At 42.9% G+C, this 57,793-nt stretch overlaps 1 protein-coding gene across 1 annotated transcript; it reads right to left on the bottom strand.

Moving 5' to 3' along the window:
• Nucleotides 1–19,846: 19,846 nt before the first annotated feature.
• Nucleotides 19,847–56,523, bottom strand: LOC128350487 (uncharacterized). Its single transcript, XM_053308911.1, has 7 exons — nucleotides 56,494–56,523; nucleotides 39,970–40,093; nucleotides 38,051–38,329; nucleotides 28,394–28,636; nucleotides 24,167–24,304; nucleotides 22,132–22,251; nucleotides 19,847–20,028 (listed from the first exon to the last, which is right to left on the bottom strand). The coding sequence occupies exons 2-7, from the start codon at nucleotides 40,037–40,039 to the stop codon at nucleotides 19,847–19,849; spliced, it is 1,032 nt and encodes a 343-aa protein (XP_053164886.1). The 5' UTR covers nucleotides 40,040–40,093; nucleotides 56,494–56,523.
• Between the last annotated feature and the right edge of the window lie 1,270 nt (nucleotides 56,524–57,793).

The following is a 57,793-nucleotide window of genomic DNA, read 5'->3' as shown; positions in this document are numbered from 1 at the left end:
ATGCTTACATCTGTATGTTTACATCTCCAGATATATGTATGTATGTATGTACGTATGTATGTATGTTTACATCTCCACAGCTGAGCTTCCTTTGTATTTATTTTTCACACGGTGCCTGCTTAGTTGCTCCTTAGGCGCCATTCTCCCTGGATTTGGGAGAGGAAGTCTGGTCCCCGCAGCCTCTAGCAGCCCCTGGGACCACCAATTCATGCTCCCCACCTCTGCTGCTGTGTTGGGTGGCCGAGTGCGACTCACAGCCTGTCCAGTCTCCTCCCATCACAGGAGGCAGGGCCAGGCTGGGTGAGCAACTCAGTGCAGCCTACAGCTGAGCCTGCGGGAGGAAATGCTGCCGCTTGAGCAGGCGGGGTGGTGGGATGGGAAGAAGGAATGCAGTGGTGGTGGCGGGAACCATCCCCAACCAGGGGGATGAGGGAAGAAATGGGAAGAGGAGGAAATGTGGTGGTGGTGGTGGTGGTGTCAGGAGCAGCAGCCACAGCAGGAAGACTGCACACCAGTGTTCCCTCTATCAGGGATTCCCAGATGATGTTGACTACAATTCCCAGAATCCCAAGCAAAAGCCATTGCAGCTGAGGATTCTGGAAGTTGAAGTCAACAACATTTGGGAATCCTTGTTAGAAGGAACACTGCCACAAACCAGCTCCTGGGGCTGAGGACAGGGATGGTTCCCACTGCTTCCCGCGGCTACTCCTGGCATGTTTCTCCCTCCACACCACTGCCTGCGTCTGCCAAGTGCCAACTCTTTAAAGAAGGGTTTCTTCTTTGTGTCTCTCCTACCTCCTGTCTTTGCTGGGGCTAGCACATTCCGGACAGAACGAGTGGAGGCGAGGGAGGAAGATGAGAGAATGGCAGGACTGTCCATGCAAAATGTGGTGTGTGCAGGTCAGTGGGAAGTATCTTATCAGAATGTCTTCTAAAAAATACTTACAAAAAATTTTTTTAACCTTTCCCTGAGCATATTTTGGTGTAAAATGTAGTTCTGTCAGCCTATTTAAGTGACAGGACTCTGTGATGTTTGTCGTTGCTATTTAAATACTGGCAGAAGCAATGATGGCAAATGTCTCTGTTATCACAAAACTTAGGGAATGCAATATTAATGGTGCATGTGGTATGATCTAGTGGTATGATATACGCTTCAAGACCTCAGTGAAGTTGGGATAGCATAACAAGGGGCTAAAGATGGAAGGAATAAAAAGCTCTTGCTTATGGCAAGCCAGCATGGCTATGTGCATCATTGATTTTTATTTTTATCTGCTTTTTTAATTATCTGTGGTAAAGTGCTCTAAGTCTAAAGCCCCTGTGTAGCTAGTGGAAAAGCAGGAAACAAATTTCCTCTGAGACCTTGCTGCCTACACATTGTTTATTCTGCAGGTGCTTTCATAATTTCTAAATGTGAAATGCAAGTAGGTCTTCAATAAGAAAATGAGCCAGATCTCGTGTGTGTGGCTTTATAGTGATGTGCACAAAACTAGTTTGCCCAGTTCGGTTCAAATCTGGACCTGACATGTTCAAACTGGATTCAAACCGGATTGGTCATGTTTGGATTTGCAAACAGATGCATCTTTAAAGACTTTTAAAAAGCTGTCAGAGATGGGGAGGCACTTATTAGGGGTGTGCACAAAACCAGCTGGCCCGGTTTGGTTCAAATTTGAACCAGCTTTGAACCAGGCGGGAAGGTTCGGTTTTGGTTTTGCTTGAACCCCCCTTTGGTTAGGTTCAAATTGAAACCCGGTTCGAACCAATTCAAACCAGTTCTCCATAGAGTATAATGGGGACTCAAACTGGCCAATTATAGCCTATGTAGAGCACCTAGGGGCACAAAGATGGGGTGGGTGGTAGGCCCCCAGGGGTGCCAACCATCCACCAAACCCCAAAGCAATCGGACACTCCTACGATATTTTATGAATTTTTGAAGGGTTTTTTTTCTTCATTTTTAAAATTTCTCCCATAGGGAATAATGTGGATTCAAGGTACCAGGGAACCCCAAAGTGGGTCTGGGGGCACAGCCTGGCAGGCAGGCCCCCACCCCCTACCGCCAAAGGCACCCCCAAGTTGATAGGATTTATTGTTGATTAATCAGGAATTTTTAAAGAATTAATTTCTGGCTCCATAGATATGCATTGGTTCCATAGGAAATAACAGCATGTCTTTTCACCTATGGGCCTTAATTGCTTATTGCTCTGAACTCTGAGTTCGGTTCACAGCAATTAAGCTATTAAGGTGAAAGGGCACACAGTGTTCTTTCTGAATGGAAAGGCTCAGGCAATGGTTTCCAATGGAGCCAGTAATTAATTTTTTAAACATCCCTGATTAATCAACAATGAATCCTATCAACTTGGGGGTGCCTGGGGGGGGTGGAGGCTGGCCCTGCCATACCGAATCCCCATTATTCTCTATAGGAGGAGTGTTGTAGGAGTGTCTGATTGTTTTTGGGTTTGGTGGATGATTGGCACCCCTGGGCCCCTGTTTTGTGCCCCTAGGTGCTCTACATAGGCTATAATGGGCTGGTTTGAGTCCCCATTATACCCTATGAGAAAAATAATTTTAAAAAATTCAAAAAATCATTAAAAATCGTAGGAGTGTCCAATTGCTTTGGAGTTTGGGTGGTGGTTGGCACACATGGGTGCCTACCAACCAACCCAGTTTTGGCATCTCAAACTGGTTTGAACTGGTTCAAATCAGTGTGAATTGAACCAGGTTCAATTTGGTTCGAATTCGTACTGGCAGGTTGAACCCAATGCCCAGCTTGGTTCAAATTCAAACCATCAAACTGAACAGGTTTGAATTTGAACCAGTTCTAATTGGAACTGGTTCGCACATCCCTAGCTCTTATTTCACTTGGGAGCGCATTCCAAAGCCTCAGGGCAACAGCAGAGAAGGCTCATCCCTAAGTAGCCAACAGACAAGCTGGTGGCAACTGCAGACGGACCTCCCCTGATGATCTCAATGGGCGGTGGGGTTCATGATGAAGAAGTTGTTCTCTTAAATACCCAGGGCCCAAGCTGTTTAAGGCCTTATAGGTTATAACCAACACCTTGTACTTTGCCCGGAAACATATTGGCAGCCAATGTAGCTCCTTCAATATGGGAGTAATATGGCCTCTCCAAGATGACCCAGAGACCAACCTGATTGCTGCATTCTGGACCAACTGTAGTTTCTGGACTACATACAAGGGCAGCCCCACATAGAGAGCATTGCAGCAATCCAGTCTGCCATTTACCAGCAGATGTACCACTGTTCTGAGGTCATTCATCTCAAGAAATGGATGCAGCTGACATATCAGCTGAAGCTGATAGAAGGCACTTCTGGCCACCGTCTCAACCTGGGACACCAGGGAGAGGTTTGGATCCAGAAGCACCCCTAGACTGTGTACCTGTTCCTTCTGGGGAAGTGTGACCCCATCCAGAACAGTCAGATCAAAATTGTCTCTCGGGCTTCGACCCCATACAATGAATACTTCCATCTTATATCAGTTTCAGATTCAGTCTCAGTTTGTTATCCCTCATCCAGCCCATCACCACCTCTAGACAGGCATGGTTATGCCCTCTCCTTATTATGCTGACATGGAAAAATAGATTTGGGTATCATCAGCATACTGATAGCACCCTGCACCAAATCTCCTGATGATCTCTCCCAGTGGTTTCATGTAGATATTAAACAACATCAGAGCCTATATGGAGCCCTGAGGCACACAATACAAAAGTTCAGATTTTGAAGAAGATCAGTCTCCAAGGGACACCATCTGGAACCTACATGAGAGGTAGGAGCGGAACCACTGCAAAGCAGTGCCTCCCACTCCCAACCCCCTCAAATGCTCCAGAAGGATACTATGGTCAATAGTATCGGAAGCCACCGAGAGGTCCAAAAGCACCAACAGAGCCACACTTCCTCTGTCAATTCCCAATTGGAGATCATCCATCAGGCTGACCAAGGCAGTCACCACCCCATAGCCAGCCCGAAAGCCAGTTTGAAATGGGTCAAGATAATCAGTTTCCTCCACGACTGTCTGGAGCTGGGAGGCCACCACACTCTCAATTACCTTGCCCAGCCACGGAAGGTTGGAAACAGGCCTTTAGTTGCTCAACTCTGAGGGATCCAAGGTAGGCTTCTTCAGAAGCGGTCTAATAATTGCCTCCTTAAGACAAGCAGGCATCCTACCTTCCCTCAGGGAAGCATTTATGATCTCTACCAGGCCTTCCACAACAACCCCCCTGCCAGATAGTATAAGCCATGTCTGGCAAGGGTCAAGAGAACAGGTGGTAGGCCACACTGTTCCAATTAGCTTGTCCACATCCTTTTTCCTTTTGTTTTCAGCACAGAGCATCGAATGATGGGAGGAGTTGGATATGGGGAACTTCTCTCAAACTGTACTATTTACATTTTATTGGAGGAAAGTACCTCTAGCATCTTCAAAGTCAGCTGCTTTGAAAAGTGCTACTCTTTCAATTTTCTTTCTTTGCTGATAATAGAGTCTCAAAAAGCAACATTTGCAATTCCATATTTACAATTGTCTTAAATTTAGCACCTTTTTCCATGGGAAGGATTCATCATGTGCACCTCAGATCAGTAGTGGGCACCCACACAGTTTCACTGTAAAGTTGTGCTAGCACAATTTTATTTTAAAAAAATGGCAATACATGCACCTATCCTGGAATTCAGATTCGTCAGAAGTTCACATAATTTTTAAGACGAGGTTCTCATGTACCAGCAGAGGTGGTTTGGTACTCACAGATTGCAGACATCTTGCTAGCTCCTCCTCCTCTGCCTCTTCGGTGGCATGGCCTTCGCTCACCATGGGCAGCTCCCCCACCCTCGCCATTGCTCCTTTCACCCTTGGCACTTGTGCTGCCCTCGCTGCTGCTTGCTTTCACCTTTCAGAAGCAGAAAAGGCCCTGTTCCTGTCTTCAGGCAAGAACGGAGCCTTTTCCGCTTCTGAATGGCTTGGAGAGCCACTGGCAAGTGGCAGTAGGAGGGTGGCAGGACCCACAGCAAGCAGCGGCAAGGGCAGCCAGCAAGCGGAGGGGGCAGGCTATCAAAGTAGCCCCAGACACTACTCATTTGAGTATTTTTCAAATGTTCAGTACTCATCATGCGTACCTGAGTACCATTTATGTGAATCCCTGAGTATAGTGTATGTTGTTCACTTTTGCTTCTGAAATGGAGGTATCTAATGTTTGCATTTAATATAACGTCAACTATCTTCAGTCTGGTTTTATTCAAATATAGGAAAACTAGCTGGGCAGGGTGCAGATCATCTGCGCTTCTATTTCCCCCACCCACCCGCCACCACTGATGCTGATTTTTTTCCCCGCTCGCAGGTCACTGCCTCTTTATTCCCCCATGCACCCTACTGCCCGTTGCCGCCACTTTCTTGTCCTGCCCGCTGTTGCCATGTTCTTCCCACGACTGCCCACGCTGTTTTGTCCAGCCTCAAAGGCAGGATGCCTCTGAGTACCAGTTGCAGGGGAGTAATAGCAGGAGAGAGGGCATGCCTTTAACTGCCCTGTTCTTATGTTCTTATGTCCCCCCACCATTTTCTCACACCACCTACACCACCGTTTTATTTCCCCCACCACTGCTGTTTTGTTTCCCACCTTGCCTCTGGCACCGCCACTTTCCTCTTCCCCTGCCAGCAGCTTGCTCTCAAACTCTCGTGGGAGCTGCCGCACATGGGATTGGCGACAGGTACATCTAAGAGAAATATATAGATAGATAGTTATACAGTACATATTTAATAGTGGCGACATCCTGATGAACATTTAGCATGCACAGTGGAGCATGCACAGTGGGGGGGGGCAATTTTTTCTGATCCTTCCTCACTTCTTCAGTCCTTCTGGGCCTCCTAAAAGTATGTCCCTTAAGGCCCCAGAGCCCCCAGGATCCTGTTATTGGGAAGCAAAAAGCTATAGAGGGGAGGCAAGATTAGCAAAAATGTCACGCGGTGCATTGTGGCATATCCGGAGGCCAGGATGCATCATCTGGGATTGCAGGTCACACTCACAGCAACAACCAGCACTCACCTGTGGGGAAGATGAGTACAGCCAGCCTTCCCCCCAGCATATACCTGCCGCCCCACCCACCCAGCCATGTGAATGATCTCACTAAATAAAGATAGCAGATACAAAAGCTGGGCAAATTGAACATACTCCAGTAGAGTGCGACCTAACTTCAGATTCACTAAACAATTCAAACATATCTAATAATAGTGAACTTTTCATGATGTACAGGAGGACCGCGATATTTTCAGGAGTTCCGTTCTGCAGTTGTAACGTGGATATGGAAACCGTGAATAGTGAGTCATTAAATGTATTCATGGGGGTTAGGTCAGCCAAAAATTCTTCTAAAGTGCCAGAAACTGGTCAATTTTCACGGGGAAACATTGGGGGGGGGACATCTTACTGTGCTTTGCTGCTCCCCACGATTCATGCTGTGTACCCACAATGCCCCAAAATCACCCCTGAACTGCCATTTTTTGGTTGAAGCAGGAGCGATTTTGTGGCTCCAACAAACAAAATGGTTAGAAATTACCTCCATCGTCATTTCTGGCTACCTCTGGCCCACGGAGATGCAAGGTCGGCAGTTTTTAATTTCCCCCGCTTATGCCGAGGTCAGGTGTCTTTTTTCCTGACTTTTTCTTTTCACATATTCCCTGATATGCAAATCCGCAGATAATGAATCTATGGATAACGAGGTTCTACTGTACTAAAACATTCAATTAAATACTTTTTTTAAAAAAACACCTTTGTTTAACAGGGATCGTTATGGCTGTGGTAGCTTCAACTGAACTTCAAAAAGCAGGAAAATTCTATGGCCCATGATGTTCATGCCATGGGAGTGCCAGCCTGAGATATTGTACTGGCCTACAAAATCATAATTTGGTGGGGGTGGGTGGTAGGTGGGTGGGGATACTGTTACAGCAATGTTTGAGAAGAATTTGGTAATGTGTGTTTCTGAACATAAGATGTGTGCTGTTACCTCAACAGCAACAACTACAATCAGCATAATTTTTAAAAGAAGACTAATTGGTGAGGACGAAGCACTATGTTTAGAGGCATATCTTACCAAAGTCTTTTTAAACATTTGTTTATTTGTTTATTTAAATTTTCTTATATACCGCCTCCTCCAAAGTCTCTAGGCGGTGGACAACAATACCAATAACAGGTTTTAAAAAATTAATTAAATGGCAAACGCCTGGCAAAACAGGTAGGTCTTAAGAAGGGCTTTAAAAGCAGCTAGGGAGGGGGCTGAACTAATCTTGGGGGGAAGAGTGTTCCAAAGAAGAGGGGTGACCACAGACAGGGGCGGAGCCACCATTGGGCGAAAGGGTTCAAAGAACCCAAGCCGCCAATGGTGAGAAGCCGCCAAGAGAGCCCCACCCTGTGTGGCTCGGGCTCCATAGGAACCCAGAGCGAACTCCCCCCTCCCTCGCCAGGACTGCCGAGAGCCCGGGCAAACTTTCTTCCATGTATTTCAGGCAGCTCCGACTGCCTAATAGAATGTTTTATCTTTCCTCTCCCTCTCGGGGGGGGGGGAACGTCCTATTAGGCAGCCGACCCTGCCTGAAATGACGCTCCGAGAGCTCGTTTGGGCTCTCGGCAGCCCAGGCCACGCCCCCTTGCACATGACAAAGTCATATGACAAGGGGGTGTGGCCTGGGCTGCCGAGAGCCCGAATGAGCTCTCGGAGCGTCATTTCAGGCAGGGTTGGCTGCCTAATAGGACACTAAGGAGGACCAGCTGAGAAGACCTCACAGGATGGGATACAATCAGCCAAGAGAGGCAATCCCAGAGATATAAAGGTGCTAAGACCATAATGGTTTTGTAAGTGAGAACCAGCACTTTGAATAAACATTGCTATAACACTAATTACCAGTTATGATTTTGTTGGCCAGTACAATATCTGAGACTGGACATCAGGTCTCATACCCCCATAACATCAAATGGGGGCATCAAATTTCCTTGCTTTTTGAAGTTCAGTTAGCTCCCTGACCTGGGGCATGTAAGGAAGGAATTTCTATTCTATTGTGGTAGAAGCATGGAGGTCGATTAATCTCAGGTAGAAATCTGTCTGAATCACCTCAGGATAGAAGCCCGATTCAGGCATTATGCTGTACAAGTGTGCATGTCTCTACACCCGTACATGTGTTTATGTGGATGGCTGTAACTGTGTTCATTTTCAAAGCGAACCTGGATACAGACCCTTCAAATGCATGCTACAAATAGGAAGCATACTTCTGTACCTGCATTCAACATAACGTGCAAATAACTGTACCTGTGTACACTGTGCACACTGTGCACCCATTGTACAAGTGTTGAACCTAATTTGTAAACGGGCCTTGAGAACACTCAGGAATGGATGTCAGACTAGTCCTCATGATTGGATTTAATCTCTAGTCCTCAAACTTAATTCAATCAGTGATAGGAAACTAAACTCATGCCTAAGGGAAGGTTGTTCTGGCTGAGGAATTCCTGTTTCTATTATGACCTTTCATTTTCAATGGGTGCTTTAGCATATGCATACCAGATGTAGTTGCTGTTAAAATTAATTTCATTCAGGGTCTTGCCAAGTTATTTGATATCCTCAAAGACCGGATCAGCCCTTTTGTGACCAGTATCAAGCCAAGGGCAGGAGTGATGGGGCTCAGCTTCTCGGACATTCCATCGCAAAATACATTTTTCTCTCTTGGTCCCTGGTAGTACCAATTGGACACGAGAGTCATGGTTAGTTTGGGCTGTGTGGTTAGGGACCAGTAGATTGCTTTACCCAACATTATTTCAATAAGTGTCTGACTAGGCTCCAGAATGATAATCTGCAGACCGATGGTGAGCAGGTGTGCACAGTGGAACTCACAATATCTGCAATATTCTGTATATAATCTGAAAATGAGCAGTAACACAGTTTCTCTCTATTTAAGCAATCTTTTACTTACAAGAACAAGAAACTACTCAGATAAACAACAGTTCCCTGTATAACGGAAATGAGCGCGACGTGTGGTTTCTTTTTCTCATAATTTCCTACCAGTGAGGCTAAGCTAAAAAAAAATCCAAACTCCTATAAAGTCCATTGTTGTGTGCTATTTATGAACTATATGAAATCTGGTGGCCATGATAATTCATGAATTGCTGACATGCCATTAGTGACAAAATGTAGGCATATGCCCATTGGGGTTAGAGACCCGTCTTTTTTGCTATGCAACATGACACAGGAGCAGAAATGATCACACCTGAACTGCCTATGAATCTTTGCTCCTCTGTTCATGTAGTATATCTACAAGTGGAAGGAAATTCTGTATTCATTACCATTTATTTTGCCGGTTGATCAGTGGAACTCAGTGACACTAGATATCATAATGGCATTTTTTGTGGATCTGTATGGAGAGACCCTTTAGATAAAGTGTTAGATGGAGGTATGGCTACCTGTCTGGGAATGACTTTGGGGAGTGTCAGCTCCACCTGCCACCCCTCTCAATTCCACTCCTGGACAGACTTGTTTCCTGCAGTCCGTAGTCTATTTCTGGTTTTGAGCTCCATCTAATACTAATATTTTTATTTTTATTTTGAATTTTCCCCAGTGTTCTAGCGCTCTCAGCAGGTTTCACGCTCTGGAAGGTCCAGCTACTGCAGAATCCATAGCAGGTTTCACACTCTGTAGTGGTGGTGGAGGATGCAGGGGGGAATTATATTTCAGGAGATCTGCAGGCATGTACAGTAACATGTACTCTCCCCATTCTTTTCACTACTTGGGCAAAGGTGAATGCACCAATCAGAAGCAGGAGGTGGGGGCCTCCTCTACAACCCTTTTGGCCAGAAATGGGTGGGATGGATGGAGCGGGTGAGTCAGCTGTATAAACAAATCAACATTTGAAAAACCTTAATGAAACATAATCAACCCTAATTAAAATCAGCAATGTGAATGGCCTTTAATTAAAATCAGCAATGTGAATGGTTTACTCAGTTTTATGCTTATTAATGTTTGTATGCACTTATTCAAGCTTTATATGCTCTCATCCTAGCGCTCACTACTTCCTCCTGCAGTAAAGCCCGCAGTCTGGGAAACTTCCGGGTGATGTTCCTGTCTTCTTGTTCTCCATTGGAAGGCAGAAAATACAATGAAATATTCCAGCACAAAGGTAGGAAGAGTTGCAACCTGGAGGCTTTTCAGGCAGCAGGCTTTACTGCAAGTTTACCACAAAGCTTTCCTGTGAGTTTGGGGCATAACAAATACTCTGAAGCAAAAAAAATGATGTTTTTAAATCCCGGACATAAATCGGGCTAGGTTCCAATATGGAGGGGAACACCTGACTCATGTGTGAAGTGCTCTCTGAAATATCTCACAGACTTCGGGGTAAATCTGGCCAATATGTGAACGTACACCCACCCTCCCAAAGTAAATTTCCGGTAAAGATGCCATCTGCAAATGCTCCTGGTGACCCTCCCTCCCTCTTCCATTCAGTTCAGGAGATGAGACCGGGTGGAAAGACCCTACAACTCAGACTCCAGGTGACACTGCAGCACTGGGACACTCCACACACCAAGGGAACCCATGCCAATATCTCCATCAAGACCCGAGGCGGACACAGCCCTGACTCCATACTCAGAGACTAGGAGGAATCTTCAGCTGTCCTGGCAGCCCTAGCAAGGGTCCCAATAGACAGAGCCCAGCAGTTAGAAATGTGGGCAAGCTCCTTTAAGCAACAGAGCTTCACCATGGAACAGGCATGGCCAAGTCAGACAGGAGCTACAGTATCTGCTGGGAACTGATAAGTATTCTTGTTGCCTGGGAGTTTATTCCTGCTACTCCTCAAGTGGGATCTGTAGCTGCGTTATGGCTAGGAGGGAAAGTGAATGGCTTGGAGGGGGAAATGGATCTTGTTTACAATCATATGTTTGTATGTATTCATTCATTCATTCATTCATTCAATTTAAATATTGCCTGGCCCCAAAGGTTCTAAGCCAGGGCTGTTCAGCCCTCCTGCAGATGTTGGCCTACAATTACCATAATCCCTGGCTATTGACAACTGTGGCTGGGAATTATGGGAGTTGTAGTTCAAAAACAGCTGGGGGTGGGCTAAGTTGAGCAAGCCTGCTCTAGACGGTTATTGTATTGATGTGCATGGCCACATGTTCAAATCATGAGGAGACTGTTAAAATCAGTGATGGTATATTGTGAATAGTGGATAATCATTGAGTATATCTTTTACTGATTGAGGTTTCTAGATTACTATATTAATATTAATAAATATTTTATGTTTTGTATACTGCACCTCTGATCTTCTTTTATGCATACATTTCCTACGATGCTCCCAACCAGGGAGGAGAGGTTAAAATATGTCCTCAACTTCCTGAATGGCTGTCAATTGATTTTAAAAGATGGTGCCAGTACACTTAAGATATGTGCACCAACAGCAGGTAGAGGGCTAAAAAGAACGCTTTAAGTGGGGAATGTCCAACCAACCTTTATTTATTTATTCATTCCACATTGTGATATGGAATAAATAAAATAATGACACATTCCAGTGGGATAGCTATGATGGGGTAGTCTGATGCAGGAAAGAGCCTTCTGGCATTTTAAAGAAAGCGTACACTGCCATTTAAAAAATATTATTATTATTGCTACACAGTCAGACAGGTGTTATTGACTGGTTTGTTTTAGCTAGACATCGAGTCCTTCCCAAGGACCTGGGATGGCTGAATTTTATTATCAATGTTGTTGATGTTATTACAGATATCCTCGCAGAATATAGGCTGTTCCCAGTAAAGCTGCTTTTTGTAATTGGCTGGTGGTGATTTCTGTGGCCCCTATGGTGTTGAGGTGCTCTTCAAGGTCTTTTGGAACTGCACCCAGGGCGCCAATTACCACTGGGATTATTTGGGTCTTTTTCTGCCACAGCCTTTCAATTTCAATTTGTAGATCTTTGTATTTTGTGATTTTCTCTATTTCTTTTTCTTCTATTCTGCTATCCCCTGGTATTGCTATGTTGATTATTTTAACTTGTTTTTCTTTCTTCTCGACTACAGTTATATCTGGTGTTTTGTGTGGCAGATGTTTGTCTGTTTGTAGTCGGAAGTCCCATAATATTTTTACATCTTCATTTTCTACAACTTTTTCAATTTTATGGTCCCACCAATGTTTGGCTAAAGGTAGCTTGTATTTTTTGCAGATGTTCCAGTGTATCATCCCTGCTACCTTGTCATGCCTTTGTTTGTAGTCAGTCTGTGCAATCTTTTTACAACAGCTGATTAGGTGATCCACAGTTTCATCTGCTTCTTTACAAAGGTGGCACTTACTGTTTGTTGTTGATTTTTCAACTTTTGCTCTTATTGCATTTGTTCTTAGTGCCTGTTCTTGTGCAGCCAATATTAAACCCTCTGTTTCTTTCTTCAAGTTGACATTCTTAATAGGGTTGTGCATTTTGTTTTGTTTCCTGTTTTGTTTTTGGCCTGAATCCGAAACACCCCCATTTTGTTCTTTGTTCGAAATCAGCCAATCCGAAACACCCCCATTTTGTTCTTTGTTCAAAATAGCAAAATCCGAATCTGAAACATTTTGGATTTTAAAAATTGACCCTGGGGGGGAACTAGTGGGAGGGGGTGGTAGTGCCCAATGGGTGGAAACTACCACCCAAATTTCAGAGGAATTGGGCAAAGGGCTGGGTTTTGGTGAATTTTTCAAGTATAGGATTTTTCCCATAGGGAAGAATGGAGATTTCAGCAAAAGTATAGCTTCATGTTGGGGGGGAAGGGGTGGCCTAGAGCAGAGTAGGCTGGGTGGTAGTGCCCAGTGGGGGCAAGGAAATGGCCAGAATTATTTCAAAGGAATTGGGCAGAAGGCTGATTTTTAAAGATGTAATGGAGTTTGCGCGTCTGTAAAGTTCTACCCCATAGGGAATGATGGACCTCCATAATTCCTGCCCCATAACTGCACTTGGGGGGCACAAGGGTGGCCCAGAGCGAATGGTGGTGTAGAGCACATAGGGTGCCAACCACCCCCATGTGTTGCTAAACCATGGGGTACTGGGTACTGGGTTCTGTTTCTGAGATGTTTTGAGTGTAGATTCAGATTCTCTGGTAGCATATGAGAGTGGATTCGTGGTTTGTCATTGAAAATCTCATATGCTACCAGAGAATCTACACTCAGAACACCTCAGAAACAACAGAACCCAGCACCCCATGGATTAGAAACCCATGGGGGTGGTTGGCACCCTATGTGCACTACACCATCACTCACTCCCGGCCACCCCAGTGCCCCCCAGGTGGAGTTATGGGTCTGCTGAAACCTCCATTATTCCCTGGGAGGGGGAACCTTAAAGAAGCGTAAACTTCAACATCTTCATTAGAGAAGATGCAGCTGCAACCACCACCAGGAGGCTTTACAGACAGGGCTGTTACCCCGAATCTCCTCCAGAAGAGAGTGTGTGCATTCACACACCAGCCAAACTTACCCAGAAGTCCATTCGAGATCCTTGGAAGCATTCCACACATAAATCGGGCTTCGTCTTCCGAATTCTAGCTTATCTCAATACGAATATTAATATGACAGGTATTTATATACTGCTTTTCAAGAAGTTCCCAAAGTGTAGATGTATTTCTGGGTTTTTTAAATGCTGGTTTTAAGGAGTTTTTCTGAAAATGCCAGAGCAAATAGGGAGAGGCACTGACATAGAATCATTAACATGATAAGAGGGATACACTCTTATAGGAATGCAGATATAGGCTTTAGAAATCTTTCTCCTCACCCACCCCCCAATTGGCTAGAAGGAAAACATGAAGGCATATGATATGAACCTGCACCAAAATAAAACCCGAGAGGAGAGGGTGGGGGCTGCTTCCCTCAATTCCACAAGTGTAATGCAAAGTGGCTTCACTCAACATCTACCCCACAGCATGAAGCCATGTGCGAGTAACTCCCTGGGTGTCATATCTGGGACACTATTAGTCAGCAGAGGTTTCCCAGCAGAGCACATGTGCCAAAAGCAAGCTAAGCAGCTGAGTTTCCCCTTTTAAAACAGGAAGCCACCAAAGTTTTGGGGCTAGCCAGAGGTGGATGACGCTTGTCTTGTCACAAAAGCAACCCAAACTCTAGTTTATATGTTTAAGTAAAATTGCTCTATACATCCCAAAAGATTGTGTCTATGCATATGGCAGCAGAAAATGCAATTTAAAAAATCAGATTCAAAGCATAATACTTGCAAAAATGTTAAAACAAACAAACAAAAAGGTTCTCAAAAGATGGTGTTCAGTTATGAACACCAAACATTAAGAAAGTGGAGAGCTGTGCCAGGAAAGTTGCCATTGTAGCAGAATGTAAACCAAAGATCCTGACATTCACAGGCATTAAAAACACATTCGTCTGAAAACTAATTTCACTCAGAAACCTGAGTGAAAGGAGCTGTAAGTTCAAGAAAAAAGGCTGCAGTAGGACCCAGAGATTCAGCACAAGAAAGGGGCAGGCTTTTGCACAGCAACACTATAACAGGAGAACTTACAAGGTGTGAATCGGACTTTTGAAAATCAACTTAGTTCACGTTTCTGATGCTACAGTTCAGCCTAGCATCAGTAATCAATAGGTGATTTGTTGCCACCTAGTGGTAGCTTAATTAAAATGCTGCTCTTATCTGCCCTTTGCTTGGCTGCTGAGGGATGAGAATTACATGTGAAACTATATATTCTAAAAAATGTCATTAACCCTTCCTACATCTCATATATGAAATACACATATGGACTAAAGTAATACTTTCCTTTGCAACTGCTGTTAGCCAACCTTTTGTTTTCTGTTCGTGCATGAAGACCTAATAGTTTAAAATCATCATTCAAAGCCAAGCTAAAACTCAGACGTCCTGACAAAGCTAGGTCAGCAAAGGCAGAATCAAAATGCAATCACTGAAGATTAAGCAAAGCAACTGCTGGGCAGGGCAGTAAAACTGGCAAAGCCAATACCTGGTCAAGCAAGGAGGAGGAGAATGGAGGCAGGGCTCGTTATGTGATGTATCCAATTGAGGCCAGCCAAATGCCTCTGGGGAGCTTACAAGCAGGGCATGAGAGCAACACCATTCCTCTGTTGCTTGTTCCCAGCATCTGGCACTCAGAGCTATACTCCTTCTGAACATGGAAGCTAGCTATCAGGGCTAGTAGAAGGAATTTCCACTGTGGTGAGGGGAAGTGGCTGAGTAGAAGATAATAAAAATGTTAGTTATGAAACAGCAGCAGTTGAAACAGCAGTGGTAAATCAGAAATCATAAGCAGTAGATAAACATATGTATTCAGTGAAAATGCCTTCTGAATTTATTTATTTTTAAATCACTGTCCACTTAAGAGCAGCAAGTGAGGGAACCAAGGAGGGACCCAATCAGCCTCTCTAGGAAGGGTGTTCCATAAATGTGGTGCCATTGAAAGAGTAGGAGGAGTTTTGGGTGGGAGGGAAATCACAGTGGGAGTGGCTTGCCAGGATAGGTGGAGCTCATAAAACCTCCTCTATCCTGTACCTAATTGAGGAATCAGCCACTCCTGTGTAAAGGGTCACTTTGCCAGTGAAGGACATCAACAGAAAATACAAATCACTCGTCTCAAAATTAGGTTTACAAAACAATCTTTTTATTTCTTAGATACAGCATCATAAAAAACCACCTCAGCTTGAACACAGATAAAAACATCACAGCAGCATGAATTTTCCAGCCGTATGTTGCTGCAATATTTAGTAAGAAAATGAAGCAAAGTGGCAAGCTCTAACGGTCTGCAGAGTGCTTAAAGCTTTTTAAAAAAACATGTCTTCACCTTCCATGCATCTTCTCTAATGCGGTAAACATGTAGCTCCCAAGACATAAAGCACAGTAGGATTCTAGAAGTCCCCACACTTTAGATCAGCACAGAGTTCAAGGACCTATCTAGGATACGTTCTGAATCATCGGACTCAAGTGGTGAGACTCTTCTGTTTAGCAGAAGGAGAGCATCTGTCCCTATCTAGCCTCAGTACAGCATCTTTCCAGTTGCTGTACTTGTGTTTCTTTTTAGAAGTATGATCTTCCTTGGGACAGGGAACCATTTTTTAGCTTTTTTCTGTGCAAACCACTTTGAGAACTCCTTTTGTTGAAAAGCATATATAAATATTCTTAATGATACTAATTAACATTCATATGCACTGCCACTGAGCAACGTTCTCAGAAGGGTTTAGAAGTGGGCGTATAAACATCTGGGCCCATGACTCATGGGGCCCATGACATCTGACCCCATGCCATTTATGATGTGATAAAGGCTGGCTGCTCCTGAACAGCATTTGAGCGACACAGAATAATCAATAGGCTGGTTCAAGCCTCTTGCATATTTTCTCTCTCTCGGAGCATCTCTCTTTCAACCTGGGCTCTACTGCACTGTCACAGCTGTGATTGCCATCACCAATGTAGCTTGAAAAGCACAGTGGACAAGCTTAAAGCACTTTTTATACTAGGCACTGCTGGAACCTGTATGTGTTTCCATAGCATGCTAAGCGAGAGCTTTCCCAGACAGCAAAGCTTTACTGCGAGTTTACTGTGAGGCTTTACTGCGAGTTATGGGACATATTGGATACTCCAACACAAAAAGTGGATTTTTAAATCTTGGATGTAAGTCAGGCTAGGCTCCAATATGTGGGTGGGGGGGACAGAATTGTGTATGGAGTGCCCTCTGATATGTCACATGGACTTCGGGATAAATCTGGCTGATATTTGAATGCACCCATTCTGGTGGAGATGTGGGCTAAAAAACCCATCTGGGAATGATCCAGGAGGAATTCCCATACTCTTTCCTCCATCAGCATCAAGTGATGGTTCTAAACATCATATTGGGGTTTTTTTAAAAAAAGTTTGATCCTCTTTATCTTATTACAGAGCTGAATGGCAGTTTTACAAATAAGACTTAAAGCAGAACTTGCTTCAGTTGGATTTGTAGTTTGAAAGTAAAACCTTCACTGAGAATGCTAATTCACATTACATATACATCTCTTCTGCATTTTCAATAGTTGGACGTAAGCATAAAATAGCAAGAAAAAAGTTGAGGCCATTTCAATCTTGCTTGTGAAAACAGCTTAATACTGCACTCTTATGCACTGAACTTACAATGACGTACTTCTGAGTAAAAAGCATTCATAGAACTATGCTGCAAACTAATCTTTATGTAGCCTCTATGAGCAGCAAAGAGAGGTTAAGTTGCACCTTCAGCATATATTCAGACTCTGCCTTGAAATTAGACTTGTCAAATCTAAGTTCTAAAAGAGGAGAGAATCTGGATTTCTTTGGTGTCATGAATTCAAAACATTTCCTTAGAAATGCATCTATGCACACTTGTGACTGTATATTAACAGCAGTGCTCATGAGTCCTGACCGTGAACAATGGCAGTTTTGAATAGATGGATGTTTTCAAGAGAAATGTTTCAAGTAAGATTTACTATTAATTGAGTTCTAATGAAACTCCATTCTGAATTGCCACAGAATGGGGCTAGCTAGCCAGCCAGAGGCGTAACTATAGGGGGGGCAGGGGGGGCACGTGCCCCGGGCGCCATCTTTTCTGGTCACGTGGGGGGCGCCGCCATGACCAATTTTTTTTTTAATTTTTAATTTTTTGTTAATACAAATGTTTCCTGCTCAGTGCAGCAGCGCTGCAGCAGTCAAGGGAGCACGCCGGTGCCCCCTTCCCCACGAGTGGTCCCTTCCATGCTGCCTGCAGCCCCCCCCCCATTGCTTTGCTGGCACCTGGCGGCCAGTCAGTGGCCTGGCGCGGCGGCGGCGGCGGGCGCTTGTGAGGAAAAACCTAAGTATAATGTAGTATGTTGGGGGGGGCAGCGGTGGGGGCGTGCGGTGGGGGGGCGCCATTTCAGTGCTTGCCCCGGGTGCCGTTTTCCCTAGTTACGCCTCTGTAGCCAGCCATCATCATTTAATATTATAAAAAGGGTCACAGGGGTATGCCTTCATCTCCTAGTTGTGGACTTCCCAGAGCATCTGGTGGACCACTGTGGGAAACAGGATGCTGGACTAGATAGGCCTTGGGCCCGGTCCAGCAGGGCTCTTCTTACGTTCTTAAGTTGTACTAGAAGCTGTACTTGAATTTTTTAAAAACAAAAAACAGGTACATGCCCAAAGCTCACTATTTGATAACAGTTAGTAATGCTCAGAAGCTGGGACAAACTTCTTAGGCAGAGAGTGATGCCCCTTTAGTAATATGAGATAGACCAGCATACTTCAGTTCTGACCTGCATCCTAGATCCATGCTGACGAGATTGATTTTATTGAAGAAACATGGGCAGAGGAAGAAAAAGACAGAAAATAGGGGACGGATTTAAAAAGGAAGCGCACAGAAGACAGAAATACAAGGAAGTAAACAAGCTGAAAAACAAATTATAATGTGAGCACTTTCTGAAAGTAATGGAAATCTTAACTCAAAGTTATAACACACCGATATTCATTATCTTTAAACTCCATCAGCTCATATCAAAAGATTTGCGGAAGACAGAGTAATATTCAGTATCTGTTTATACAATGGGTAGGTGGAAGATAATATTCCCAGTCCCAGCAGTTTTAACAAATAATGCTTTTCATATTATTCATATGTGCACCATTTTCTAGGGAGGCTAAGGAAATTTGTACCAGGAAAATTTATACATCTCAGTCATCATCCCATAATAAATGATGCAGCTGTTAATTTGAATGTGCAAAACTACCATGATGTACAATTCTCCAATTATGGAGAGAGGTAGTGCTTGGGACTCTCAAAAAGCACTACATGGATGATAAACATGATCAAATGGCTTAGCCCAGTGCTTATGATGCAATTTATGATGCAAACTCCAGCCATAAAGAGGAAAAAATGCTTCCTATTCTAATCTACTGGTCAGTCAAGCACAATGATCTAGAACATGTACAGGAAAATACTTTGGGTTATTCCCTTCCAAATGGCACATAACAGTGAGGGCAGGGATCCTTCACTCAGCCTGAGGAAGGAGAACTGGACAGAAAGCAAAGGGTTTGGAGCTAGAGGGTTGGTTCTTGTCAGGGTGATGAAGGTAGAAGGTTTGGGCATATTCCTGGGCCTCAAGACTGGGAAAAGGACCACTGCCCATCAGTGTCGTCATTCCCACTTTTCACAGAGCATCTAAGAAGTTCAGAGGCAACTTGAAAACATTATCTGTTTGCATGTCCTGTTGGTTAAGGGAGCACACTGTGGATGCCATATTTAAAAGCCCCTAAAATGCAGGAGCTGGCACTGGGTCCAATAACCATCCAATATAATGGCAGATTCTACTTTTGACCACAATAATCTGAAAGAACAACTCAGATATGATTCAGCTCAATACTTTAACTCCAGATTCTCTTTGGAATTTTCAAGGATAGGGGTTCTCACATTTGGGTACCGAGATGTTATTGGACTCCAACATCCCAGCCAGAAGAAATGAAGGTCCTTGTGGCTGGAGATGAAAGGAGTTGTAATCCAACAACATCAGGGCACCCAAGTTTGAGTACCTCTAATCTAGGGTATTTCAGCCTGAACTGCTTTGGGATCGCCATGTGGTATTTTGACAGCTGAGTGTCTAGGGCAAAACAAGAATCTCAGGGATTGAAGTATACTGAACATTAACATGGAAGCAAAGGAGAAATTGTGCAGGATAAAAGGACTTACATCTAGACCTCATATTTAACTCTGAATCTAGTTGTCATTACAAGTATCACAGTGACCTGTGAGGTTGCAGGCTTGGCTATTTGTATGCAGGTGATTGATAAAGAGCACTGTTCTCATGTGATGATAGCTTGGAATGAAGAAGCCCTGGTCCCCCTAGCTGCAAGACAGAGTAAGGGGAGCACATCTCATTAAGCTTCAATAGGATCAGGGAAACAGTCATCTGTAGCTTCCAGGGCTGTACTGTCAACCATAACCTCTCGGAACTCTGTCTCTTTTTCAGCCTCTACCTCAGTTTTAGGCCCTGGTTCAAGCACAGGCTCTGTCGTAGATTTCAGATCCATCTTGGGCTCCGGATTAAGATTCTCAGGACCTTGAAAGGAATAAGTTGGAAATTGCTATTAAAATACATTATATAGTGTCTTATCCCCAGCTTTGTTAAAATCCAGGCCTTTAGCTGATGTAAACAAGTTAGCCTCAGGTCTCTGGACTCTTAACATGTTTACATTCTGTGTGACTGTTTATGCATTATAGCTGTGTCTAGGAGGCCACTTAAAACAAATCCAGCATTGGCTGGTCCACCCAAGACTTTAATGTGTAAAATACCTTGCCATGATCTTTCCCAGACAGCAGGTTTTACTGTGAGTTTACTGCGAGTTTAAATCTGCCCCCCAAAAACCCAATGCAAAAAGTGGATTATTATTTTTTACCCTGGACATAAATCAGGCTAGGCAATAATGTGCAATGAAAAACCTGAATTGAGTGTGACGTGCTCCCCAATATCTCGCATGGACTTCAGCGCAAATCTGGCTGATGTATGAACACACACCCTGCATTCCGGGGGAGAAGCGAACTAAAAGCCCTGTCTGGGAATGTTCAATGCGATTCATCCATATTTCACAGAGAGTTTTCAGGAAACCACCAGACATTAGTGGCAATGACTGATGGCGGAGGGAAAACTCACCATACAATGCAAACAATCCATTTGGTGAGCATATTTTAACTGTTGTATGAAGCAGCCACCATTCAAAAGCTATTTTAAATAAATGAATGAATGAATTTGAAGCCGCTTCCTTTGAAGCATTTGTAACATGTAAACTGGCCCTACTCAAAGGATTCTAAGAAAAGGTGTCATTTAATACTTTTTAGTATTGGATTTTAAATAATTTTAATGTTAATGATTTTAATGTTTAGATGATTTTAATTGTTTAATTGATTTTGATGTTTAAATGATTTTAATGTAAACTTCATCTTTATCATCAGGAAATGGCATTCATTCCCTAAATGCCTGCCTACAGGCAGTAATGGGCTGGATGAGGGATAACAATTGAAACTGAATCCAAGCAAGACGGAGGTGTTCATTGTAGGGCTCAGAATCTGAGGGATGAGTTAGATCTTCCTGCACTGGATGAGGTTACACTCCCTCAGAAGGAGCAGGTATGCAGCTTGGGAGTACTCCTGGACCCAGGCCTCACCCTGGTATCTATCTCAGGTGGAGACTATGGCCAGGAGTGCTTTCTATCAGCTTTGGCTGATTTGACAGCTGTGCCCATTCCTTGAAGTGGATGACCTCAAAACTGTGGTGCATCAACTGGTAACCTCCAGGCTTGACTACTGCAATGCTCTCTACGTGGGGCTGTCTTTGTACGTAGTTCGGAAACGTCAGTTAGTTCAAAATGCGGCAGCCAGATTGGTCTCTGGGGCAACTTGGAGAGACCATATTATGCCCGTATTGAAACAGCTGCACTGACTGCCAATATGTTTCCGGGCAAAATACCAAGTGCTGGTTATTGCTTTTAATGCCCTGAACGTCTTAGGTTCAAGATATCTTAGAGAGTGCCTTCTTCGGCATGATCCCCACAGCACATTAAGGTCATCTGAGGAGTTCCATCTTCAGTTGCCACCAACACATCTGGTGGCGACTCAGAGGCGGGCCTTCTCTGTGGCAGCTCCTGGGCTGTGGAATGCACTCCTGGCAGAAATCTGTAATCTGAGTTCATTATTGGCCTTCCGGAGAGCCCTTAAGGGCAATCTGTTTGTCCTGGCCTTCTAGGTTTTTTAAACTGTTTTTAAACCGCAAAAGTTTGGCCTGGTTTTCCAGGATTTTAAAAGCTGCCTTAATTGTTTTAATAATCGTTTTATGTTTTTACAGTTTTTTATTTTAATAGGCAATTGATTTTAGTGTTTTTAATGTAAACTGCCCCGAGCCATTTTTGGAAGGGTGGTATAGAAATCAAATAAACAAACAAACAAACAAACAAATAATGAAATAAATGTGAACTTCCCAGAGATGCAAGTTTTGGGCGGTATAGAAATATGTTAAATAATCAATCAATCAATCAATCAATCAATTTGCATAGCTGCCACCCCTCTTTTCCAGAAATCTGCTTTTTGCAGCAATACACTTTTGTGCTTCCCAATCCCTGCACATCTTTGCTATTGACAGGATCATAATTGCTTGCATCACTCTACCTACCAGGACTGGCAGTGCGGTCAGCAAGGGCAGCTGTAGTTTCACAGCGGTCTCCATTAGGAGGACTCTTTTGTCTTTCAGTGGACATGACCGACAGGGTTACTCCTTCATCCTTCTCATCTTCTGTAGGAAAGCATAATTAAAGCCTTAAAGGAGTAAATCATGTGTACCCTTTCCTTTTTAAATGCCTTCCTTCTTGAAGTTTAAGGACTCATAGGGCACCACAAACTCTAATATTAAATTTGTGCCCTGAATTTCCATACAGTGGCCAAGACAGCCAACAAAATCCATTAGCAATTGCATAGATACCACCTTCAGCATGTGTGATGCAAAATAAAAGACATACCCTTACTCTAAAAAGCTTACTTTCAAAGATTAGATCTGGGGGAGCATAAATAGGAAATAAAGCATAACAGAAGAAGAGAAAGTAAAGGGTGCATCATATGATAGTGACTAAAAACAATTTAATGTTGACTTCTATTTGCTCCAGTTAGAGAAGGGCAGGATTTCCAGGTACCCCCTGGCTTTTCCCACCTGGATTTTGCTCACTTTGAGAACCCATACTGGTCAGTATTTTGGATTCTGGGTGCCTGTGTGGGTGTTTTGGATTCTGGGTGTTTTGGATTCTGGAGATCACTTTGCCAGAATCCAGTGCATTCCAGAGGCTTCATTATGCACAGAAGCCTCCTAAGAAAATGTGGCATGATGGTGTCATGGGAACCTCTGGTCATTCACAGTGAAGACCCCTGTCAGGATAAAACCTCTGTAACCATGATGGGAACCATCAGAACTGGTAGGTCCCTGGAGCCCTCAGTTTCCTGGCATATTTGTTAAACAAACAAACAAACAAACAAACAAATATTCTGATACTATTTAAAGTTGCAGTAAGCACAAAAGGTTAGTGAATGGCTTTGGGGAAAAAGATCAAGTAGATTTAAAGACAAATTTAGGAGACTGATTACACAGTTCTTCTATGTCCCTATGGTACAGAGAAAAACCATGTAATCAGTCTCCTAAATTTCTCATCGAGCCTGCTTGATGTTATACAACATATATAATGTGTCTCCTTAAGGACCATTATATATAACACATATAATGTTATGGGGTGTGTGTGTGTGCGCGCACACACACATACCCCTACTAGACAACTGAAGTTGAAAGTTTATGGATCTGATGAAGAGGACTATAGTCCATGAAACCTTTCCTTACAATGAATGTATTAGTCTGTACAGTGCCACAAGACTCTGATGTTTTTGCTATTGCAGACCAATACAGAGGTTATATGCAGGGATGTGCATGAAATTTGCCTGAATTAAATTCAAATTCAAATCGATTCTATTTGGGACCATTGAACAGAGTGGAGATTCATTCAAATCAAATTTGGGCAAAATCTCTCAAATTAGATTCAACTCAATTCAAATTTGGGCAAATTCAAATTGATTTGAAAGACTAATACAGAGGTTATATGGTGTAGAGATGTGCATAATATTTGCCTGAATTTGATTCAAATTCAAATCAAATTCAAATCAATTCAGTTAGGAACCATTGAACAGAGTGGAGATTCATTCTAATAGAATTCGGGCAAATTAACTCAAATTCAATTCAATTCAATTTTGGGCAAATTCAAATCAATTTGAATGAATCACCACTCTATTCAATGGTTCCAAATTGAATTCTATTTGAATTTGAATCAAATTCAGGTGAATTTCATATATCCCTAGGTGTAAGCACTCAGAGAATTGCATGCATAAGAGAAAGGCTGGAGATATGGATGAAATAAGCTAAGTGTCCAGGGTACCCTAAACAACTGAGAATGATAAACTCCTAAGAGCAAAATTTCTCTGTAAACAGAGAATAGATAAAATAGTCTGAAAGATATGGTGAGATGAAAATAAGGAGACCCTTGGAAATATATAGTTAAGAACTTTGTTTTGATTAACTGGGGTTGCCTAACTACAGAATGTGCATTTTTGTACACAGCTGTGAACACCCTACGATTCCTTTAGGATAGTGACCAAGGCCCCATGCTACTACTCACCTGCAGGCACAGGAATGAAATTATGTTTTCTCTTCATGCAACAGCATGTGATCACTGAGGCAATAATGACCAGAAGAATAGCCGCCCCTCCACAAGCTGCCAAAAGGACCAGGAACAGAGGGTGCTTCAGCAGATCCACTGGTTGGAAGAAACAGCTTGTTGTTAAGCAATAAACAGCAGAATAAACCCATGCTTGTTCTAAAGCCACTGGAGGGAAACAGAACTGATATGGAAAAGTAGAATATATGGCACTGCAGATAGTTGAACAGAAGAGTGTGTGAACCCAACATTTATTGGAAGAGAATTTTCCATGTGGACAAATATTGATGGGTTTCCAGCAGTATTTTGGCACTGATTATCAAAAGATCAAAAGCTGAAATGTGATACCTTTTACATCAACTTGTTATTGTGGAAGAGAATGCAAAAGTCACACATTTGCAACACTTAGCTAACTTCAGTTTCTATAAATGTTTCACATTTGTCTATAGTTCAGTTTCTTTGTTTAGACAGCAATCATAAACTAGAGCTTCCCTTTGAGCCTTCCTACTTCATATTTTTTCTTATTAAAAAACATGATTTCCACTTCCCAGATCAGATTGCAAACGTTTCATACTCCATGGACATCTAAGAATCTATCCTTATATTCAGGTTATTGCCTCAAATTTGCTGCTTACTTGTGCATTTTATCTTTTTGTGCCTATGAAATGGAGGGCTTTTTTAAAATCTCCAATTCCTATTTTTTAAAATTAAAATATTTTTAATCCCACTTTTTGAACTGAAGGTGCTCCACAAGAGAAAGTTAGTTGAGCAGCCAAAGAGGGAGGTCCCTTCAAAATTCAGAGAGACAAAACACTTTTCAGAAAGAGAATAGCCTTTATTTGATTCTGGAATGCCAGAAGGATAATTAACTTTTCATGGGAGGGAGTTCCTGAATTTTGGTGCCCCTGCCGAAAGGACATGTCCCAAGTTAACAACACACACACACACACCATACTTCAGAAAGGAAACCAAGAGCAAAGCCTCCAACAATGATCTTAAGGTATAGGTATGTTTAAGTGGGATCAGATGATCCTTTAGATTTCCTGGATCCAGTTTGCATAGGGTTTTAAGGTGAACACTTTTCACTTCAGTTGGGGCCTGGGAACAAATAAAGAGCCAGTGAAGTTGTTTTAAAACTGGCATCATATGTTTCAGTCAATCATCTGGTTGCCACATTTTGAACCAGTTGTACTTTCTGATAACTTTTCAAAGGCAAGCCCACATAAAGTGCATTTCAGAAAATGTTCTTCTGCAGTTCTTGAAACAGAGCATTACTCTGCTTCTTAAAGGTACAAGAGGACCTCGTTAATTGTGGGTCCAGCACTCACGGTTTGGCATATCCATGGTCAGGTAATAGGCACCTGACCTCAGTATACGTGATAGAAAACTGGGGCGGTGTGTGTGTTTAAATGTGTGTATCTGTGGGTCGGAGTGGCTGGAAATGACCTCAGAGATCATTTCCGGCTGCCATTTTGAGTTCGCCAGTGATCAGGAGCTGTTTTGTAGCTCATTTTAAACAAAACCCTGAAAAAATGCAATTTGGGGCCAATTTTTTTCCTCTGGGGGGGCATTGCTGGAATGCGGAGGACTCATGGAGTATAGTAGGACACTTTATTATTTTTTTTCATTGATTTCAGCTCATTTTAGCCCATTTCCCTGCCCTTTGGAACCTAACCCCCAGATTCCCCTTGCCCCAGAGCCTCTGTATCTGGGGTTCTAGTATTTGCCCAGAACGGAACCCCCATGAATACTGAGGTTTTCCTGTACATTATTTTGCTTCTTAACTGATAATTTTCATTATCAAAGTGCAACAGATGAATAGATGGGTTGGGAGGAGGCAAAAAATATTTCAGATAAGTGACTTCACTAGTAACCACGAAACTGCATTTTTTAACTTCCTTCCTTCCCTTGAATTGCCACATCTACCTTGAGAGCCATTTTCTTTCATTTTTAATGGATTGCATTCTTCACATTCCCCTTTCTGCTCCAAAAGGCTGAACCAGTGGCCTATACTATATGAACAAACATTAATTGAAATCAGTGTTAGTTGATGTAGAGCCAATACAGACCACTGCTCACTTTTCTGCTAGAAAGGGAAACTACTTTCCATAGGACATATACTATCAAGAGCCAATACCAAGCCAGATACTACACATCCTGTGCCCTTTTCTGGAAGACAAGCAACCCAGAGGTTTAGCTCTACATCAACCTCTACATCTACATTAGCTCTACATCAACCAATTTGCAGAAAACAAGTCAGTCTGGGTTTTAATACTAATATGCATACAGGGTGAGGACAAAAGGAAGCTTCATTAATTGTACACTATATTTGATCACACAGATGAGAAGCACATAACCATTTAGACTTGGCGAGACCATTATTTTCTGATTCTTGCAGCTGCTATGACATCTCTGTGTGTGTGGAAGTTAGAATGAAAGAGCAGAAACAGTTCTCTGTGACTGAGGGGATTGCACAGCATAGTTATTGAACCAAAAATATCAAAGCCATGCACGACTGCTTGCAGTTAGCAGTCTGTGAGCAACCCATTGACTGCAATTCATTCAAAATATTCAGTGAGCTCTGAACAGCAAAGAAATTACATTGTAGCTTGTTTGTTTAATCAATCTGGTTCATGGCGTAAACATTAAAAAGCAGAATACATTGCCCAAAATATGCACTATGTCCCAAGTTTCCATTTATGCAAATGAGAGCAGGTGGAGCAGGGTTTGTTTGTCTGTTTGTTTTGTAGGTTGCTAATGTTTGTGATCATTTGGCAAAGAATATCTGTGCAAGAGTTACAAGTTAGGGCCAAGGCTGCACTTGAACCCTAGTGCATTTGATGTGTAATACCAAGGATTGTTTTGTCTGTGCTGGTGCTTGAAGATAATAAAATTAATGATATTTAATTTTAATTTAATTTTATGAGTCAGGAGAAACTCATCATTCAGAAATCTGAGGATACAAAATATTAGTCGGGCAAAGGAAATAGCAGCAGCGATATAGGAAGATGCTGAAAGGGATCATCTCAAACTGTGTGGGAGGAGGCAATGGTAAACCCCTCCTGTATTCTACCAAAAGAAAACCACAGGGCTTTGTGGGCACCAGGAGTTGAAATCAACTTGACAACACAACTTTACCTTTACTTTAAAGGAAATAGATATCTTTCCTCACCTTCATAGAGTAGCTTGACTTGGTAGGTTGAACTACTGTAATGCGCTCTACATTGGGCTGCCTTGGTATGTAGTCCAGAAATGGCAACTGGTGCAAAATGCAGCAGCCAGGTTGGTTTCCAGGAGTAACCCATAGAGACCATATGACTCCTATTTTGAAAGAACTACACTGGCTGCTGATATGTTTCTGGGCAAAATACAAAGTGCTGTTGATTACCTATAAAGCCCTAAATGGCTGGGGCCCAGAGTATTTAAAAGAACACCTTCTTCATTATAAGCCATGCTGCCTGGGGTGGTCCATCTACAGCTGCCATCAGCTCACCTTGTGGCTACTCAGGGATGAGCCTTCTTTATGGCTATCCCAGGGCTTTGGAAATGTGCTCCCTGCCAAAATAAGAGCCTACCCATCCCTGCAAGCTTTTAAAATACCTTAAAAACACATCTGTTCAACCAAGCTTTTAATTAGATTATACATTTATAAATTTGTTTTAAATGGTCTTAAAATGAATTGTTTAAAATCTTTTATTGCTGTTTTTAAATGGTATTATTGTTTTTAACACGTTATGTTGTTTTGGAATGTAAACCACCTATAGGCGTGAGTTGGAGTGGTATATAAGTTCTTAAAATGAAATAAAAATAAAGTTGTATATTTCATCATTAGAATGTTCAGGCTAGGCAGATCTTTAAGTAGGCTTGTGATTCACTGAAACGCTAAACAGTATCAAAGAATGTAAGAGAGGGAAAGTGTTCAAGAGAACATAGAGCATAAAAAAGATAGAGTTTTTATTGTTTTATATGTTCTAGGAGAGGTGCAATATTATCAGTGATAAAATATACTAGATGTAAGATCAGCAAAGATACACTATAAACGGTGAAAGAAGAAAGATGCTGTCATGCACTGGGGAAAAAGATTTTGTGTTGGTGACTTCCGGTGAGGAACACAGAAAGAGTGGTAGATCCACAGATATAAATTCTAACAATTTCAACTCTCATCAGAAGAAGTAACCAACAGCTTACCATCATGACACACCAACTGAGTGGAGATACTACAGGCATTTCCTCTATGGCAAACCAGTGCTCCTGTTACTCCTTTTTCCAGAACAACCGTCGTGCCACCATCTTTCTCACAAGCATCAGTACCATTCAAACGGTTTCCATTCAGGGTCCAGTAAATGCTGCCACGGGGGGAATTTCCTACTTCACAGGATAGTTCTGCTTTTCCATCAGGTAGACAATGGACGCGGATATTTGGAGGCATTTCTGGGCAATGGGAAGGCAAGAATCAAATAAGGAGAACAATCTTAATAGGACAAGAATAAATTTGGTTTTTGGCTAACTGATATATAGGCTTGTTGATCCCAGAGAACAAGAGATACAAAACAGATATTAGCCTGGCTTCTGCTAGTGAAAGTATATAAAGGTTTTTCATTGGGTAATTATGTGTAAATAAAAAATCAAGCTTGTGTATCTTGTAAACAAAACACTTTACCAAATTCCATTTCCTACATTCAGGTTATATTATTATTCATCTCCCCCTGGAAGATCTTTATGAAGTGTATCATCTGTTATTAAACCGTACTCTTACTCTTAGAGCTCATTTTCCAAATTCCCATAATCTTCACCCTTCAAATGTTCAATTTAATCCCTATCCAGCCTAAAGGACTTTGATTAAATATGTCCTCAATTGAATATTTTCCAGATCTTTGCTTCTTGAAAAAGTAAACATTTTTAGTGAACCACCCTAAATTTTTGATGGGTGGTATATAAATGAAACAAACAAACAAGAACTCTTTGCGGTCCCTGCAAGAAAAATAACTTGGTTCCCTACAAAAGTTGTACCATCTTTTTTAATTCCAGAAGCCTCCAAAAACAAATAGTGTGTATATGAATATAGTGAATATTTATATACTGCTTTTCAGCAAAATGTTCCCAAAGCAGTTTACATAGACATAAATAAATACATAGAATGGCTCCCTGTTTCCAAAGGGCTCACAATCTAAACAAGAAACGTAAGCTAGACACCAGCAAAAGCCACTGGAGGGATGCTGTGCTGGGGATGGATAGGGCCAGTTTCTCTCCCCCTGCTCAATAAAGAGAATCACCACTTTTAAACGTTGCCTCTTGCTCATTTAGCAAGGGACTGTGTGAATGTGAATGTAAATGTGTATGACACCTTTACCCAACTTTCTCAGGGATGTAAAACCAGTGGTGGGTAATCTAATGTCATGAAGAACCAAAGACTTGCAGCAACAATAAATACAAAAAACCCATGTAAACAAAACAAAACCAGACCTTTCAGCTCTTGGTTAATGAATCCAGAGCAACAGACTGCTGGTTTGGATCACAGGCCACTAGTTGTGCAGCTGTACCACTGTGCTCTTTTCAAAGATGTCTGCTTCCTTGCTATCAGACTTCACCACAACTGCCCTGCACATTCTCTGGTTTGTCACTCAACAGATGCTAGCAAAACCTGAAATAGATGGTGGTGACCAAAGAACATGGTCTGTATATCCACATGCCCAACTGTATATCATTGCCTAATTGGGAGAATGATCTTCTGACTAGAATTTATGAAATGGGTGTGGTGTTTTTTGGTTATTTTCCATTTCTTGATCCAGACCAGTTTTTGAATTGTGTTTTAGTTACTTTTATTCCAGTCCTGGAGTAGTGGCGGGGCTAAATAAAAGCAGCCAGCAGCAGGAGCACTGAAATAGCAGATTGCACTTGCCTCTCTGTAAATAATATCTATTTCAGTAAACCATTAATATTCCTGATTCTATTCCACTGCCTTTCTTGCATACCACAACTCTTTCCTTTGGATTCTACAGTGGGAATCAATAGGATTTTTCAGGAAATTATTTGTTCTAGAGTCTAGCCCTATTCACACATGATGTTCAAGTGTATCTGTACCATATAGTCACCAGTGGCGATCTTACCCCTAGACTTCGGGGCTGAAGCCCAGGTCCTCCACACCCCCTGGGGTCCCCCAAATCCTCTTTAGTCTGTCCTGGGTGGTATGGTTACTGCTGGCCTGCACTGGGCAGCCGATTGTGATTGTGACCTGTACCAGATGCTTTAGAGGCAGAGGTGGGAGTGGAGAAAGAAATATGTGGGATGGGAATATATTAAAGGCTGGGGAGGGGGCTTGCAGAGGCTTTTAGGTGATGATGCTTAACTTGAAGTGGGGTGGGCACTCCAAAGTTCCAGGCTCCAAAATTACCTAGGTGCACCTCTGTAGCCACGTACAGTTATTCACACTTTATGTTCAACCCATGTACAGTAGTGCACTTCAAAGATGTCTCTTTTCAAATGTCCCAGCTGATTTAAAATAGCTGTTGTTTCTAATCACGTCAGAAGAGCACGAACAGGAAGGTCATAAGACAGATGTGCCCTTGAAATTGCAGCACTACTGCTGAGACCTGGCTGGGGGCATATGATGGCTACCCTGCTCAAAAGGCTCTTTCTTGTTCTTCTACCCAGGATAGTTGCTTCCTCCTTATGGCAAAGAAAGCTTATGACTTGTTCCCCATGAGTGAAGGCTACAGTTTGTATACCAGCAGCATAAACATTTCCATGTGGACTGAGCAGTATCATGCTTGCACAGAATGAGCCAGGCAAATGATTTGCTATGATTTAAAAAGAGGCTGACACAGACACAAAACAAAAAGTGGCTTGAATGTGTAGACTGGCAATATGCACTGGGACTTAGTGGCTCCTTTCCCTGATGTCCCAGTGGGAAGCACATTTTCCTCAAGAGACTCAGATAGTTCTAGAAGCACCATGTGCTTCTTTCTGAGAGCTTCCTGCCCTGTCCCATCCCACAGACAAGTATCCCAAAGGTTCATAGGTGGTATGCGGCAGGTGAAGCAAGACAGAACTGCAGAGCCCTTCAGAGCTCTTTGTGAACAACTTGCTTGGACAAGAGACAGGGCTGGAATGAGGTCTTAAATAATTCCAGACTCAGGCTGCCCTCCCAAGCTTTTCCTCACTGCCGGGAGAAGACAGGGATTTAAAGGGGAAACCTTCTGCACTTCTCTTCTGCCCCTTCATGTACTGTACCTTCTGACTAGTGCCAGCTCATTGCAGTGTGCCTCAAGCAGCAAACAGCAATGAGCTCCCCACTCCCTCTCCAGCCTTGTCCCTGCTGGGTCTGGTCCTGATGCTGCTCTTCTTCTTCCTCCTCGTTACCAGGCCAGCCTCATTTTCTGGGGCATGCTGCTGCTTGGCATTTTAGGCCAGTGGCGAGGAGGCATGGACAGGACTTTCCAAGGGGGTAGCTATCATTGAGCGGATGGGTTCAAAGAACCAGGGCCCCTCAGCAACTGGGGGGGGCAGCTCCACCCCACCCTATTTTCTTCATTATCTCCCTTACTCTGAGGGGCCGCCAGGGAGAGGGGCAAACACAGGGCCCCTTCTCCCCTAGCTACGCCCTGGGACTTCCATTCACCAGTGGCCTCTCCTCGGCACGGGCACTGTTGCTGCGCCAATGCCGCCAGCAGCTCACCTGTTCATGCTCCCATTCGCACTCCCTCCAGCAGCAAATCAGTCCACTTACAGGAGAGCGAATGAGAGTGCAAGCGAGCAAGTGGCTGGTGCAGCGCCAGAGCCAGCGAGGAGGAGAGGCCACCACTGGATGAAAGCTCTGCCCACACTGCCTCACTGCCAGCCTAGTAGTGAGTCTGGCCCAGTGGCGAGGAGGAAGAGGGACAGTGGAGCAGTGAGGAAGGGGAAAAAACCAACAGAGAGGGCGTGCCGGCCACGGAGTGAGGCAGGAGCAGAACATATGACAGGGGCAGCCACAGCCACCCTGTGGTGCACTTGTTCGCTCCTGAAGCCATTGCCTCACCTTCCCTCATGGGTGAGCAGCCCCTGCTCACGGCCCATTACCTGCTCTGGTGTTCAGGCTGGAAGGGACATGAGGGACTGAGTGTGGAAGGGGATGGCTCATCATGGGGCTCATGAGTCAGGTACCATGAGTCAGTACCAGCCTAGAGCGCATGCTCCAAGCTGGCACTGGGGCCTGAGGCTTGGTTCCAGGTTGACTTTTCCAGCCCGACTGCTCCCACTTCCTTGGACGCCAAGGTACTGCGCAGGCTGGGGGTTGTGACACTTTGTGACACATTTCTTGTGGCTAATTGGGTCCAAAAATCCAGCAGCAGACAGCCTATTCCAAATCTGTGCCATTAAGGACATTCTATATTCATTTTGTACCACTATTAACGTGAGCTTTTTGCTCCTCTGAAGTCCTGCATGGGGGAAAATTAATGTCCTGCTCCATTCTTTTACTTAATTTGTATATCCTAAATTTATATCCCTCCTCCTTACCCAGAGCTCATGCAAACAACAGCAGATAAGTTACCTTTAAAAAAAATGCACTAGCTTGAGAAGGAAGAAGTATCTTTTCTGCTGTAGGGAGGCTAACTATGTTGAAGATTGAGAACTAGGGCGATTCAGTGCCAATTTCCTGCAACCATCACATTCCAGGCAATCAGAAAAATACAGTGAAGCTAGTCTCATGGCCAGATGGTCATTTGATTCCTATGAGCATCACTTTGTTGTAGGCTGAATATCAACTGGGGGAAACTATGATGCAATCAAGCGGCTTCTCAAAACAATCAGTTTGAATGCACATTCACCCAACGATCTTGTCTTGAGCCATTGAGGGTTGTGTGAAAGGTTGTGTTCCACTGGAACTCAGTGGAAAGACTAGCCCACAGACCAAATAAAGTGAGCCTTTCTTATGTCTTGTTGAAATCAATCGGTCTTACGTGCAACAAACGTGTCTCATTGATTAATAGGACTTACTGTACCTGTGAGTGATTCAGAGCTAATATAGGGGGGAAATATGGCCTCACAATTCACGCCGAATACTTTCATTTTCAAAATGTTCTGTTTATTTGGCATTCTATTTTGAAGCTTATAATGAGAACTAGCTTACCCGAGTGCAGCCGCCACTGCCAGCCGCCACCTTGCCTCCGCGGCCGGGCCGGGCCCGGCCAGTCCCACCGCCTCACCTCCGCGGCCGGGCCCGGCCAGTCCCGCCGCCTCGCCTCCGCGGCTGGGCCCACCTGGCTCCCCAGCCATGGCCGCCACTTTCTCTTGGGTGCACCTTACCCAATCAAGTGCCCCTGCAGCCCAGCCAATCAGCTGGGCTGCCGGGACACACGTTCGAAAGGCACACCCAAGAGAATTAAATATATAGATATTCATGGCCAACAGGTCCCATAAGGAATGTGATCATTGTTTGTTTGTTTGTTTAAGTTATTCTTAGCCTGATTTTCAATCCTGTACAATTCCCAAAGCAGGTACAATTAAAACATCTATTTTATCTGCTGCTTGTATCTGATAGGTTCTTTAGTTTTTATAGTTCTCAGTTTTTAGTTTTTTATTTATAACTATTAAAATAGTTCAATACTACAAATAAAAAATTACAAGCAGGGGGACAAGATGAAATGAAGACCAGACAATTGAAGCCAGACAAATGAAATGAAGCCAGACAAATCTTTTAAAGTTGGAAGAGAACGATCCGGGAAGGATCTCAGATGACCGACTGCGGAGTGGGTAGGGAAGAGGGCAGCTGAAGTCAACCCACATCCTGGTCCCCTCTGACCACTCTGTTCCCTCTGGTGCTAGCTTAGAATTTAAAACTAACACCAACCTAGAGTGGAACTCTGTGGTTGGCAGCAGAGCTATTGTTTAGGCCGAGTAGAACTTTAAGGAGGTATAAATCAATGTAAGCATATAACAGATAGGGATTCATTAATTTAAACATATGTTTGAGGGAAACAAACATTGGTACTTGATTGGTATAGTTCCCCATTGCAATTTAAATCCTAAATCTATGTTGAATCTAAATCTCTGTTTCTGTTCTAAATACGTGCGACTGTGCACTCAAGCACCATTGCATCTGGCAGATCATCTGCAGTTCTGCTTTTTTGCCTTAAGATGGCACTTAGGAGTCACAATGCTTTCCATATGATCAGTTTGCCCTGATATGTTTATAATCTGAATTATAATTTCCTACTTTTAATATCCACTCCCTTATATTTTGTGAACTGATCCGAGTTCACAAGATATAGTTCACAAGATAGAGCCAACATTCCATATTTTTTTGTTTGTTTGTTTGTTTAATTTGTATACTGCCCTTCCAAAATGGCTCAGGGTGGTTTACAATTAAACCCGACTGCCCTGAGCCATGTTCTACTACAGTAGTAATCATGATGGCTTTATGCTACCTCCAGGTTCAAAGGAACTATGCCTGAATATGTTGCAAGGCAGCAACAGGAGGAGAGGGGGCATGCCTTCATCTCCTGCCTGTGAGCTTCATCTCCAACCAGAGAGGATCTGGTTGGCCACTTTGTGAATCAGGGAGCTGGACTAGTTAGGCTTTTGGACTGATCTAGCAGAGCTAACATATTTATATACTACCAACCCATGTCTTTGAATGAAAGCCTATACAATCGCTATAAAAAAGGGAGCTGGTAAGAATGATGGTTCTCCTCTATAGTGCTTAAGACAATGAACTCTTAAAGCTTCCATTCTGAACATACATGCCTAATAGGTATGGCACTGAAATATCCTAGGGCTGTCCTCATGATCAGAACTAGGGTAGGAGAAGCCTCTTACCTTAGTTTGGAAGATGTATACTCTCGTGATATTTGATAGTGGCTACCTTCTGATGTAGCACGGAACCATGTCTCCAATGGAGTCCCACTGACTGCAGAGAAGAGGGGGAACTGGCTGCCAGGGCATCCTTCTTTACTGAAGGACAGCCCCAGCAACCAATAGCAGCAGGAGTGAGGGAAGAGCTTCCTCCCTCAACTCCGGTTGCAGAAGGGGGAGACTGTGATGCCAGCATTTGGACATAATGCTGGCACCGCAGAATCGGAGGTCCACGTGTTGGGCCTTACTACAAACTGAAGGTACAAAACACAGTTTGGGAAAGGAAACCGCAGGTCCATTTTTTGACAAAACTGTGGTTGCCCGCATTTGGATATACAGTTTCCAAAACCGGAGATCCCTTCACCTCCAGTTTTGTATTGCATGCAAATGCAGCCAGTATGTTAGATAAAAGCAAGGTTGGAGGCAGGGAGCTTGCTCATCTGTAAAGTGCCAGCTGGGTAGGATGGGCACTCCCTACCCAGGTTCAGAATGAGGTAGGAAGAAAAACCCTCCTACCTGGCTGGAGTTTAGCACACTACCGAGCTCCAAGCTCCAACCTTGCTTTTATCTAACACATTGTCAAATATCGGGAGTGTGCATAAATTCTAAACTAGGGTAAGAGACTTCTCCTACCCTAATAAAAATTGTGGGAACAGCCCTACTACCTCCCTTATAGTGCCTTGAGCTCAAGCCTGAATGACATATGGAAGCACCTAGCCCAGTTAGCAGATCAGTTGCCTGAATGATCTTAGGGTTGGTCTGAAGCTCTGCATCACTTTATCTCCATGGCGTTTTCCAGATTACACACTACAACAGTGGTAGTTTACTTTGGCTTGACAGGATCGTATTGAAACCATAAATAAAGGGTGTTGTGCAAAGCCACCAGCAGGGGGAGCAGTCTTTTCTAGCTTGAGCAAACCACCTACAACAGGAAAATACAGCTGCTTTTTTGCAACATTGTTTCACTGCAACACAAAGATAAAACCCAAAATAAGACATTGGAAATGTGAATGACACCTTGCTGACAGCTCAGGGACTGCAATGTCAAAACACAGGCAGTACTGAAGCACACTTAACCAACACCTAGTGACACTGTTGTAGCATGTAATCTGGAAAGTGCCCTAGTCAGGAAAAGTGTCACCTGTGGATTTCTATAGTTATGCAGCTGTTGAGAGCTATGCAAGTTATTGTTATGCAGGTGAGTCACTTCTCTCACAGCCTTACCTACTTCACAGGGTTGTTGTGAAGAGCAACTTAAGTATGTAGTACACAGTTCTGGGCTCCTTGGAGGAAGAGCGGGATATAAAATGTAGATGATGATGATGATGATGATGATGATGATGATGATAATTAAAGCTACAGGGACTCTTCCCACAAAAAGCTAAGGGCCAAACTCAATGTTTGGTTAAGCACACTGTTCTGCTTAAAAGCAGAAGAGCCTCTTCTTACACAAAACTCAGCCACAGGGTGGGGCTGATCCTGAATGGGACTGCTGCATGCTAATCAGGGAGGTTAACTCTTTCCGCTTACACCATTTTCCTGCTGAAAATTACATCTCCAGAGCAGCTATTTGCCCTGGAAGTGGCTACTTGCTATAGATAGCTGCACTGGATAATTTTCAGTGGGAAAATGATGCAAAGGGAAAGAGAGTCTTCTCCTCTGGGGCCCCTGGTGGCACAGTGGTAAAACTGCCGCCCTGTAACCAGAAGGTTACAAGTTCGATCCTGACCGGGGGCTCAAGTTTGACTCAGCCTTCCATCCTTCTGAGGTCGGTAAAATGAGTACCCAGAATGTTGGGGGCAATATGCTAAATCATTGTAAACCGCTTAGAGAGCTCCGGCTATAAAGCGGTATATAAATGTAAGTGCTAAGTGCTATTGCTCTGTGGTCCTGACCAAGATTGAGCCCCATCATGGCTGGTTTTGCTTAATACCAGGTACTTCTGCTTTAGGAATATGTTTAGCTGCAAATGTAGTATTTGGATTAAAGCAGACTGGGGCCAATTTACATAACCATTTTACAATAGCTAGGCACAATTTATTTCAGCCCAGTCTGTTTGGGGCACATGTTGAAACTGATAATTAAAATATTGCAACAGGCACTAGTAATGATTTGGCATACCATTATGCACTCTGCATTAGGGAAATTTGCATGTTAAATTGCAGTTTATGCAAATTATACTCATGTTAATTTTGTGTAGGTTTTGGGCAGGGGTGTAGCAAGGTTGGAGTGGCCCCAGAGACAAGATTTTAAAATGGACCCCCTGCTCACTGAAGCTCCGCTCATGAAGTAAAGAAATCTTAAATGAGGCTGAATAGTGGTAACAAAAAGCATAGTTTTACACAGAGAGAAACACACAGACAGACAGACAGACAGACACACACACACACACACACATATATATATATATCCTATGTGCCACAATAAAACACCATCCTAAATTATTTTTTTTAAGGTTTTGTCAGTTGTGGACGATGCAAGTCATTTAATGGTACTAGAAAAAGACATGCTGTTCTGATAGCTCCAGGTCTTAACACTCACATCAGTTTCGGAGGATGAATACAACTGATAAATAAATAAAACTGAAGGAAGCCCGGACAGGTGCGCAGTTGGGGGAGTCAGTCATGGGACTTGCCTCTGGGTGGGGGCAAGGCATTGAACCCCCAGACAACTGTCTCCCCTTGCCCTATTATAGTTACACCCCTGGTTTGGGTGGTTTAAAAATATGTTAAATAAATAAATGTTTCTAAATAATGTATTGCTATGTGCAGTGTAGTCTGCATCTGGGGAGGGAGTGGTGGTGGTTTTCAGATTTATTTATTTTATTATGGCATTTATATCCCACTGTCCCTCCAAGGATTCTAGCGTGATGTACATGGTTATGTACATCAAAGCTGCACACTTACTTGGGATTAAGTCCCATTGGACACATGTGCTTAGGGTCACACTTCACATAAAGCTCAATCAAGCTCTTAGATCTGGCAATGTTGGTTCTGAAATTAGGATGCTTACCACATATTCTAAGAAAGAATGTTTTGCTGGTTGTTCCATGAGAAAAATAATACTCCCCTTCATCATTTTTTGACAAATCCTTCATCTCTGGGGATCCATTCTTCAAACACATCTTGTTAAAGCAATTGCAACAGTCCACAGTAGAATTCATTGTGCAAGAACAGTTTTTAACTCTCATGACTATTGTAGAGATATTGCTTTGATTTCTAATTCCCAAAGGGAAGGCAATTTCGCTGCCAATGTTTCGAGTAACCTGGACTCTGCCAGCAGAAGCCCTGCCTGGAAGAGAAATTAAACACTGTCATTATTGTGTAGAGCGCCTACACATCAGCCTTCATAACAGCACTTCTGTCTCCTTCAGGATGTCTAGGCATAATGACAATTATCCGTAGTCTATGGGATATCAAGGAAAGGATGGCATTAAGTTTGACAAAAGTGCCAACCCTGTGATCCCTAACAGGGGAAAAAAAGAGAAACTTTTGTATAAACTGAGGGAAAGATGTAAGAAACGTCGTCTTCTCCCTTTTCTTCAAATCTGGCTCCACCATCTATGTTTCATCTGAGTGAAAGTCCAGGGAGCTACTGAAATAAAGCTCCCCAGGGACTTTTTTACACACAGCAGGCTTCACCATGAGTTTACAGGGAGGCTTTACTAAGAACTCAAAGTTGTCCCACAAAACCGACACAAATAGTGGATTTGTTTTACTCCAGCTATAAATTGGGCTACACTCTAACGCGCTGTGAAAAACCCAAATTGTGTGTGAACTTCTCCCTGATAACTCGCAGGGACTTCAGCATAAATCTGGCCAACATGTGAATGCACTCCCTACACTCTGGAGGGGATGTGAGTTAAAGAGCTTCAAAAGCCCCATGTGAAAAACTTCCAGGTAAAATCGCATCTTGAAACCCAGTTGAGAAGTTACTAAATCTAAGTAATGAATTCAGTGCAGTTACAGTTCATATGTCACAGAGTTTATAATCAGAGCTGCTTTGTTGGAAAGGATGTTACTTGCTGATCCGTTGTTGCAAAAAAACCAATGACTTAATTAGCTCTTAATTCAGGCAAAACATTTAGTAGTTTTAAAGGCAGTATATGAGTATCCTGTTATTTTGTAAAGTTAAGTTAATATCTTCAATTAGCCTTCAACTGTCACCATTACTGAAGAATTGTATATATCTGAAGTACTTGATTGACTGATTGATCAGACTAAAAAAGCAAGAACAATTTAATGGCTGTACATGGTTCACAGATCTGTAGAAATAACATTGCATATAATAAAGAGATAACACTGCGTATAACAAAAATGACTTCCACCTTCTTAGAAATTAAAAAACAGCACAGTAATAAGAGAATCTGAACCATGCTCGGCTTGAGAAGCTGGATGAGTTCCCTTGTAACGTCCCCCTGTTATAATTCATCATCACTGTCTCCAGAACTATGGATGGATACGCAAAGGTACCTGGAGGTTAATTTTCAAAAGAATTTAACATGGGATAGGACCTTGAGACCCATTGGAAATCTACATACATGGGCCGTAGGCACCTTAATGACTTTGGGATGATTTTGTCTAAATGATTTGACTCAAGGTCACATTGACAGAATAGAACAGAACCCCAAATCATGTTTTCTACCCTCCCATTCCTACCAGACAAAGCCTCACGACTCTCTATTTCCCTTGCATTTACAAATGCAGTACATCAAGAGCCATAGTTACAATTCTTTTTTTTTTAATGAGAAAATCTGTCTTACTTTGGACTGACTGCACCTTTGCATGCCTTGATGATTATGACACCAGTATTTCTCCGAGTCTTGTAGACTCTTTTAAAAGAAAAGAAAAAATGGGGGGAAATGACCATTTCTGCTCACCTAGGCAAAGGAATGCCTTTTTTAAAAAATATATTAATAATAATCCACTTACCATCAATAATGGTCAGAATCACCAGCATGCATGGCAAGAGAAAAGAAGAACTGAAATCCATGTTAGACATCTTTGTGCATCGTGTGCTCAGAAGAAGATCTGGCTATGCTGCTAAACCAATGTACTATTCAGGAAATGATGTCAGAAGCACGAACAAAAAAAAAAGAAAAGAAGAAGAATGCATGCTGGAGAGATTCAAGACTAATGTATCAAAATAGAGCAGAAGGGTGCTTGGTTGACTGACTTCATGCTGTAGTCACATCACCTTGATGATCTATTCCTATGGCCCTGTGTGCAGGAACTGGGATGTGTAAGAAAAAGGTTCAGAAGGTATGGTGTGGGAATGATCTAAGCAGGACCATCCTAACCAACAGGATGGAGTAATGCAAAGCCAGACCTGATATTCTGCCCGTTTCCTGTTAATTTAAGTTTTGATTCTTGTGTTCATTGATATAATGTGGACTACAAAATGCAAAGAAATAGAAAGGCTCCAATCTATTTTAAGTTAATCTAAATTAAGATGCCAGTGCATAGACTGGGAGCACCTTGCCGAAGCAAAGCAGAATAAGTCTGGTCAGTGCACATCTTAGAACCCCATGTACGATGCTTTGAGTTCCATGATGGAAGAAAGGCGAGATAGAAATGTAATGTTTATACATGCAGCCATGTACAAACGAGTAGAAGATTTCTGTGTAATCTTGATCAGGTTGCCTAAGAATAATTTGGATCAATTTAAATGCTGTATATACGACCCATTTCATTTATGAACTGGGTAATATGCTTCATCAATAAATATAACTTACTTCCATTGAAAACAATGGAACAACTTTGAAGGAAGTAGCTTTATTTGATGCCAAAATCTGTAGACTGCAAGTCTCAGGTCTGTTGTTTATCTCCTATCAATAATGCTATTTTGAGCAAAAATGAAAGCTGGAATAATTCTATACCTTTGGGAACAGAGCTGCCAAGGCAAGCCCAAAATACATGGGGGTCTCTTATTGATGAATTGGCTGCATGAAGTGTTGTGCCACTGCTGCTGTTGGAATATGGCAATAAAATTATGTAACATTCATGCAAGATTATCACAGAAAGGCATGCATTTATGTAGAAATGGCATGATCCCTGCCTAGAGACTTCACAAAATAGACATTATAGTAGATTACATGTACATTTGTTTTTATTACATGCACACTGTCGCACCACTTCTCCCCTTTGTCCAACCCTAAATTGTTACCTACTTGAAATAGAAACCCGTCTTTGCTCTTCAAATTGCTGTGCACATAATGAAAAATGTGTTTGGGGAACAAAGACAAAACGGGAATGAAGGACTAAATTATAGGGCTGCTAAATCCAATACAATTTGCATATCATACAGTGTGAATTCTAGAGCACTAAATCTAGTCTGTAATTACCCTAGCACAGTACTAGAAATGTCATGTCATTGTAAATCACCTGCCTGTATGTCACTGCAAAGGGTTTCAATCTTCCTCTAACTCCAGAATGCTCTGCTATTGGCCCCTTGCTTTCACATTAGCCCAAACAACTGTGCATCTTTCACCAGGCTGCTTCCCAATACCTGCAGTCCCTACTTCTCTATCAGTGTTTTCAAAACTCTACTCTTCTCTCTCTCTCTCTCATTTTCCCACAACCTCCATAAACTTATCAAGCCCTTACTTAAAGCTACAATTATCCTAAGAAGGGGTAGAGTCATATTATTTCTGTGGTACAGCATGTCCAGTACACCACTAAATAATACTTTGTTATAAAACTAGTAGAAGTCACAGCAGCAGCGGACTAGTAGTTTTTACATTCCAATGAATCAGATCTTCATACAGTTTTTATACAGCAGATAAAAGTATAGCTCACTACTACTAAATCAACACATGCAATTTAGTCAAGCTAGCAGTAGCAGTTTATACTGCATGCAACTGGCTGTCATCGGAGCAAAGATGTGCTGGTTCAGAGAAAGGAGCAGACTAACATCACTTCAAGACAAACCGCATTGGTACATCAGGAAAGGGGCCATTTTTAATGATCTCCCCTTTCTCCAGGAAGCTCTCTGTGCCAGCTGAAAATATGTCCCTGAAAGCTATGCAACCAATGGTGCAGCAACACTGGCGGAGGCCCATGTCCAAAATTTTTGGTGGGCTCCCCATGCCACTGCCACAGCTCCCCCCTCCCACCCACCAGCCCCAGCCCCCTGCTCACCTGCTACCACTGGCCTCTGCTGGCCTCCATGGCCCCTCTAACCACGCCACCACAGCCATCTTCCTGCCCTTTCCCAGCTGTGGTGCAGTATAATGACATCACTGCCTGGTGCCTAAAGTGATGTCATTGTACTGCATCACAGCGGCAAAGGGCAGGAAGATGGCTGTGGCAGCTTTTAGTGGAGGCCAGCGGAGGCCAGTGGTGGGCCGGTGGGAGGTATAGTCCCATGGTGCAGAGGCTCAAGATGGCAAATCGTGGAATGGGCATGTCCAGAGGAGCAAATGATGGGGCCTGTGGTGGCTCCTCTCAGCACACACAGCCGCACAATGGTAGAGCCACCCTTTTGCGCAACCCTCAGGAACTTGCTTTTGAGTGGCACAAAGAATTTTCTGGGGAAGGGGAGGTTGTCAGAAATCACCCCTTCCCCAGTGCGGTTAGTCTGGACGTCCTGTTAGTCTGCTTCTCTCGCTGCACTGGTGCTTCCTTGCTCCAGATATCAGCTAGTGTGTACAATTATCCCCATATTAGAGAACACAAATCTATTCTTTTTTCATATTATATCTGCTCATGTATTAAAAACACAGTTCAAATGAATGGACATAGAAATATTAAGATATACATAGCTTGCAATTGCCCTTGAAAATATTCTGCTGATGCTTCACATATGGTATGCCTCAGTTGACTGGGTCAGGGTAATGGGTTATGTCTGTTTGCAATGCAGGCATTCCCCCCCCCCCCGAAGATTATTTTACTCCTTGGAACTGACAGGGCCAGTTTGACAATCAGCTGGCTAGTGGGTTGGCAAACACCTAACGTTTCTGTCTCTAAAATCTGCAGGACAAGCTGAAGGTCAGAATAACTCTATTTGGTCTCTACCACACACAGAGGTGGGGGGTGGACCTCACTGTGATCTAAGATGTGATAAAAATAGCCTTCTGTGAGAAAGGCAGTGATCTGAATCTCCAGACATCTGCAGGCTGGTGGAGAGAGAGGGGAAAAGACATTTGCAATTAGAAAGTCACCCATGGGTGCACTTGTCCTCTATGTTTTAGACTAGCTGCCGAGCTGATGCAACCTATGCATGTGTTAATAGACTATTTCCCTAAATATTATTTCTCCTAAATAAATGCGTAAAAGTGGGAACCTGTGACTCTCTGCTACATTCAAGGATGTTGACATACTGGGAAAAGAAGGGGACTGGTGGTAAGTGGAAGAGCCAGGTGTCTCAATTTTTAAAACTGTTTCTAAATGGCCAACGAGAGTGTGCCCTAATGTCAGCACTGGCTCATGGGTGGACACTGAAGCATGTGAGGACTGGGAGGGCCCTCTAGAGAACCAGGAGCGAGGGGACAGACCAGGAACTGGAGTCAGGAAGCAAGCCCGGAGTCAGTGACCCTGTTCTCAAGTATCCCACGCAGCTTTAGAAGCTAAACCCACTCCCGATTTCTGATTGGGTGCTTGAAGAAACCTAGGTAGGAGGCAGGGAATATGATAGTCTGTCAGTCTTCACCTGGGTAGGGTAGTTTTTCCTCCTACCTCAGTCAAATGCTGGGGATGGAATCTGGGTAGGACATGCTTGTCCTACCCAGCTGACACTGAAAGATGATCACACTCCCCACCTCCTACCTAGGCTTTTTCAAGCACACGATCGAAAATCAGGAGCACAAGCAGTTCCTGAAACTGGGTAGGATTCTGTTCATGATTGTGAGAACAGGCTCAGTGCCAAAATAAAGGGTCAAACCCAAGCAGACACACTAGGAATCAAGATCAGGAGACATGCCATAAGTCAGTTAAAGCCAAAGAGACAAATCAGAACCAAGAGAGACTTGAAAATGAGCCAAAGCCTAAGCCTTTATAGCCTTCCTGTCCTGGAAGAAGCCAATGAACAGCCTGGCTGGACAGTGCCAGTCCAGGGCCTGAGAACTCTATGCCTGGCAAGACTACTGTAGTACTACTGGATGCCACAGGGGGCAGCATGCAGGCTCTCCAATTCAAAGTCCTAAATACAGGTGGTTCCTGACACAAAACTGTATTTTATTTGTGTTTCGCATTCTTAATTGTCCTAGTTTTCCCTTTGATTTACCCCAAGTAAGTAACTCCCCATGTACTTCCCATCTCCAAACTCTAAAGCCCAATTCAGACATTATGGTGTACGAGTGTACAGATGCCTGTACATTTGTATATGTGTTTATGTGAATGACTATACCTGTGTTCATTTTAAAAGTCAACCTGGATACAGGTCTTTCAAATGTATGTTACAAATAGGAAGTGTACTTCCCATGTTCAACAAAACATGTGAATGACTGCACCTGTGTACAGATCTGTAGCTGTGTACACTGTAAATTCATCATACTCGTGTTTAACATAATGTGTGAATGGGCCTTACATCTTTCTTTATTCTGGTTCTAATAACCCCTGATCAGCCAGGAATCTCCTATTCCCTTAATGCTTTGTTCCCCTGGCCTTTCACCTTCCCTCCACAGATTCTGCCCACCAGCTCTCTAGCTTTGTCTCACACACACCCTCCAGCCTGGTGCTTTCTTGACATCTATTCTGAGGGGGATTAGAGACAGAATAGGGCCTAGGGAGAAGATACAGATTAGAAAAGAAAGGGACAAGAAGACTGTGAAATCCACAATGTCTGGACCCCTGTGCTACTCTACATTCCACTTGCCCACTCACTTGGAGCCTCCCTCTCTTTCTCCCTCTCCCACCTCACTTCCACCATCAACTAGCTTGGCCAACCATTTGTTGTCAGCATTGCCTGTCCTCAAGTATTCCTGCAATCATATCCTACATGTATCCTCCTTTTGCTCCTCCGCAGCTCAGCATGCCTTGAAAACAATAGTACTTGCATGGACAAGACAAGGAGGGGGGGAAGCTGCCCATGGCCAATTCATCTCACAGTGACACCCAAAGGACATTTCTTCCTCAGACTCTGCTGCCCCATTACCTTGAGAGCTTCTCCTACCCACCACCCAAGTAAAAGCTCCCCCAAAGACTATGTTGTATTCTATCTAAAAATTGGTTATATGTTGTTATTTAGAAGTTTGTCCCAATGTGTGGATCCTGTAGAGAGTGTGAGGGTGGAGCCAGAAAGAAAAGGGAGGGAAAGGAGAAGCAGGAAAGTTGAACTAAAGTTCTTCGTTAAGCCTACATAAGATTGCTTTGTGTTTACAAAAAAAGCAGATATAAAAGACTTTCATAAGCCTGTTATGATGCAAACATATTTTTTTGTTGCACCTGACACAAGGTAATCACAAATTTCAAATGCATGACAGGTTTCCTTTCTCAGGTATTATTCTTCTCTCCATATTTTGAAGTTCAGTTGTTACAAGCATCATCATTTGATGAAGTGATGTGGGGCTTTATAAAAGAAGAAGGAACTCACAGTAACACCTACGCTGAGCACTCAAAATAAGTCTCAGCTGCTGCATTTGCTTCCCTATGTTCCTTCTGTGAATTGGTTCTATGATACTTTTCACATTTCTCTCCCTGAATGTCCTAATATCTGGCCGACTTGTTGCTCAAGAATCTATATGGGCTTGCATTTGCCTATCTTTTTTCACCCTTGGATGGTCAGAAGACTGAAGTCTGTTTGCATAGATTAAAGCGAGAGAAGTGAAACAAAGATTGTGTCACTTCCTTCGAGATTGAAACTCAGAGAAAGGAGAAAGGAGGGATGCAGAGATTTCCCCAGTTGTGTTTCATTTGGTTTTTGGTTGGTTGGGCCCACATTCTGTTCTACCTTCTGATTTTGTATGAAGAATTAATAATTAATATTTGGACAATTTGTGTTTGGACAATTTGCCTCCACTCATTCACGCTAACATTTTTCTTTCCAAATAATCATGCGCACAAGCTCTGTGCATATAGAAACAGCACAACTTTTTGTTTTGTTTTGGTATGCATAATGAACATAAACATTGTCACATGGATGTAAACATAGGCTCCGATGTGGACAGGATGGGTATTTCCATGAACAACCAAAGGGGAACTCAACAGAGCATTACAACGCAGACGGGGATGCACATTTGTATCTGGCTGTCTTCCAAGTATGCAAAATACTTTTTAAAAAAAATGCACAAAATATTTCACTGTGCACATTTACTTGTGTGCATGACTTACATGGATTAGAAAAAACACAAAAGAATGAGGGGGAAAAGAAACATAGAAATAGTTTTCTACTAATACACTGACTTAAGTTATTAAACACCATGAATTGGGGTGAACTACTTTTAATGTTCAAAAGTCACAGAAATGACAAGGTGTGAGAACAGGAATGCTAACCGAAAACTGATAAGCACAATTATTAGTATCACTATCCAGATAGGCAACAAGGCCATAGCTGGATTTTGAAGGGTATTCACAATGGGTATTGTTAAACATACATTTCAGGACAAGGATTAATTCAGTGATGCAAGCTAGGCAGGCAAGATGGCAGCTTTTACATTCAAGGTGGCTATTTATACAATCAAGAGCATTACAGATTCAGTACAATGTGTGAGCATATTTCTAGATCTCAGTCATTGTGAGTGACTATGAAACAGTTTCTACATATATCTTTAGCTTAGCAAGGGGATATGTGTTTAGCAGCCAGTTAGGCAAGAAGAAGCCAGAATCAGCCCTACTGAGATCTATCTCCAACGTTGATGAAAGCTATTAACATGGGCAAGTCAACAGTCCCTTCATTTTTTAGAAATGTAACTCATGGTTTTCAGTGCTTCAACTTTTAATGTCCACATTAAAATCAAGCACTCAAAATCAAGTGGCTGAGTATTCATCATTTTTTTGAAAAAAACACAAGACCCCCTTAAATGGCTGATTAACAATCCAAAATAAAGCCAAACAAACAAATGCCCATGTGAAAAGTGTGGACTTTAATTAATATATTGCTTATACTTCCTCTCTATTTAAAATTGAAATCTGAAGCATTTACTCAAAAACCAACCAATTAAACAATGCAATAACATAGGAACATAAGAACAGCCCTGCTGGATCAGGCCCAAGGCCCATCTAGTCCAGCATCCTGTTTCGCACAGTGCCCCACCAGATGCCGCTGGAAGCCACAGACAGGAGTTGAGGGCATGCCCTCTCTCCTGCTATTACTCCCCTGCAACTGGTACTCAGAGGCATCCTGCCTTTGAGGCTGGAGGTGGTCCACAGCCCTCCGACTAGTAGCCATTGATAGACCTCTCCTCCATGAAGTCATCCAAACCCCTCTTAAAGCCATCCAGGTTGTTGGCTGTTACAATTCACAATAGTTGCTGGAAGTTCTTTTTAAAGTAAGAGGTTAGGTGTTAGAAAGGATCACAGCAACCTAAAACAATAGCCAAAAATTCCTAGAGACTGACCTATTGCCTTAGAGTAACGCATCTACATGGAGACACCCAATATGATTCCAATCCCAGTTCCAGTTAGGGGGCAGAAAACCAGATGTTATCATTTCAGTATCAAACTGAACATGGGGAACTGACAACTCACTAAACGTAGATAAGCAGACTTGTAAAAACAATATGGTCTCTGCTTAAGGCTCTAGTCCTGTGCATGGTTAAATTCAAGTCTCATTGATTTAATGGACATGTCTGCAAATATAATTGCATGCAGTATTATTATAGTTTAACAGCACAATACTAAGTGCACTGAACTTGGGTATAAGCTCCATTAAGCTAATTGGGTCTTACTTCTAGTTAAGCATGCATAGGACTGCACAGTAAATCTTTAAGCTAATACACAATTGTGCTACTTTACCAAATACAAGTAAAACATGTGGCATTCATTAAAAACAATAAAGCATCTAGCTTGCTTTAAACATCAAGGAAATATTCCATAGTAAAATTGGATCTTAACATTAGGGATGTGCACGGAACCATTTGGGGGTGGTTCGAGGGGGTGGGGGAGTCAGACTTTAAGGGTGGGGTAGGGTGCGCTTACCCCTCTCCCCACTTTCCCCCTGCCGGCGCTCTGTTCCTATAAAATCCTTCAGGGCAGCAGCGCATCTCTCTGCCGCCCCTTCCCCTCTTTGGCCGGAAGTACCAGGCACGTGTGCACCCACCAGGCACACGGGCGCACACATCATGATTGCGCGCGAGCCCATCTGACTGTGCAAGTGCGAGAGCAATGTGTGCGTGCACGTGCCTGGTGTGCGCACATGCGCCAGGTACTTCCAGCCACTTCCAGCTGAAGAGGGGAAGGGGTGGCAGAGCGGTACGCTGCTGCCCCGAAGGATTTTACAGGAACTGAGCGCTGGCGGGAGGAAGTGGTGGGAGGGGTAAGTGCACCCTCCCCGCCCTTAAAGTCCAACAGCCCTATCCCCACCATCGAACATTTGAACCAGCCCGTAAAAGGGCCTCCAAACAGGTTCATGCACATCCCTACGTAACACATAAAATTATAGCAAAGCATATAGATACTTAAAATTTAGCCCATGCACTAGAAATGTAATGACATATTACTGAAAAAGGAGCTTCTCACCATAACAAAGCGGTAAACAGGCCTTATTATGTCAATTATGGCTTTAGCAAAAACATATTTAAAAACTAGTAATAATATTTTTACACAAGCATATTTCGAAAAACTGCTAAACAGACTGAATTTTGTGGAATTTAAGATAGCATGCAAAATGTAATTATCTGATCTCAGATTCTTTCAGACTGTCTCTTTTCCCATATTATGTATGTGCCAGGTAGGCAGCATAAACTTTTCTCTAATTTCCTTAATTCCATTTCACTGTCAAAACATTTCACAGTACAGAGTCCTTGGGAGCTGGAAGAATATCACCATCATCACCATCCAAGGAAGCAGAGTTCTTAACATTCAGCAGAGTTACAGAGGTGCTACAGCTCTTCATATCCATACATAAGTGTTGTGATAAAAAGTTTTCTTTCCCTGAATGGAAAAAATAATTTAATTTCATCTACAAAACATATTTAACCTGAAAGGTCTATTTAACTAATATACTGTGTGTTATGGACCACATCCAGTGGTAACTTTGTAAAACCTGGTTTACACAGTTCCCCTGAGACATGGCTGCCGCTACTTCATGGTCAGCTCTCAAGTCACATCACAACCCTTTCCTGTTTACCTTTAAAGCTTTAAGTGCTTGCGACTGGGTACCTGAAGGAGTACCTGCTCTCATATGTCCCTACCTGTGTATTATGAACCTCTTTGGGGATCCTCCCTAGCTACCCTCACTATCTGAGGTAAAGTGGGTGACTCAAGACTGAGAAGAATAGGGCCTTTCTCAGTTGTGGAACTCTTTTAAGGCACCCATGCTGTTGTTTTTTCAGCATTACTCAAAACTCTTTTTATTCTTCCATGCCTTTTAAATTGTTTTTAACTGGCTTCAGTAGCTGTTTAGCTGCTATTTTTATTGACTGACAACCAGACTAATGCAGTGCATAGGGAAGGAGCAATTTTCACCAATCTCCCTTTCTCTCCGAAGTGCACTGGGATTCCCAGAAATATGTCCCTGAGGGTCATGCATTTTTTTTGGAAACCACCTGGAACCACTTTGTTCAAGGGCAGTATCTAAATTTTTAACACAAACAAATACATATTCTGGCCTAACATACTTTTGCTTTACATTTGCTTTCTTTTCCTTTACATTTACAACAGCTTGCTTTTGATTTACTTTTGCTTGCTTACACATTTGCTTTACTGAGATGTTCAGGCTCCAGCCTATATTCAGCCAACAAAAACAACTCTCACATCATCCATTTGTTAAAACCTGAAGAACAGTACTCTGTGCTCTGCCGATGCATGGAAATATTTAATAACAATGGAAAGCTATTTGCTGTCCACAAGAATAACAGGACATTGGATCAGCATATTCTTTCTAAAATCTGAAACTACTCATCTAACCCCTGTAAAAGTACATCCAGTGCTTTTGCGCAGAGCTGAATATATTTTCTGTTTATGTCATTAGTACCTATTAGATAATACCCATGACATAATTCTACCCCTTGCTTTCATGCTGCAATTTCAGAGGTTTTTGAACGTGTATGTTCATTTCAACTTTAAACTTCATTTATAAGTTGTATATAGTTTTAGAAACTTCATTTATATTTAACGTAAGCCCTACTCAGACATTAAGAAGTGCTACTGCAGCGATATAGGAAGATGCTGAAAGGCATCATCTCATACTGTGTGGGAGGAGGCAATGGTAACCCCCTCCTGTATTCTACCAAAAGAAAACCACGGGGCTCTGTGGGCACCAGGAGTCGAAATCGACTTGACAGCACACTTTACCTTGTACCACAATCAGGATTATGTCTTGATAAGTGGGGAGGAAGTCCCACCCACCCGCCACTGCCCCTAACCTGCCACTGCTGCTCACCCTCTCAAGCCCAGCATTCACACTTACTATGCTGTTTGACTGAAAGAGGAAGTGTGGTAAGCATGATGGCCCGTGTTTCCATGAGTAGCAACCACGGAAGATCAAGGTGGCTGCTTGTGGCAACGCCAGCCACCATGCTTTCTGTGCTTCCCTTTTCAGACAAACAGTGCAGTAAGTGTGGATACCAGGCTCAAGGGAGTGAGTGACAGCGATGGGACAGGTCCCACTTTTCAAGTTGTATGCAGGAACATTCCATAACATCTGAATAGGGCTACAATCATTAGAAAATGGGTTACTCCCAGCTATCGTGCCCTCATTAAAAAAAGAAAAAAATTATTGGAAGGATAATAACTTCTACCCACAACACTAAAGTGCCAATTTTTAAAAACAAACGACCAAGAAGTGAAGAGTCTTTTCCACAATCAAAGGCTCACCTGTTTCCACCATCACCTCACCAAGTGTACAATGAGCACACTATTGATGCAAGAGACTTGTGTCACCATAGCACTGAGGGAATCCCACTTCTCCCCGCCCCCATTAAAAAAATCCAAAAAACAATTATCCACATATCTCTCATCCTAACCAGACTCACAGGGTTTTTGTGAGGATAAACATAACTATGTACAACACTCTGGGCTCGGCTTGGAGGAAGAGGGGGATATAAATGTAAAATAAATAAATAACCATGATAGAGCAGTCTGCAGTTTGTGCACTAAATCAAATTGGTGAAAGATCCTGTCATCTGCCATCTTATTCTGAAGTTCAAGGTACAGCTATAGTTCTACATGAGCTCTAAAACTGGAAGAAGGATTTACTGCAGGAAGCCCAAACGTGACAATATAGATAACCTCAATTCGCCTTGAGGCTCAAGAACTAGGTGAGTTTTCTGGGTTCCTCGGGATCCTTTCCTAATCTCACGATGCTTCCCTGACAAGATTACTTAGGATATACCTACTAGAGACTTAAGCCAGTTTAATAGCCATTCCCTCCCAACAAGGAACTGTAATTCTATAAAGGTGAGCTGGACATCTTGAGCAGAGAATGTTGAGCACTCTTATCCAACAATAGCACCCAAGATGCTTTGAGGGGGCAGCTTTGGGAAAGCTATGGCCGTTAATATGGTATGAAACCAATATTCATTTATAATGCAGTATACTTTTAGAATATTAGTCTCTTTGGTACATCTTCTGTCTGCTGCCTTATAACCAGAAGCCTAGACAAGAACTCAGTATATTCAAGTGGTGCTTGCATCCAAGTTCATTTAAATGGAAAATGTGCTTTTTCTGTATGTGGTTCATTTTTGGTCTTAGGTTCATTTGCTTCTTTGCTTACCTTGAAAAGTGGAGATATTTAAAGATATAGGGTTTTCAGTGCAAGGACATGCTGCTGTTGCTGTGGTCTCATTTTGGTTCCTAATTAAAGATTGTTGGCCTTCCTCAGTGGTTTCTACACCTTGTGATTTGTGCAGCGCTGGACTTCTGTTCTCTTTGCAACAAGCCAACAGAACATACACATAGAAGATAAATGCTAGGCCAGCACATAAAATGTTATCTCAGTGTTACAACAAAGTAAAGAACTAATTCTACTATATATTTACATTGTGCAAGGTTTTTCTTTTGAAGCTCTGTGTCTGTCTGACTGCTTGCTTGTTTCTAGATAAAACAACTAAATCCAAAACTTGAATCAGAGGATTATGGGAGAGAAACTGAAGAAGTCTGGGCAATAAATTGGCTGACATGAGGAAAATTACTCAGAGTAGTCCCATTGAAGTTAAAAGGACAGTTAAGCATTGACTTGTCCTTTTAATTTTAATTTAATTTTAATTTAATTTCTACTCTGAGTAATTTTCCTCATGTCAGCCATTAATATTAGCATTGGATCTGAGATCTACCTGGGGTCCTTACTGGAGAAAAATAGGTTAAATATTGCTAATAATTAATAACAACACTTTGGGGAAATTAAATTTGGAGCAGTTCCCAGAGGAATGCAAAACCACTATAGCAAGTTCTTATGGGACAGTACCTCAGGATAATAAGTAGCCCTGGGCCATAAGAGGACCAAACTAAACTTTTCAAGAGACACATGAAGTATCTCCCAACTGGTTTAAAAAAACAAACAAACAAAAAACCACCTTTAATGCAACTGGAGTTCACACTCGGAGACGCTCTTACCCCTGGACATCTGGGCCAAAGTCCAGAGCCTCCACAGCCCCTGGGGGCCCCCAAATCCTCTTTGGTCTGTCCCAGGTGGTGTAGTTGCCCAGCCAAGCATAATGATGCTTAATTTGCGGGGGAGGGGGGCCTCCAGAGGCCTTTAGGTCCAGGTTTCAAAATTACCCAGATACACCTCTGGTCACACCCACAGAACAGAGCAGCAACAGGGGTGGTGATGGTGATTAACGTTTGCGCTTGGAACCATATGTTCTCTAAAAATCCCTACCTCCCACCTGTTTTTCTTCCCACAGAGGAAAAGATAATATAGATCTAGTCGCAGACATGACTCTGTACACTGAGCCCTGGGGCTGATGTGGAGTCAGAATGCAGCCCCAGTGCTGTTAAGAAAGGGCAGTAGCACAAGTAGCACTTCCATAGCTGTCCCCATTCATGACCATGGGGAAAACTGTGGTGGTGCTTCTACCACTATTACCTGTTCTTACCAGTGTTTGGGCTGTGTTCCAATTCTGCAGCAGTTCTGGAATGCACTATTATTGAGCTATAACAGTGCACATCGTGTGGGCTACTATCTTTTTCTTTGGAGGTAGGAAATCAGCTTGGGGTAAAAATTTGATTTTAAAAGGTAAACCGTGGAGAAAGGATTAAGCACTCCCTCCATTGCTACAAGGAACACACACACAGCTGCATTAATGGTTTTTAGGGACAAATTTGCATGTGTCCCACATCATGTTTAGTAAGTGTATTCTGTGCACTAGTATAAGGCTGACTATGCCTGACCACTAACAACAAATTTAATTCTCTAGAGGTAACCAGTGTGCTCTCTTAATTTCCTTCTCTGTATGTCTGTTTCCCCCCAATACCAACATTATGCATCACTGCATACACCTGCAGTGTATACAATATAACTGGCAAAGTGAATAAACTTCTAAAAATCTCTCTACTGCTGTTCAAAATGTCACAATCTTTTTCTGATGGTTTCTTAATTTTTAAAAAATTCTGAAGAGGACTACATTCCCACTACATCAAGAGGCTTTGTTAGAACTTTTATTCTATTTCCCCCCTTGTGGTTCCTCATGGGAAATGTTAGAAAGAGTTCAATCTCCTTTGCCCAAATTGCTTGGGGCAGCATTAGAGAGTCCAAAACAGCTGAAGAGCCAGTGCAGCGTACTATTAGACCCTGACCATAGGGATTTAGACTCAGATTCATCCTCAGTCATTTAGCTGACTTGCTAACCTTGGGCTAATCATTGGGCAACATCCAGACTAAATAAGTCATTACTTGAGGCCTATTGAAATGAACGGCTCATAATGACTAACATGTCTCATTGATTTCACTTGTGCTTAGTCATGACTAATTCATTTGCATGCTGCTTACTACAGCCCTGTTCACACATTCTGTTCAATCTGTGCACAGTGTGTACAGTAGTACAGATCTGTACACAGGCATAGTGATTCATATGTTACATTGAATGCAAGTACAGCAGTACACTTCTATCTGCTCCCTGCATTTGTGGAGACCTGTATCCAGGATCACGTTTAAAAATGAACACACGTGCAGTCAGTCAAACAAAAACATGCACAGTGTACAGACATATGGACGCAGGTACAACATAATAATGTCTGAATAAGGCTTATCTGTCAGCCTAGTTGGCCTGGTGGTGAAGATAAAATGGGATAACCCGCATGTATAATGGTCTGAGCAATTTGGAAGAAAGGCAAATGTGGTGGTGGTGGTGGTGGTGGTGGTGGTGGTGGTGATAAATAAGCAAAAGTTCAGATAGATGACTATGTTATTTCATGACAACTTTACCACATGCCCTGCTAATTACTTGAATTAGCTTTGAATTTCAAAATAGATCCATATATTGACTTCTACGTTCAATCATTATAGATGAATCATCCAAGTGTAATTTATGAGGAAGAACACAAGCAGAATCAAGAGCATAGCTACCATTAGGCAAGGGGAGACAGTTGTTTTGGGGCCCCACTGCTTCAAGGGCCCCCCCGAGGCATGTCACATGACTCCCCACCTGTCCGTGTTGCACCCCCTGGATCTTTTAAGTACCTAGCAACACCTTTGTAAGGGAGAGAGGAAGAGTGATAGGATTTTCCATGCAGAGATATTATTAGCAGGTATGTTCCGAATTTCTTCTAAAAATTAAAAAAATCCATCTTTCCCTGAGTGTATTTTAGTGTAAAAAGCAGTGAATTCGGCTAATTTAAGGCGCGCGGTGGGGGAGGAAAAGGAAAAGGAATGAGAGAAAGAGCAGAGAGGAAGAGGAAGATAGGTGGTGTGAGATGGGCAGAAGGCTATGTGTGGCTCACCAGAGGTGCATCAGAATCTAATCTGGCTCACCACCAAATTTTCGTTTGACACCCCCTGGCATAGTGCATTTGCAAGAGACAGAAAATCCAAGCCCCAATATTTATATGGGGGTGGAATCTTTTATGGGGGGAATTCTTGTTGCACCCCCTGTAATTTCCTACTGGATCCACCCCTGTGAACTAGATAATCACCCTATTCATAATGGGGATGTGAGTGTGAGTGCACTATATATTGTGAAGTGTGTTTGTGCGTGTATATCAGCGAGGGGCCCATTTTAAAATCTTGTCTCTGGGCCCATTCCAACCTTGCTCGCCCCTGAGCAGAATAATCATTTCTTTGAGAAGGGTGCTCTCCAAAACCCAAAAGCCTTGCTCTCAGAAAATGATCTGTGGCACTGCATAATTCCATTCCTCCTACATTACACGGCTCACATGAGTAGACTGCTCACTGAACTATTAAATGCACTTAGTACTAGCAGCAGAAGGAAATGTATGAATCACACCACAAAGGAAAACAAACTAAACTTAGCAAGGTTGTGTAGACACTTGCAAAAATGAAGAACAGTAAAGAAGCTTTGATAGCATTCTGTTTTCATGTTTCATGTTTCTTGTTTGGCACATAAAACCATACAAACTGTGGTGGGGTCTAGCTTGCTCCAGTGCAAGGGAGCCAGTGGGGATCGTTAAGTTGTAGCCTGCTATCCTTTGCTCCTGTTCAAATGTGTATGGGCAATAGCAAAGTTAAAATATTCCAGGGGGCATGGGGGTTGCTGTGTTTGCAGCTGCTGCAGCTGTTCTAGGTCTGCAACAGAAGCCACATCATCATCATCGAGGGAACCAAGTATTAAAAAATACCTAGTCCTCTCAATGTTATGGTTCAAACATTCTTTTTAACTGTCTTTCCGTTTGATGGTTCCTGCTGGCTGTGGTCTGATAACGACTAGAGCAATGGTGATGCGATGTGAGTGCTAATTATAATTGCTATATATCCTGCAATGGTGGAACCGAAATAATAGGAGAAATCCTTTTTAAAAGATAAATAGCAAAATGAGCCTTTACCAAGCCCTTGCTTTAATGCAGGAAAGAGAAAAACGAAGACAAGATCAAGAATTAGTGCATATAAAAGAAAGCGAAGTGAATGCCCCAGAGAGCTGTGAGAAGTAAATACTATGAATAGGAACACAGGAACATAGGAAGCTTCCCTGTACTGAGTCAGACCCTTGGTCTATCGAGCTCAGTACTGTCTACACAGACTGGCTGCAGCTTCTCCAAGGTTGCAAGCAGAAATCTCTTTCAGCCCTATCTTGGAGATGCCAGGGAGAGAACTTGGACGCTTCTGCATGCAAGCACGCATATGCTCTTCCCAAAGTGGCTTCATGCCCGAAAGAGAATATCTTACAGTGCTCACACATGTAGCCATCCATTCGAATGTAAACAAGGGCAGATCCTGCTTAGCAAAGGAGACAATTCATACGTTACCACAAGACGAGTTCTCCTCCTCAATAAATAATGAAGTGATGTGGTTGGAAGATCCAGGTCCTTGAACACAAGCCCTATTCAAGCTTTATTTGAAGTTTTGACGTTTATATGACCAACTTTACACCCTCCCTCGAGCCTTCTTGTCTTTAGGCTTTCTGTCTCTTAACATCTCTGTCTCTCAGAATCTCAGGCTAGCTTTGTATAGAATTTTAATCCCTGTCAAACTAACAACATTTTCTTTCCTCACAGCATCAGAACTGCAAACTATTTTGTTCACTGAGCAAGTGAACATCCCCACATCATTTCATCATCTCAGACAATCAGGAGCTTCATGGCTACAAGCAAAATGCAGTGTAGAAGATTAAATGCTATAGTCCACATCAGGCATTATTTTATCCACTGGGTATTGTGGGCACCCAGCATTCCTAAGCACAGGAAGAATCTCTTTCCAAGTTTGTCTGACCCTTCAGACAAATGTTGTACTTGTGGACAGTGTGGGAGAGAGTTATGGTGCATCCAGAGGCACTCTTAGAACTGGGCCATGGGGATCTGGCCCAGTCCTCACCGCCAGGGAAGGGGGGGCTCCACACACTCCCTCCCTTCCTCCATTGCCATGGCAGGCTGCGCTGTCATATATGGCAGTCCCCGAATCCTTCTCCCACCACCCCCCTGCTGGCAGCGGTGACTGGAGAGTGCCACTGGGCCTGCAGTTCAGCCCAGTGGTGCTCTCTGGTCATTGTCACCATCGCCAGTGGCGGGTGGGGGGAGAAGGACTGCTGGCACCTCCCGACAGCCATCCCCTGGTCGTGCGGCAGCTGGAAAAATTTCTTAAAGGAGTGTTCAGCGCAGCAGGGCAGGCGCAGGAGGTCCCCAAAAGTAAATTTGGGGAGGGCCTCGTGCTGGTGGGGGCCTCCCGCCAGGGGCAGTCCAAGCACCAAAATGACCCATATGCATCCATGGGAGCACCTCAGCATGCAGGCAGGGCTTGGGGTCATGCCTGCAAGCCCTGCCTCCATACTGATACACTCTGTAGCCCATCCTCAGAGGCGTATCTAGGGAAAATAGCACCTAGGGCAAACACTGAAATTGCGCCCCCTGTCCAAGCATCTGACACCCATCTTTCAGATAACTTTACCATAATATCAGCTGAAAAATGCAAGGCTCGTTAATCTTTTAATATTTCAAAAACTATTTTAGCAGTGGACTTAGCCAGAACAAAAAATGCTGGAAAACTACAAATTTCAGTATGCTGGAGCTCATGAAATATCCAAATACTATGTGGAGGTGTAGTTGGAAAACT

Source organism: Hemicordylus capensis, chromosome 3 (genome assembly GCF_027244095.1).
Source record: "Hemicordylus capensis ecotype Gifberg chromosome 3, rHemCap1.1.pri, whole genome shotgun sequence".
In the NCBI taxonomy this organism is placed as follows: domain Eukaryota; kingdom Metazoa; phylum Chordata; class Lepidosauria; order Squamata; family Cordylidae; genus Hemicordylus; species Hemicordylus capensis.
This window is presented reverse-complemented; position numbering and strand designations above follow the sequence as displayed.

Coding starts and splice junctions, on each gene's coding strand:
- LOC128350487 (XM_053308911.1), bottom strand. CDS start 40,039: ATGTCTAACATGGATTTCAGTTCTTCTTTTCTCTTGCCATGCATGCTG. Junction 24,305..28,393: donor TCAGTTGGTGTGTCATGATG/GTAAGCTGTTGG, acceptor TCTTCCAACCAG/TGGATCTGCTGAAGCACCCT. Junction 20,029..22,131: donor TGACCGCACTGCCAGTCCTG/GTAGGTAGAGTG, acceptor ATTCCTTTCAAG/GTCCTGAGAATCTTAATCCG.